General features: G+C 39.1%; 3 protein-coding genes across 3 annotated transcripts in view; 2 read left to right on the plus strand and 1 right to left on the minus strand.

Annotated features, from left to right (window-relative positions):
• The window catches only part of LOC112735149 (uncharacterized), a 1,262-nt gene extending 76 nt beyond the window's left edge, over positions 1-1,186 (plus strand). The window contains exons 2-3 of the mRNA XM_025784717.1: positions 52-826; positions 935-1,186. Of these exons, the coding sequence (XP_025640502.1) occupies positions 52-826; positions 935-1,186 (1,027 nt within the window). The remainder of the gene's footprint in view (positions 1-51; positions 827-934) is intronic.
• A 48,793-nt stretch (positions 1,187-49,979) lies between these two features.
• Positions 49,980-50,866, plus strand: LOC112735150 (protein MAIN-LIKE 1-like). The gene is made up of 3 exons (XM_025784718.1): positions 49,980-50,297; positions 50,447-50,700; positions 50,818-50,866. Exons 1-3 carry the CDS (start codon positions 49,980-49,982, stop codon positions 50,864-50,866), a joined length of 621 nt encoding a protein of 206 aa, XP_025640503.1.
• A 1,904-nt stretch (positions 50,867-52,770) lies between these two features.
• Positions 52,771-54,117, minus strand: LOC112735151 (uncharacterized). The gene is made up of 3 exons (XM_025784719.1): positions 54,007-54,117; positions 53,616-53,727; positions 52,771-53,501 (listed from the first exon to the last, which is right to left on the minus strand). The coding sequence occupies exons 1-3, from the start codon at positions 54,115-54,117 to the stop codon at positions 52,771-52,773; spliced, it is 954 nt and encodes a 317-aa protein (XP_025640504.1).
• Between the last annotated feature and the right edge of the window lie 6,831 nt (positions 54,118-60,948).

A 60,948-nucleotide genomic window follows, 5' to 3' on the forward strand; every position in this document is an offset into this window, starting at 1 on the left:
CAAGCATTGCAAGCCCTTTGTCTCTGTAGATGGTACGCATCTGTATGGCAGGTATGGTAGTGTGTTGCTTATTGCGGTGGCGCAAGATGGAAATAGCAACATCCTTCCTATTGCCTTTGCCATTGTAGAGTCCGAGAGCGCCGAGTCATCGTTGTTCTTTTTAACAAATCTGAGACGCCATATCACCCCACAGGACCGCCTGTTGGTTATCTCGGACATATCTCAGGCTATCAAGGTTGCGCTTAGCTGCGATGACAGTGGTTGGCATCCCTCAAGAGCCTACCATGCTTACTGCATAAGACACATGGCTGCGAACTTCATGACTCAGTTCAAGTTAGCCGGGGGCAAAAGGTACCTCATTAATGCTACTTATAGTCCAAGCAAGGCTGGTTACGAGTGGTACATGGATGCATTGAGAGGAGTATTCCCTACCATGGTTGATTGGGCTGGTCGTTTCAAGAAGGAGATCTGGCTACAACATTGTGACAGCGGGCGTCAGTTTGGTTACATGACGACAAATCTGTCCGAGTGTATCAATGCAGTGTTGAAGGGCACCAGGTACTTGCCAATTTCTGCCATTGTGCGCATCACGTACGAGAGATTACAGAAGTTGTTCGTGACGAAGGGCAGAGAGGTGCAGTCACAGCTCGCTGCTGGATGCCGATTCTCACAGAGACTACTAGCCGCCATTGAGAAGAACAGAGAAGGGATACCGAAGATGTGTGTAACTAACTGCGACAGGCGGGCATCGATGTTTCTTGTGGAGGAGCTTGAGCCGTTTGAGGGGTGGGGGCGGTTCCTTCTGTGTTCGGCTATCGGAGGGCACGTGTGACTGCAGCTTATTCCAGTCCCTCCACTATTCGTGTCGTCACGCACTAGCTGGGTGTGCCACTATTAGCATTAAGTGGGCCCCGTATGTACATCCTATGTACAGACAGGAAGATGTTTTCAAGCTGTACAAGATGGAGTTTTCCCTATCCAAAACGAGTCGATGTGGGCAAAGTGGCATGGGACGAGGCTGTGTCCTAACCCAGTAATGCGTCGGAAGGCAACTGGAAGGCCCGTGTCCACCAGATTCCGGAATGACATGGATGAGACTGAGCGACATGAGAAGCGTTGTGGCCTGTGTAGGCAATACGGTCATACTAGAAGGGGATGTCCTAATCAGCCCACGGGTGATGTGTAGGTCGTACTAGGCTTCTATGTTTACCGAAGTTGGCATGTGTTTGTCTTTTTTCTTTTGTTGTGTTGGTCCTTTTTTTTTATTTGGTGTATTATCTAATGTTGTAGTAACAATGAACGTGAAACATTGTAACTTCTAATGAAAGGTTTAACGACGAGCTTGTCACTTTATGATATGTTGGTGAATTTTCCTTGAAAGGAATAGTAACATAAACATTAATGCTCACCAGAAAGAAGATGAATATAAATAACAATATACACAATCAAAGTATCACTAAACGAGAAATCCAAGTAAAATCCAAATGTACCTACTGTTCATACCCTGGGTCGAACTGTCCGATCCGGGATGTTTAAACGACAAGTCGACCGACCTCTTCAGGTCAGGACTATCCGACCTCTTCTCAAAGAGCTCGGCCAAATCACCAGGAAAGCCCAATAAGGGCCCAAACAGAGGAACACGACCCAAATCCAAAGGCAGCCCAAGCCTATAGAGATAAGGGCGGTTCCCTTAAAGATAAGATGACTTCACTCAAAGATAAGATAAGATAAGATAATTATCTTATCTCCAGAAAGGTCACTCCACACTACTATAAATACACTAGAGCACCCAGGTATAACTCATACTCTGATTCTACTAAAAACCTGCTTAATACCCTTGCTAACTTAAGCATCAGAGTCCCTTGCAGGTACCACCACCCTCCGGTGACGAAGGATCAGCATCACCAACAAGTCCAACAAGTCAGATGCGGCGGCTCTGGCCACCACCCACAAGTCGGACACATCAGCGCTGACCAGCACAGAAGCTCTCATCCGAGATCGACCTACAGATTCAGGTAACCCTCGAAACATTGGCGCCGTTGCCGGAGAATCTGGAAGTCATCCCATCATCATGGTGGACAACCTTGACAATGACCACAACTCTGATTTAGAGAACAGAACGCCACATAAGAATGCAGAGGTCACAATAGACGATACTTCTCAACCTAACAAAGACAAGAATTCTCCAAACACGGGAGCCATGGAGGCACTTTAGGATCGCCTAAAACAACTCGAAAAGGAGGTCGAATATCAACGGAAAGCCGAGAGAGACCTACGAAGAAAAGCTAGACGACGACGCGAGTTAGAGGACAAGCTCCTAAAGCTCGAAGCGGATCTCAAGGCCAAAACTACTCGATCCGGCCACGAAGATAGCTCCCGTAAGGACCAAGACCCATTCACCAAAGAGATCATGAAGACCAAAATCCCAAAAGACTTCAAACCTCCTGACATGACTCTATACGATGGCACAGCAGATCACAGCCATCATCTCAGTAATTTCGGAAGTAGAATGTACCTCACTGACGCCTCAGATGCAGTCCGCTGCAAAGCCTTCCCAACTACCTTAACAAAGACAACAATTAAATGGTTCAACAACCTGCCTCCTAGGTCCATCTCAAGCTTTGATGACATAGCCAAGAAGTTTTGGCTAGATTCTCCATCTAAAAAGACAAAACTAAGCATGCCCCAAGTCTATTAGGAATCAAGCAAGGAGATCGGGAAAGTCTCCGCAGCTACATTTAAAGATTCAACAAAGCATGTCTGGACATACAAAGTCTGCCAACGGAAGCAGCCATTATGGGTCTCATCAATGGCTTATGAGAAGGACCTTTTAGTCACTCGATATTGAAAAAACACCCCACATCCCTAAATGAAGTGCAAGAACGAGCAAAAAAATATATCAACATGGAGAAAAATTCTCGACTGGGAGAGACCTCAAAGTCTGGATTCTCGTACTCCTCCCGGGATAAGGACAAAGAGTCCAAGAAAAAAGAAGATCAGCATGGAGAAAAGATCAATAAATACCACAATTACACCCCCTCTTTAGGTGTCTCTTGTAGATATATATCGAGAAGTATGCCATACTGAAAAGATACCCCAGCTCGCCCACTCAAAAGCAAGAAAGGAGGAGGAAATCGAACTGAATACTGTGAGTACCATCGAATCTATGGACATCCCACCAACGAATGCTTCGGCTTGAAAAATGTCATAGAAGAACTGGTGAGAGAGGGAAAATTAGATCGGTACTTAGCCAGCAGGACAGACGAACCAAGAAAAAGAAGAAGGGACGAAGATGTCGGACGAACCGAACGACCACCTCGTACACCAGAGAGACATGTCCACATGATACACGGAGGATTTACGGGAGGAGAAATCTCCAAATCATCTCGCAAAAGACATCTTAAAGAAGTGTATCATGTTAAGGAAGGAGAAGAAGCACCTGACATCCCCACTATCACTTTTACTAGAGAAGACGCAGCTGGCATCATCTCGGGACATGACGATCCCATGGTCATCACTATCATATTGGCCAACGCCAATCTCCACCGCACACTGGTAGACCAGGGAAGCTCGGCCGACATCTTGTTCAAAACCGCCTTCGACAAACTCGGCCTGGAAGAAAAAGAACTCAGAGCATATCCGAACAGCCTATTCGGGCTGGGAGACACTCCAATCCAGCCACTTGGATACATCTCACTACACACAACCTTTGGAAAAGAAAACCGGTCAAAGACACTCAACATAGACTACATTGTGGTCAACGTGAGTTCAGCATACAATGCCCTAATAGGTCGGACAACGTTAAATCAACTCGGCACAATAGTCTCAACTCCACATCTATGCATGAAATTTCCAACCACAGAAGGAATAGCTACGATAAAAGCAGACCAGAAGACGGCACGCCGCATGAAGAGCAAAATTCTGGCGCGATCTAGAATTTTCACGAATAAATTCCCGTTGTAAGTATAGCTTCTAGACCGACAAGAATTCCTTTCTTACAAAAGTTTTGGTTGTCACAAGTAACAAAACCTAATAAAAATAAATAACTGAAGAATTCAAACCTCGGGTTGTCTTCTCAAGGAATTGCAGGGAAGTATGATTTATTATTGGTTATGGAGAAAGATATATTTTTGGGTTTTTAAAATAAGGGACAAGTAATTTAAATGGCAAGAAAAATAAATTAATAATTATAAAGAAAAATCTCTTGGCAAGGTATAAGAACTGGAAATCCTATCCTAGTTATCCTTATCAGGTGTGATGAGAATTGTTGTTGCTCCCACTTAGTTAACCCTTACTAAATAAAGAAAAGTCAAGCGGACTAATTAATTTGATCCTCAAGTCCTAGCCAACTCCTGTAGAGAGACCAGCTTTAGAGCGATCCAAATCAATCAGCAACTCCAATTTCAATCAATAGCTGAGTTTGATAACTCAAGTGTTACCAATCACTTAACTAAAGCCAAAAGGGAAAATAAATCTAAATTAAATTGAAAGCAATCATAAATAGAATAAAATAATCATTAATCTGAAATACCTCAATTAATATTAAATAGAATATTCAAATCTTGACATGAAAAGGTTTGTAGGCTAAATTGGAACATTAACAAGTACAAGCATTAGAATAAATAAAAATAGAAGAGCAACATAAATTAAAAGAACATTGAACCTGGCATTGAAGTAAAGTAGCCTGAACATAATAGAAATCCTAAATCCTAATCCTAAGAGAGAGGAGAGAGCCTTTCTCTCTAAAAACTACATTTAATCCTAAAATTATGAATATTGTATCTGTTACACGCCTCTCTTTGATTTCTCCATTCTCTGGCTTATATTCTGTGTTTCTGACTTGGATTTGGGCCGAAAAAGGGTCCAGAAATCACTGGGGGCGTTTTCTGCAGATTCTTGTACGTGGCGTCTGTCACGCGTTCGTGTGGTCTGGGAGTTTTCCTTGTCACGCGTACGCGTCGGTCATGCGTGCGCGTCATTTGCGTTCTTCTCAAGGCACGCGTCCACGTCGTCCACGCGTACGCGTCGATGCCATTTCACGCTAGGCACGCGTTCGCGTCGTCCACGCATTCGCATCGCTGCCTTTTCTTCAAAACTCCATTTTTTTGCTTTCCTTCCATTTTTTTGTATGTTTCCTTTCTGTTCTTTAAGCCATTCCTACCCTATGAGATCTGAAAGTACTTAACACACAAATTACGGCATCGAATGGTAATAAAGGATAATTAAAATTAATATTTTTAAAGCATAGGAAACATGTTTTTCACATATATCATAAAATAAGGAAGGAATAGTAAAACCATGCAATTTACATGAATAAGTGGGTGAAGAATTGATAGAAACACTTAATTTGAGCACAAAATACATCATAAAATAGGGGTTTATCAACCTCCCCACACTTAAACAATAGCATGTCCTCATGCTAAATCCAAGAGAAAGAGTGAATGTAGAATGGTGGAATCTCATGCAATGCAATCTATTCTAAATAAAAGCTACCTAAATGAACATGCAATTCTAACTATTTTCCACCTATATATATATATATAGAGAGCTTTCATGTGGTTAATTTGATTCATAAATTCAAGGAATCATATAGCCAAGCCTATATCATGTTAAAGCACCTTCACAATTGAGTTGCGTAAAAATATTTCACAAACTTGCAAGACAATTAAATAATTAAGCAGAGATATATGGTGATGAGCTATTGAACCCTCACTGAATTTTGTGTTTATACTCTAGTCACTTAGTGTTTGGGGTAAATCACTCTATTCTTTTCCATTCCTGCTTTCTAAAACTTTGTTCTTCATCTAACCAATCAACAAATATACAATGTGTACTTACAAACATCATGAGGTCTTTTTCAAGGATGTAATGGGGTCAAGGTAAAGGTAAGGGTATATATAAGGCTAAGTGAGCTATAAGTTGAATTCTTAATTAGTCTAAGATCTCACCTAACATATACATACTCTTTTATAATTAAAATTAAGCTTAGCTACCCTATTTCTCCACATTTTTGATTTCATACTCATGTACTAACTTTACTTTGATTTTTTTTACCTTATGTGCATTGATTTCTTCACTAAGCTTATTATTGGGGTAATTTTGTCCCCTTATTTATTTAATTAAAAAGGAAAGATTTTTTTTTTGAAACATAAACATAACATATATCAATGCACATGGTATTTTAATTTAAATTTGTTTTACATGAGCATGCTCCCAAAATCCTTATTATTTCATTGATTTAATCCTTTCCTATCAACCCATGTTTCCGCATTTCCCCACACTTGGTGAATACACAACTTCTATCTTAAGCTAACCAAGGATTCAACTTAGAATTTTTAAATTGTTTTTCTGCTTAAGGCTAGTGATGTGGTTATGGAACAAGAGGGGATTAAAAGGTTCAAGGGGGCTAACAAAGGTGATGTAGGAGGTAGGCTTATTTGGGATATGTAAAGGAAAATTCAAATGATGGCCTCAATCATATGCGTGGATGTATCTACATTCTATATTGGACATATAGATTAAAACAAAGTGAAGATTACAAGCATAGAAAAGAAGTGCGAAACACACAGGAATAAAATTTATGGTTGAATATAACGATACAATTAAGCTCAAAACTCACGGGTTGTGTGTTCGTTGACTCAAAAACCATATATCAGTTATGTATGTCATGCAAGTAGAAAATAAGAGTTCCCATTATTCTCAATGTGGATCTTAGGATGGCTCTTAAAATCTTAGTGTTCTTCCTTGAAGAAATGTTGTTTAAATTAACCAACATTTATTGCTATATATATACAGTGCGTGGATTGTTGTGATTCTGTTATACTAACATCTTTAGTTTACTCTTTTTATTTTCAATTAATCCAAGCTGTCATATGCTAAAAGGGTAAACTAAGCTAATTAGTCTATATATTCTATATCACAACTTAATAAGCTAAAATTGCAACTAGACTAAACTAAATATCTAAGATAAATATATAAATCTAAGTGCAAAATGCAGAAATACTGTAAAAATACAGAAAAATATGCAAGTACTAAAAGATAAATAAGATAAGGTAAAATAAAAATAAAAATAAGAATAAAAATACAGAAAATAAACAAAATAGGATAAAAAGAGAGTCTGAAAAGTGGTTCACCAAAATAAAGTACGCCAGAGATGGCGACCTCCCCACACTTAAATAATAGCATCATCTTCGATGCTCACTCAAGTAGGGTGTGAAGAAGTGTCATCTCCGGAAGGATGGGCAGTAGGGTCTCTGTGGTGATCTGAGGCTCTGCAGTCTGTATTAGTGTCGGAGGGTCTGCCTGCTGCAGTGAAGGCTCTGCTTGAAGGGGGATCTCGGGATCAGCCGGCTGTATCTGATGTGGCTTCTCATGGTGTGGTGCAGCCTGTTCAGGTCCTGCCTGCTCAGCCTCTGCATGTGCCTCATCCTCATGATCATTCGCCTCTGCATCAGATGGCTCAAAAGCAGTGTCAGGCTCGGAGGGGATGTCGTAGTGACCAAATCGAATCATCAACTTTAAGTACTCATAGCATCGCTTGTTGCGACGTTCAGATCTCTCATATCACCGCTGGTTGCGGCGCTCCATCTGGTCCAACCGGTCAAATAGGCGATGCACGAGGTGGAAGATAGGCTCTGAAGCAGGTGAGGGTGCAGTAGTGGTGGCAAGTGCGGTAGTGGATGCAGAAGGAGCAGCAGAAGATGTGGCTGCCTCAGCAGAGTCAATGAGAAAAGGAGGTCTGTACCCCAAAGCCTGAAACTTCCTACTGTGAGGAATAATCTTCTTGCAGTCCGCAGCAGTTGGCTTTGCATCTGTCGGCTCCCAGGGCACCTCAGCTCGGTGGCCTAGCTAAGTAATCAGGTATGTGAATGGGAGGGTGCCTCTGATATGGACTCTGGCCATGTAATATCGGATGAAACGGGGCAGATATAACTCCTTTCCCTCCATCACACACCAGATGAGGGTAATCATAGCAGCGGGCACCTCTGTCTCATGAGTGCTCGGCATCACGTAGTTACTCAGGATCTACTGCCAGAGCCGAGCCTCATCGTTCAGATAAATAATTTTAATTCCTTTGGGGGCCACTGCAGACTTACCCATGACCCAGGGGAGAGTATGATCAAGAGCTATAGTCTTCTTGACTGCGTCCCAATCAAATCTCATGAATCTCATATCCTCCTCAACCTTTTGGTAACCATCTGACTGATCTGATTTAGGTAAGAGGTGGAGAATTTCTTCGATTGCTTCCTCAGTAACCAAAATCTGCTTGTCTAAGCTGAACTGCATCCAGGGACGTTTTGAAGTAGTTACAATAGAATTTCCTGACCCAGGATGAGTTAACTTCAATCAAGTTCCTTTCCAAGAAGAACCAGCCTCGCTGTTTAATTTGATCTGAAGTGTATTGTTTGAGTTCTTCTGGAATTTTGAGTGATCTTTCCAGGTATAGGCTCCTGGAAGTGGTAAAAACTAGGTACTTCAACTCAGTATCTGTTTGCAAATTTTTCTGGGTCAGTGGCAGGTACCAACTGATCAGCCTTTTCTTGCGGGGTGAAATTCTTTTCCCACCAGGAATCGTCATGAAGGATATCCAAAATAGAGGTAGAGGTTTCTCCTCTTTTTCTTTTGCCTGTAGTTGCTTTGCCTTTTCCCTTACTTTTGGGATCAGACATCCTGAAAAGCTAAAACAGGAAAGCAGGTAAGCAGGTAGGATTTATCAATATAAGCATAAAGGCAAAAGAGCAATAGAAGTATGAAATGAGTTAAATATAAGTAAATTTTGGACTGTATGCAAATGAAAAGTTTGAGAGTAAAAATTACAATCCAAAAGATAATATGTAGAATTCTTGTTAATTAGGAAAAACAGTAATCATGTCTTGAGTTAGAAAGTTAAAGTGGTTAGGTAAAAGAAAAGTTAGAAAGTTAAAGTAGTTAGGTAAAAAGAAAAGTTAGAAAGTAAGTGGCATGATATGGGTTTCCTAGTTAACAATAAATTCACAAACTTGAACAACAATCAACTCATATTCAGGCAAAGATTGCAGTTTATTGATGCTAAAAATTGCAAAAGGAAAAAGAAATCATCAATAGTGCAGTTTAGTAATCCGGGAACCAGAAAGAGTGAGAATGCAAGCCCATTCATCCATGAATTGGCTAGCTTGAAACCAAATAGCACAAAACTTGAATTTTCTAAAACCAGTTCATGAATGGGAGTTGAGTGAAACAATTTGAAAAAATTTGGGCAGCATTCCAGCTAAAATTGGATGTTCCCGGGTAATAAACGGCAAGAAAATCAATTCATATGACAGTAAATGGTGCTGAAAAGATTAACAAATATCAAGAACATGAGAGAACAGTATAACAGCAGCATCAACATGAAAGAACAACATATGAACAGCACATCATCACCGCAAATTTAGAATTGCAAATCAAATAAAAATAGGTAGCAATAACGGCGTAATTATCAGGCCTAAATCCATTAACCACATCCTAGCTACCTAACCACCTAAAATCCACTACAATCATGCATCTCTAACTATCCTAATTTTGAAAAAAAAAATTGAAAAACTAACTAACTAATTAATGGGAAACAGGATTCAGTGTTTGGCTGAACCTGGTGTGCAGAGGAATAAATGTATGGATCAGAGAGATGGTGGGGATGTGGTGGTGGTATTGGTGACGCAGCGGCGATGGGTGGCGGCGCGGCGGCGGTCCGTGGTGGAGGCAGGGGGCTGTGTGGTGGGTGTGGGTTTAAGGGAAGGATGAGAAGAGGTGAGGGGTGGGGGTTGTGTTGTGGTGGCTGGTGGGTGTGGTTGTTGGCTGGAGGTCTGGGAGGTGGCGGCGGCACTGGGTGGCTCGGTGATGGGGCGGCGGTAGTGGGGTCGGGGTCGTGGAGGGGAGGAAGGAGGGGGAAGAAGGAAAGGGGAAGAAGAAGAAGGGAGGGGTTTCGATGAGGGTGGCGCGGCGGTCGGGATGGCGGTGCGGTGGTCGGAGCTGGTTGGCTGGGAGTGGTGGTGGTTGGGGGATGGGAGACAGGAGAGTGCAGAGGGGGAGGGGGTTTGGGGACGCGAATAGGGTAGGGTTTCACGTGGGTTGGGGTAAGTGATTATGAATCCATGTGAACGCGTGGAGCACGCGATCGCGTGATTGGGGCGAAAAGGGCGCTAACGCGAACGCGTCATTGACGCGATCGCGTGATTGTGGGATAATGAAAGTGACGCGTACACGTGGGGCACGCGAACGCGTCGCTCAGAATTATGCTAAACACACAATTCCAGCGTCGTTTTGGCGTAACTCTCTGTTTCCAATAGGTTCCCTAAAATCCATGCGACGCGTACGCGTCGCTCACGCTTTCGCGTGGGATGTATGTAGTGCAAGTGACACGTTCGCGTCAGGGACACGAACGCATGGGCCAATTTGTGTTAAGGGCACGCCAGCCGCACGATTCCAGGCCAACTTTCTGGGCGTTGGATCTTTACGCCGATTTTCAATCGACGCCCACGCGTGGCCTACGCGCTCGCGTGGGGTGATTTATTTTTATTTTTTTATTTATTTTTTTATGCAATTATGCAGTATACATTATGCAGTGCTAATGTGGGTGATATGAATAATTCCAGGTTCAATGAAAATAGAATAAAATAAAACTTAAAAACAAACAAAATGAAATAAAATTAAAATCGAAAAAGGAACGATCATACCATGGTGGGTTGTCTCCCACCTAGCACTTTTAGTTAAAGTCCTTAAGTTGGACATTTGATGAGCTTCCTGCTATGGTGGTTTGTGCTTGAATTCATCCAAAAATCTCCACCACTGTTTGGAATGCCAACAGCCTCCAGGGTCCCAAACTAGGCATGTAAAGCCTTTGAGTAAATTCAAACAGGTTTTTAAGCTCCCGAGGTGTTGAATATCAGAATAGATTCCAGGATCCCAAACCTTGCTTTTTTAACCGCCTTTGTCTCGATCTACATTTTTTCAGCTGGGCAGTTTGGAAGTTGTATTCTCACCAAGATGACCAAACATCTTCCGAGACCCATTCAATCGAACTTGATACCAATCCTTGCACTTCAAATTGAAGTGTGGAACCTTATTAAATCTTGCATACCAGCTCTGAGTACGAACTATTTTCCTTTTAATCTTAAAGCCGCAAAGAGCTCTAAGCTGGCCATCTATTTCAAGAAACCATATTCAAGCGGAAAAGTAAAGATAAAAGCTAAGGATTTTACCCACTTAAATTTTGTATTGAGTGGTAATGGCCTTGGGATATGTGTTTCTAGTGGTTTTGCAAGCTCTACTCCCTTGTGTTCTTATGTGAATTCCTCCACTTCATTACAAATTTCTTCAATTTCAACCACATCTTGATCCAAGTCTTCGATATCTTCCTCATCACTCAAGTCATAAGTCGGAGGTTACGAAAAATCTACCTCCGCATCATCTTCGTATTCACTTGGGGAAGATTCTTTCATCTCAAAGAGTTCACTTGTGGGTGCAAGTTCATTACTAGGAGAACTTGGTTCGGGATTATCATTATCAAGGAAACTTGCTTGTTGAGTTATTCCGTCCAGTTCTTCATAAGATACCTGCTTTGGGGGTTATGCACTATCCTCCTTAGCATCAACTGCACTTTTTCTGACGGAATTCTCCACAATTCTGGATTCTCATGGAGGTTCAGCGTCTCCTAAGTCTTCAACCAATTCTTCTTCTTCGATAATTTCGGCTTCCTCCACTTGTTCCAGTACAAAGTCATGCTCCTCACTGTCCAGTGGGGTTTCTAGTATCTCCTTCATGCTGCGTTCTTCATTAGATTGCCCACATGAAGCCATGGGGGTTCCTTGAGTGTCCGAATGTCGGGAAGGTAGTCGATTTATCACTTGATTTAATTGGTGAAGTGTGGCATGAAATTTTTCTAATGTTTCCTTGAGTTGCTCCCTTGATTCTTGGGGTGATGGATATGGACATGGTGCATAGGGAAGTGGTGGTTCTTGGGAGTAATTGGGTTGGAATTGGGGTGGATAAGGGTTAGGATCATATAGAGGTGAATGGTGGTAGTTGGCTTGTGAGTATGGTGGTTCAAAGCTGTGTTGAGAAGGTGGTTCATAGGCATATGATGGGGCTTGTCGGTAATTACGAGGGGGTCCACCATATCTATCATCTTGGTATGCACCTCGGAATGGTTCTTGACCATAGTACACTGGTGGAGGTTGGTTGTCACGAGAAGGTCCACCATACCTATTGTCTTGACATGCATTATGGAATGGTCGTGGTTCATGGATCTTGGAGGGTGTTGTTGCCTAAAGGGTTGATCAGATCCTCGTGGCTCCTTCCATCTTTGATTGTCTTGACCTTGATGCATGTTCCTGTTATAGCTTCCATTCCTTTCAACATTATCAGAACCAAACTCAAAGCGACGGGGGTGAGAACTCATAGTAACTAATAAAAATTAAAAACAAAAATAAAAACAAATAAATAAGCAAAATAAAATATTTACAATAACCAATAATAAGACACACGTTTGCAATTTCCCGGCAACGGCGCCATTTTTGAAGAGCAAAATTCTCGCGCGATCTAGAATTTTCACGAATAAATTCCCGTTGTAAGTATAGCTTCTAGACCGACAAGAATTCCTTTCTTACAAAAGTTTTGGTTGTCACAAGTAACAAAACCCAATAAAAATAAATAACCGAAGTATTCAAACCTCGGGTCGTCTTCTCAAGGAATCGCAGGGAAGTATGATTTATTATTGGTTATGGAAAAATATATATTTTTGGGTTTTTAAAATAAGGGACAAGTAATTTAAATGGCAAGAAAAATAAATTAATAATTATAAAGAAAAATCTCTTGGCAAGGTATAAGAACTGGAAATCCTAACCTAGTTATCCTTATCAGGTGTGATGAGAATTGTTGTTGCTCCCACTTAGTTAACCCTTACTAAATAAAGGAAAGTCAAGCGGACTAATTAATTTGATCCTCAAGTCCTAGCCGACTCCTGTGGAGAGACCAGCTTTAGAGCGATCCAAATCAATCAGCAACTCTAATTTCAATCAATAGCCGAGTTTGATAACTCAAGTGTTACCAATCACTTAACCAAAGCCAAAAGGGAAAATAAATCTAAATTAAATTGAAAGCAATCATAAATAGAATAAAATAATTATTAATTTGAAATACCTCAATTAATATTAAATAGAATATTCAAATCTTGACATGAAAAGGTTTGTAGGCTAAACTGGAACATTAACAAGTAAAAGCATTGGAATAAATAAAAATAGAAGAGCAACATAAATTAAAAGAACATTGAACCTGGCATTGAAGTAAAGTAGCCTGAACATAATAGAAATCCTAAATCCTAATCCTAAGAGAGAGGAGAGAGCCTCTCTCTCTAAAAACTACATTTAATCCTAAATTTATGAATATTGTATCTGTTACACGCCTCTCTTTGATTCCTCTATTCTCTTCCTTATATTCTGTGTTTCTGACTTGGATTTGGGCCGAAAAAGGGTCCAGAAATTACTAGGGCATTTTCTGTAGATTCTTGTACGTGGCGTCTATCACGCGTTCGCGTGGTCTGGGAGTTTTCCTTGTCACGCATACGCGTCGGTCGCCCATGCGCGTCATTTGCATTCTGCTCAAGGCACGCGTCCGCGTCGTCCACGCGTACGCGTCGATGCCATTTCACGCTAGGCACGCGTTCGCGTCATCCACGCGTTCGCGTCGCTGCCTTTTCTTCAAAACTCCATTTTTTTGCTTTCCTTCCATTTTATTGTATGTTTCCTTTCTGTTCTTTAAGCCATTCCTGCCCTATGAGATCTGAAAGTACTTAACACACAAATCACGGCATCGAATGGTAATAAAGGATAATTAAAATTAATATTTTTAAAGCATAGGAAACATGTTTTTCACATATATCATAAAATAAGGAAGGAATAGTAAAACCATGCAATTTACATGAATAAGTGGGTGAAGAATTGATAGAAACACTTAATTTGAGCACAAAATACATCATAAAATATGGGTTTATCACCGCTGTTACAATGAAAGTCTAAACCTTAGAGGCTAATGAGAAGAATTCCACACAATCGAACTCGGGGGAGTTCGATGGCAGGAAAAACTTCGTCCACAACCCGAAGGCAAAATAGAAAAAGTCCAGATCGGAGATGTCCCAGATAAAACAACCAATATCGGCACAATCCTAAAAGGAGACGTAAAAGAGTCACTCATACAGTTCTTAAGAGATAATGTCGACCTCTTCGCATGGAAGGTCATAGACATGCCAGGCATCGACCCTAAGTTAATATGCCACAAGTTGGCAGTTTACCCCGGATCTCGGCCAGTACAACAGAGATGCAGAAAGCTCAGACCAGAACAATCCCAAGTTGTGGAAGAGCAGGTACAAGCTCTACTGGAGGCAGGATCCATAAGGGAAGTCAAGTACCCACTATGGCTAGCAAACATCGTCTTGGTGAAAAAATCAAACGGGAAATGGCGGATGTGCACCGACTACACTGATCTCAACAAAGCCTGTCCAAAAGATCCTTATCCACTCCCAAGTATGGACGCTCTGGTGGGTGCCTCCTCCGGATACAAATACCTCTCGTTTATGGATGCCTATTCAGGATACAATCAAATCCCAATGTACCCACATGATTAAGAAAAAACCTCATTCTTAATCCGAAAGCGAACTACTGCTACATCGTCATGCCGTTCGGACTCAAAAACGCAGGAGCCACTTATCAAAGATTAATGAATAAGGTTTTCGCAGACCACATCGGGAAAGTCATGGAAGTCTACGTGGACGACATGTTAATAAAAACACAAAGTGAAGAGTCATTACTGTATGACCTCACCCAAGTATTCGACACTATAAGAAGGCATGGTATGCGACTTAACCCTGCAAAATGCACCTTCGCAGTAGAATATGGCAAATTCTTGGGTTTTATGCTCACACAAAGAGGAATCGAGGCAAACCCGGATAAATGCCGGGCTATACTTGACATGAAGAGTCCGACCTGTATCAAAGAGGTACAACAACTCAACAGAAGATTGGCAGCCTTGTCCAGATTTCTAGCTGGATCAGCAATAAGATCTCTCCCTTTCTATGCCACTCTAAGGAAGGAAAAGAGGTTTGAATGGACACCAGAGTGCGAGCAGGCCTTCCAAGATTTCAAAAATTTCTTGGGACAACCACCTATTCTAACTCGGCCGCGGGAAGGAGAGCCACTTATATTGTACCTTACAGTAGGTAATCGGGCAATAGCCTCAGCACTAGTCTGAGAGGACGACAGTGGACAATAACCTATATACTTCATCAGCAAAGCACTACAAGGGTCCGAACTAAACTACCAAAAAATAGAAAAATTCACCTATGCTCTCATACTAACATCCCGACGACTTCGGCCATATTTCCAAGCCCATATCATCAGGGTTCGGACAAACCAGCCCATAAAAGGCATTTTGTAGAAGACAAACTTAGCAGGAAGAATCTTACAATGGGCAGTCGAGTTGTTCGAATTCGACCGTCAATATGAAGCTCGGACAGCCATCAAATCACAGTATCTGGCCGACTTCATTGCAGAGTTTATGGACACCCCGAAAATCCCTACAGAATGGAGTCTCTACGTAGATGGTTCCTCAAACAAAACCGGAAGTGGTGCAGGCGTGATAATAGAAAGCGATCAGGGAACTCAAATCGAACTTTTCCTCAAATTCAGGTTCCCTACTTCAAATAACCAGGCCAAATATGAGGCTCTACTAGCTGGTTTAAAGCTGGCTAAGGAGGTTGGAGCTCAGAAGCTTATCATCTTCAGTGACTCACAAGTGGTCACCTCATAAATAGCAGGGAGTTACTAAGCCAAGGATTCCACCATGAAAAAGTACTTGGACAAAACCAGGGAACAGCTCAGACAACTCGGGGAATATGAGGTCTGCCACATACCCCGGGAACAGAATGCTCGAGATGATACACTCTCAAAACTATCTAGCACCAAACCAGGAGGCAACAACAGAAGCCTCATCCAAGAGATGCTGCAAAACCCGTCAATCTCGGAAGAAGAAAAGGTCCTAGCCATTATAGGTCTGGATCAAGGATGGATGACTCCTATAATTAATTACCTCAAAACAGAAACACTCCCTACAGATAAGAAGGAGGCAAAGAGGTTAAAACGGGAGGCACAATATTACACCATCATAAACAATACTCTATACAAGAGAGGAATTTCAACACCACTGTTAAAATGTGTGCTGAATTCCAACACAAAAGAAGTTTTAGAAGAAGTACACAGTGACATCTGTGGCAACCATCTTGGAGCACAAGCTCTCACCAACAAGGTACTTCGGGCCAGATTCTATTGGCCAACATTACAAAAAGAAGCAATGGAGTTCGTAAAGACATGTCTGCCATGTCAGAAGCATGCTAATTTTCACATCGTCCCACCAGAGGAGCTCATCAGCGTAACCTCACCTTGGCCATTTGCAAAGTGGGGACTTGACCTCCTTGGGCCTTTCCCTCAAGGATCAGGACAGGTCAAGTTCCTCATTGTCGGGGTAGACTATTTTATAAAATGGATTGAGGGAGAACCCCTAGCCAACGCCACTGCTCAAAGAAGTCAAAAATTCCTATATAGAAATATTGTCACAAGGTTTGGAGTTCCATATTCCATCACCACAGACAATGGCACTCAATTTACAGACACAGGCTTCAGAAAATTGGTAGCCGACTTGAAAATAAAGCACCAATTCACATCCGTAGAACACCCCCAGGCTAATGGACAAGCAGAAGCTACCAACAAAGTCATACTGGCTGGGTTAAAACAAAGATTACAGGATGCGAAGGGAGCCTGGGCTGAAGAGCTCCCACAAGTCCTATGGGCATATCGGACAACTCCACACTCCACCACAAAGGAATCACCTTTCTGATTAGCTTACAGAATGGAGGCAATGATCCCAGTGGAGGTCGAGAAAAGATTACCCAGAGTAATCCACTACAATGAAGAGGCCAATTCCCTACTTCAAAAGGAGGAACTCAACCTACTTTCAAAAATTCGAGAAAGAGCTCGGATCAAGGAAGAGGCATTAAAACATCGAATGGCCTCAAGATACAACCGAAAAGTAGTGCAACGAGGTTTTGCCGAGAATGATCTCATCTTAATCCGAAATGATATCGGAACAAGTCGACCTGGAGAAGGAAAGCTGGCAGCAAACTGGAAAGGACCCTACTGAGTCATAGAAATACTCAGAAAGGGATACTATAGGCTGACCGAACTCGAAGGGCGAGAGTTTCCAAGGTCATGGCACGCCTGCAACTTAAGAAGGTATTATAGTTAAGAGGTAATAAAGATCTTAGGACGAGGTGCACTCTTTTTCCTGAAAAAGGTTTTTTAACGAGGCACCGAGCCAAGATCAATGAACTACCTGACTTAGAGGGATAAAATGCCCACATGTATATATTTGCATTTTCTTTATTTTGAATAAAGTTTTTAGAATTTCTACAAATCCTCTTATCAAGATGCATTAATCTGAAATGCAAAAAATTCATCGCCCGATTATAAAGCTACAGATCGGCAGAAAGTAAAAATCAAATTCACTGCTCGATCACGATAAAGACCAACGAAGATGAAAACCAAATTCATCAAAAGGTCGACCAAACGGGGATCAAATCTAGTTTCTACAAAATCGGCAAAGATGAAAAGGCGACAAAAACAGAATAATGCAAGAAGTTATCGAAAGTGATCCATAGAAAGGACCTGACGAGGTCTTAATAAAAATGGGTTGCTAAAAATAACTTAAACACAGGCCGACGTAAAGAAGTCAGACCAGTCGACCATAATAACCAAATTATAAAAAGTAAATCCCTGGAAAGGGGCCTGGCCAGCCCTAAAAAAGAGGATTACTAGAAATAACTTAGAAGGGACTGACATGATGAAGTCGGCCCAAACCAAAAGTTATGAAAAAGTAATCCATAAAAGAGACCTGACCAAGGTCCAAGAAAAATGGATTACTAGAAATAACTTAGAAGGGACCGACATTATGAAGTCGGCCCAAACCAAAAGTTATGAAAAAGTAATCCATAAAAGAGACCTGACCAAGGTCCAAGAAAATGGATTACTAGAAATAACTTAGAAGGGACCAACATGATGAAGTCGGCCCAAACCAAAAGTTATGAAAAAGTAATCCTTAAAAGAGACCTGACCAAGGTCCAAGAAAATGGATTACTAGAAATAACTTAGAAGGGACCGACATGATGAAGTCGGCCCAAACTAAAAGTTATGAAAAAGTAATCCATAAAAGAGACCTGACCAAGGTCCAAGAAAATGGATTACTAGAAATAACTTAGAAGGGACCGACATGATGAAATCGGCCCAAACAAAAAATTCATAGGAAGAGACCTGTCAAGGTCCAAACAGAAGGGATTACTAGAAATAGCTTCAAAACATGACCAAGTTTAAGAAGTCGGACAACAGAAGGCAGGCGCTATAAGGGACCCAAGTCGGACCTAGAAAGCCATGACCTCAAGAAAATCAAATTACAGGCACCGTATCAAAGAATGCAAAGAAGACTAGTTGCACAAAGCTAGCCTCAACTAAAATAGAAAATAAAACACAAAAGGCAATCAAAAGAGATTGGACAACAAGGTTCCAACACTCCCAAGATTCCAGAAGGTGTCAGAAAGGTGCAGACAAGCATATCACAAAAGAAACAAGGTTGTTATAATAACAAAACTCAAGAGGCCACCTGAAGTCGACCCCAAGAGCCTGAGAAACTACTTTTTTTTTTCCAAAAAATAAAGTTTCTAACAGAAAAGCAACCAAAGTATCCAGAAGTCAAGACTACAAATTACAAAAAAGAGTTCAAACCCCACAGGTCGGGCTATACACAAATGCATCAGAAATAATTAGAGAGAATCCAAAGACTTCCCAGTAGCAGCATCCCGAGGTGAAGGAGGACGAGTCTGAAGAGGTACCGCATCTACCGTCCCATCATCCCGGTTCAAGATCCGGACATCGGGATCAGACTCAGGCTGACCGACCTTAACTGCCAGAGTTGAAGAAGGCGGGGCAATAGAGACTTTGGCGGAAGGTACGGAATGAGGGTCGACATCATCATCATCAGGGTCATCAGGGACAATCTTACCATCTTTTACAACGTTACCTAAACTAAAAAGAGTAAGGTTAAGCTCAGGCGTAAGAACTCGAACTTGATCCTTTAAATTCTCATAAGCAGCATTTACACTGCCTACAAGATGACCCTGAAGCTCGGCGTAGTCAGCTCGGGCAGACTCCAAGTCCTCCCTAAGACCCATCATCTCCCTATAACTCGTGACATAGCTCTCCTTATGCTTCAACGCCATATCTTCAGACAACTTGGCAGAAGCCGCCAAGGCAATAGCCCGAGTCTTCTCACCCTCTAACTCTTTCTCCAATTTGGCCATTTTCACCTCGAACTCCTCCTTCAAACCCTTGATCTTGTCATATTCCAACTTGGCCTCCTCCATAAAAGCCTTCGTTGCGTGAACTGGGACATCCTGGGCAGTCCGAAGCAATGCTGCCCCCATGTGTGCCATTTTTATACCACTCCAAGTAATGAAGTCCAAATGACGAAGGATAGACACGTCGTCAGTAGGAACAACACCATATGGAGCAATTTGTTGATCAACAAAACCAACAGCGTCGAAGTCTAGAGCATCCAGGTTAAAAGGTTCCACAGTCCTCGGCCTTTTCGGGAGAGGGCCGGCAGAAGGAAAAGAGGTAGCAGTAGAAGTCTGAGGGGGATCAACCAAGTGAACTTGAGGAATAGGGATCATCTTCCTCGGCCCAGCAGTATTCAAGACAGGCTTCTTGGGAGGAACCTGGGAAGATCCTTCTCTAGCAACTTCGGCCGAGATGTGTTGAGCTGCTATAACCTTTCTTGCCTTATTAAAGGCCTTCATGGATTCATTATTTTTCACCATCTCTGAAAAAACACAGAAAAATAAGTTACAAAGCTGAAAAAAGCAAACACAAAAAAGACAGTACAAACAGAGCCAAAAAAGTCGATCACTACCCAGCTCAGCTCAGATGAGAGAGGGGTCCCCCAAAATCTCTTTGTATCGAGATGGGGAGGTTCCCCCCAAATATCTTCTAACACAGTTACAAAGGCCTGCTCAACCTCATCAAGCATCTCCCACGAGTATCGAGACACCACAACATTTCTTTGCCAACATAAGGGGAAGGCAGGTTCACCATTTGACTCCAGAAAAAACGGTCGAGCTCCCTCAACAGCTCGGACCTTAAAAAAGTAATTCTTAAAATTCCTAAAGGACTCATCATACATAGCAAAAATTTTATGCCCTTGGGCAGATCGAAAGAAAATCCAAGAAGCTTTCTTTTTTGAAGAAATCCTGGGCTTAGTCAAAACAAAAAGATACAGAAAGAGAGTTTGAGAAGGTTTAACGTCCATCTCTTGGCAAAGCAATTGAAAGATCTTGATAAAACCCCAGGAGTTCGGATGAAGCTGGGATGGAGCTACGTTACACGACCACAACAAGTTGGTCTCAAAGGAGGAAAAAGGAAGGGTGATGTTCATTTGACTGAAAAAGTAATCGTAAGCATAAAAGAAGGGGCGTTCCTCCTGGGTCAGAGCCGGAAAGCAAACCCTTTCATCAGAATCAGGTGCTACCAATTCATAGTTGTTCGCCTGATCTCTACTACTACAGATTCGATGATGTTTTCTAAGCTCCGCACAGAATTCAGAATTAACTACAGAAACACACATCAGGACGAGGGAGTCCAGCCAGTCAGACATACCCTCAGGAACCTTGGAAGACGTCTCGATAATATTTTTGCGAGAAGACATGGTCAACTAGTCCTACAGCCAAAAAAAGAAGATGGATTACTAACCAAAACAGCTCGGGCAAAAAAGAAATCATCTCAGACAAAACATGACTCAAGCATACAAACAGTAAAAGGAAAACCCCAGGACATACACCAAGGTCCAGGGGCATCCTTTGGAGACAGGAACAGAGTAAGGACCCAGAAAAAAGTCTACAAAGCTACACTCCAACAAAACTCTCAGCAAAGAAAGGCTGTGCCCTTCCAAACAAGCAACGACACGAGAAGAAAATCAAAGCAGGTTACCAGAAAATCGTTACCTTCTACAAAGTTCATCAAACAAAGAAAACCTCTAACTTGGCGAAAGTCATCAAAGGAGCAATCTTTTTTAAAGAAACAAACAGTAGTTCATAAACCCTCAAAATCAAAAGTACGATCAGAAAAGCAGCGACAACATGCGAAGCCCTAAAAGCGTCAAAATACCAAGAAAATCCACCGAGGAGCATGCATAAAGTCGAAAAAAAAAACCAGAAAACATGCATTACAGTGACAACCACGTATGGTAACACGAAAAGGTTCAAGTTTTTCAAACGAAAACTAAAGACTTTACCAAGAATAGAACAAATGCGAGCATAAGGAAAGAACGATGAGAAAAGTAAAAAAGAAAAACTAACCTGGAAGAGGAGGAAAGTGCTGAAGAAGATGAAGATGAAGAGATGAAATCAGGAATTGCCTTCGAAGCACCAAACAACCACCAAGGGCGTCACATAGAAAAACACGAAAAACGCAAGTCCCAGGCAAGCCAAAACAGAAGAATAGAAAGAAAAGGGGGAAGTTACATCAAGCAAGAAAACAGAGAAGAGAAAACCGTTTTGGTGTAAATTCAAAATGAAAGTGGGAGGCAAAAGAAACAGAGCATTAAAAGAATTAATGGGTTATTAAAACCCTCGCACATTCCCAAAGCAAAAGGGACGCGCATTTTCAAAGGATGAAGGAAAGAGAAAAACGTTCCGCATTCAGAGGAATCTCTACAAAAGAAATCGACAATGCTTGAGCTCGACTTTTCCAGAGAAGGATCAAAATCCTAAAACTAGGGACTCGACCTCAAGAGGAAGATCATGCTCGAGCAGGGGCACTGTTCATACCTTGGGTCGAACTGTCCGACCCGGGATGTTTAAACGACAAGTCGACCGACCTCTTCAGGTCAGGACTATCCGACCTCTTCTCAAAGATCTCGGCCAAATCACTAGGAAAGCCCAATAAGGGCCCAAACAGAGGAACACAACCCAAATCCAAAGGCAGCCCAAGCCTATAGAGATAAGGGCGGTTCCCTTGAAGATAAGATGACTTCACTCAAAGATAAGATAAGATAAGATAGTTATCTTATCTCCAGAAAGGTCACTCCACACTATTATAAATACACTGGAGCACCTAAGTATAACTCATACTCTGATTCTACTAAAAACCTACTTAATACCCTTGCTAACTTAAGCATCGGAGTCCTTTGCACCCTCCGGTGGCGAAGGATCAGCATCACCAACAAGTCCAACAAGTTGGACGCGGTGGCTCCGGCCACTACCCATAAGTCGGACACATCAGCGCCGACCAGCACAGAAGATCTCATCCGAGATCGACCTACAGTTTCAGGTAACCCTTGGAACACCTACCATACACCTAAATAAAGAAAAATACAAACATAACCCTAAATCCAACTATAGTAAAGACAATACTACAATCACTATCTCTGGTGTGGATCCTGGTAGTGACGCCTGTGCCCAGTGCCACATGGGGAAGGCTAAGCCTGTCGCTGAGGTCGAGCTGGTCGAGGATCTAGGCCCGTGGGAGGTGGATCCTGCTGCATCTGAGGACGATACGGCTGCATCCCCCTGACGATGGACCTGTGGCAAACTTGTGTAACTGAAGCGGTGAGTGCGGGTGTGGAGCTATCGTGGGGTCACCTGAGGCTATGACTGGGTCAGGTACATCCCATGGTCGTGGGAGGGGGGTGTCGCGTACTAGCTGCCTGGCCGAAGGCCCGTCCCGTATGAGGAGCCAGATGCGGGTGATATCTGTGGCATCCAGGAGGAGGTATGGGCAGGAGCTGATAGGTGATGGTCGTCTGCGATGCCAACCTCCCTGCCTGTGCGAAATGACTCAGCTAACCTATCCGTGATGGGGGCCTGCACCGTGTGTCGGAAAGCGTCGTCAAGAAGAATCTCATCAAGGAGGACGTCCTCCTCCTGCTGGGTCTCGGATGGACCTCCCTCATGCCAACTGGGTGGTGATATATCCCAGTCTGGCCGAGACCGTTGTCCACAGAACCGGATGAATGCCACGCTCCGTGTCCCGAGGGAGGGGGAGGAGGTGGAAGAGTCGGTGCAATCAGTGGACTGACACCGTGAACTGGTACATCTCCATCATCCTCGTGACAGTCAAACTCCGCCTCATCCTCCGAGTCTGCATCACTCCTAGCCCATCGCTGCCTGGCCCTCTCCCTCCTAACGGGATCACTTGGTTGACACTCTCTATGGCCTCGCTCCCTCTTAGCTGGTTGGCGAGTGTCCTCTCTGACCTCCATCACACGTCTTCTCCAATTTGGCACGCCCCTCGGAAGGGTAAGGTCGTCCCTCGGCTGACTGGCAGTGGGCTGGACGTCGGGGGGGCAACTCTACCAGTCTGGGGTCCTCCAAAACCTCCTGCCCAGATAAATGCCTCACACGGCAAGCCCCACGCCACCAATCGTAGTACTCACCAGTCGGCCTAGTGTCGAACGAATAGTGCACTATAATCTTGCGACCAAGCTCGAACCTTTGCCTCCAACCGTCGTACCACTGCTGGAGTCGCTCCGGCCACCAAAAATCCTCACCACGACCAGTGGTGGTCACATACCTGTTATTAAACACATTAAGTAAATAAAATAGTATCACTATCAGAATAAAAAACAACAACCAACGTATAACTATGAAGAAATTAACCACGTTCATACCTGTCAAGATTCACTGGAATCCCTGGCACTGGCTGCTCCCCATTGAACTGCCGTTTCACCCGATCAACATGGTGAAACTGGACAATGTTGAAGCAGACTAGTGGAACGGCCGACAACCATGTACCCCACTCCTCCTCCTCACGGAACCAGTGTGGGCACAGGGATGGCCTGCATCGCAGGGTCATCGTACACCCTCCATGCAAACTAAATAAAAAATACGTGTAACAAAATAACAAGTATTACAACACAGCAAGTCGAAGGAAATATCAAAATATTTAATTTCATGGCTAACCTCATCAAACCGTAACCGGTCGATCGATACCCTATAGTACAAGACCTTGGCCTGGTGCTGATCCCTACTCTGCTGCTGCAATCCAACCAACCTGAAAGTAATAAAGACATATACAACTCTTTAAGTAACAAACCATGCAAATTAACAACAAAGTTTAACATGAAATGAAAAAGTAATATTTGGTTACCTCGCAGCTAGCGGGTACTGGTAGACTCCTCTATATGGTGGACACCACTGAGGAAATCTTTGGTAAATCCAACTCATCAGCAGTGGAGTGCAACCGGCGATGTCTGTGACACCCCGCTGTGCCACCAAATAGAGTGACTGGTAAGTCCAAGCCAGCACAGTAGAGACCCATGATAACGCCATGCACTCCGCGAAGTCCCGGAGAAGCGGTAGCCACCATACGTGCACCAGGTTGTTGGACTTGTCTGTCAGCAGATACCCTCCAATCAGTAACATAATGTAGCATCGGGCATACTGTCAGAGGGTCTCAGGAGCGTCGGTCGGGGGCATCTGGCAGACACAATCACGCAACCAAACCAACTTCAGGGTGAACGATTCCTTCCTCTGTGACGCCGCCGAAGGCCTGGCACCAAGCAGCTGCTCCACCATGTCCCACTTCTCCATGTTGTACCACCGACCAAAGTCACGAAGGAACCCCCTAACGGGGTTCCCGTGTGCATGTAGGCCCAGGTGGTATGCCACGTTCTGCAGGGTGATAGTGACTTCACCCCACGGGAGATGAAACATGTGCGTCTCCGGACGCCATCGCTCCACGAGTGCCGAAATAAGGAAATTGTCAAATGTGAAGTCCCTGAGCAGCACCGTGTCACCGAATTCCGCCTCAGCCAGATACACGATAATGGCGTCCGGTGGAGGAAGGGTATGGCTGACTCGCCGGGGTAGTAGAAGGTGAGGCCTCTGCAGAATAAAAATTAAATTTTTAACCTATAAAGAGATAATAATACATTTTTCTACTCTACTTAAGAACAAAGTACTACTACTACTTGGGGACATACTACCACGTGTCTACTCTACAGCTGTCTCTAAATTACTTAAGTCGGTAAGCAAATCCTACTTAAGTCATACAAATCTTACACAAGCAAATATTGTTCTAAATTCATCATACAATCTAACCCCTAAACCATCTTACTCAGTGCTTGTCATTACGAAACTACCCTAACAATGTCTACATACTTAGATTAACCGAACATAACGCAACTAACCTCAAAGTCGTCTGTCCTAGTGTAATGCGACGTCTCGTTTAGTCTATTGATGTCCCCGTCGTTCTCTGCCTGGCGTGCCATCACCGTATCGGACTCAAATATGGTAGAAAACTGTTAAAAGAGGGGAGAAAGAGTTTGACTAGGTCAAAGTGGGGTCCAGGAACAGGTTGTAAACGACTTATACTTATAGGCGTCGTTCAGTCTTATCTTGTTTACAGTGTAAATGAGATAAGGGTCTATCTCGTTTACACTATAAACGAGATAGCCACGACGCAGCTGACGTGTCATATCTCGTTTACACTGTAAACGAGATATGACTAGGGAACGCAAATCGGTAAATTTTTTTTAAATATTTATTTTCGTAATTAATGCTTTTATTTTATTTATTTAAATAAAAAATTCACTATATTTTACTATCATTTCTTAATGATGACGAAGAAAATGAGTTATTATTGTTTGAAAAGATAAGAACACTCTCATTTAATGTAAACCTTTTCATATATATAAACGATTGGAAATGCTCGTGCAAATGTTTATGAATGCAACATTTTTATTGGAACTTGCATGCAATGCGAATCAAGTCATCTATAAAGTCAAATTTATAAGTTTTGGTTAACCACGAGATCAATATAAGATGATTTATAAAATCTCAATGTAAAACTCCTAATACTTTGCAATACATGAAGAAGAAATGTATTGGTAAATTCAAGTATTCTATTCATATTTTTTATAAAATTTTAGAATTTAGTTATTGTAATATTGTACAAAATGGATTTACAATTAAAGGTATTTGTGCTACTACAATTAGTAATTATGCCAAGAAAAATAGATTTTTTTTCACTTGAAAATATTTTTCTAAGTTTATTTGGTGTCAATATCTTAAAAATTTAGGTATATAAATAATGAACTTTATAATTCAATATCCTCTTAGACGATTTAGTTGTTATTATTATGATTTCTACATCACTTCGATATATTATATGATAATAATTAAATAATATTATTTTTTATGATATTTTAATATTAATTAATTATCTTTTAGTATGTATTTTGTTATTTTGTTATTTTTTATTTATTATATATTTTTTAATAATATTTTATTTTTTTGATTAACAAAAATATTATAAGACGTTAACTTTTGAAAAAAAATTAAAAATATTCAAATAAACTGTTTTAAAATTTTAAATATTTTTTAAGATTTTGAGATTTTTTAAATTTTTTGAGACTGTTTTATACTTTACTTTGAGGACTCATTTCTCCAATTCACACATATAAATATTAACGATCATGTGTACTAGTTAGCGTTTTATGTCATCAGTCACTATTAGTTATTAATGGAGAAAAATTAGATTGTGTAACAGAAATAAATATTAAAAATTATTTTGTATATTTTAAAATTTGAGAGATTAAAGTGTTTAATTTTAAAATTTTTAAAAATTAATTTAAATAATTACTCAAAAATATATTATACACGTGTCTAGAGAAGCAATTACAATTTTTAAGAATTTAAAATGTTGAATTCATATAATATTGGTCACCACTCATATGAAAATGATATTAATTATTAGATGATTTAATTTTTTAGCAATTATCCATCTTTGGACGAATGTTACTTTGTAAAAAGAAATTTTTTTTACACGTGTAGAAGACAAATGTCACCACCACATTAAACTATACTGCTACAAAAGTCGCATCCAAATTTGTAAAAGATTAGGAACGGGTGTCTAAGAGGACAAATCTTACATCACTCCAGAAAAAACACCTAGTCATATGCTAATCACTATTTTTAACATGTGCATTTTTTGTAATGATGCAGGATTTATCCCTTTAGACACATATGCCTGATCTTTTATAATTCGTTAGGGAGAAAATGAAAAATTTTGATAATATATATAATAGATTTTAAATTTGAATTAATATAAGAAAAAAAAGTCTAAACAGTTATTTTAAAAAATTAATTATTTTAATCTTAATTTATCAATAGAATTTATTCAAATATCTTTTTTCTTCTCTTCAACCGTCTGTTACTCCATTCTTATCAATTATCCTACTTTTTTGGTGTTAAAAATTTTCTCATCAGCCATCAAACAACCATCCACGTAATTATTAAAATAATTATCTGACTACCTAGTGAAATTACCATCCAACTTAAACTGAATCAAACAAAATAACCATCTCATTAAGAATTAAAATAACCATCTACATACTTAACGAATTGAACATCCAGCATATTTTAATAATTATATATAACTAAATCCAATCCAATCAAAATAATAATCCACATAAAAATTAAAATAACCATATACCTATTAAAATGAGCCATTGAAATAGAAGAATTTTCTGTATGTTGATCGGAAGACACATAAGAGCAGCATTATTTAATTTAAATATTATATTATAGTCAAGTTCCTTACTGAAAATACAAGAGCCCTAAGCTAAGATTCATGTTGAAGAATTTGATATTAATATCAAGATAGTTTGGGATCAATATCAATATTGATGCAGAGTAGCACGTGGAGGGTGAGGTCGTGTATCTGCTGTGAATTGGCCTCATTGGCACAGTGACGAGAGGATTTTTACCAATAAAGAGATTCATGCAAACAGTTGCGTTGTAGATATAGTCTCTAAACCGACAAAAATCCCTTCGTACAAATGTTTTGGGTGTCACAAGTAACAAATTCCTTTAGAAATTGTTAACCTCAAACATCGGGTCGTCTTCTCAAGGAACTGCGAGGCAGTATGTTCTTATTATTGGCTATAAAGGTTATAATCGGGGTTTAGAAGATGAGAAGCAAGTAATTTAAATGACAAGTGAAGTAAATGGCAATTAAAATAAATAAATACTATAAAGCAGACTTTTGGCAAGGTAAGAGAAGTTGGAGGTCCAACGTAGTTATCTCTCTCAACTATAATGAAAATTGAATCTAAACTCCACTTGATCAACCTATACTAGGGCAAGGGAAAGTCAAGGGACTAATTAAATTGACCTTTGAATTCTATTTATTTCCTAAGAAAAGGTTGGGATTACTCAAGTTCAGCTCAATTAGCAAGATAACGATTATCAATTATGTTGAGTTTAATAACTGTTGAGTTACTGAATTCTTAACTAGAACCAAAAGGAGAAAAAGTAAAATTGTTGGAATAATAAAATTATCCTTAGATGGGAAGCAATGGTAACTTAAATCAAAGAAAACAATCATAAACTGAAAATACCTCAATTATCATTAATTCAAATAACAGTCTGTAACATGGAAGAATTCTTAAATCAAATTATAATAATCAATTCAAATGTTGGAATAAATAAATAAAAGTAAAACTAAATTAAAAGAACATTAAACCTGGGATCCAGAGTTACTCTTAAAACAAGAAGAAATCCTAAATCCTAAAAGAGAGAGAAGATCTCCCTCTCAACTAAATCTAAATCATTGAAAGGTAAAATATGCGAGCTTCTTTTGAATGGGTGCATTCCCACACTTTATAACCTCTGGTCTATGCTGTCTGTACTTGGATCTGGGCCAAAAAGGGCTTCAGAATTCGCTGGGGCGTATTCTGTAAATTCTGATGCGTGGCCTCTGTCACGCGTCTGCGTGGGTCACGCGGTCGCGTCATTTGGAGCTTTTCCTTGCCACGCGGTCGCGTCAGTCATGCGACCGCGTCATATGCGTTCTGCTTAAGGCGCGCGGTCGCGTCAGTCATGCGGCCGCGTCGCTGCTAATTCGTGCTTGGCACGCGATCGCGTCGTCCATGCGATCGCGTGGATACCAGTTTCCTTAAAGCTCCGTTTTGCTTTCCCTTTCCATTTTAGTATGTTTCCTTTTCCATCCTTTAAGTCATTCTGCCTTAGAAAATCTGAAACTACTCAACACACTGATCACGGCATCGAATGGAAATAAAGGTAATTAAAATAATTAATTTTTAAAGCTTAGGAAACATATTTTTCACAATATGATATAATAAGGAAGGGAAAGTAAAATCATGTAATTAATGTGAATAAGTGGGTGAAGGATTGTATAAATCACTCAAATTAAGCACAAAAGAACTCATGAAATATAGGTTTATCAACCTCCCCACACTTAAACACTAGCATGTCCTCATGCTAAATCCAAGGTAAATAATTAAGGTTAAAGTGATAGAATGTCATGCAATGCAACCTAATTTGAATGCAACTACCTAAATGAATGATGCATCATGCAACTCTAATTTATTCACTCGTATATAAAGCTTACATGTAGCCAAGTTAATTCACATTCTCAAGGAGTCATGTATATATATAGCCAACCCTTAAATAATAAAGCATTTTAGCAAATGAGATGGGAAAGAAAACATTGTACAAACTTGCAAAACAATTAGTAAATTTAAGCACAGATATATGTTGATGAGTTATTGAACCCTCACTGGATTTTGTGTTTACTCTCTAGTCACTCAGTGTTTCTTGGGTTTATTCACTCTATTTTTCTTTTTATTCTTAATTTCTATGGCTTTATTCTTCATCTAACCAATCAACAATTATAGAATATAGTCATACCAAAAAGTCATGAGGTCTTAATTAAGGTTGTAATGGGGCCAAGGTAAAGGTAAGGATTTATGTATAGGGTTAAGTGAGCTAATAAGTGAATCCTTAATTAGACTAAGATCTCACCTAACATACATATTTAGTAAAACAAAATCTCTTTACCTATTTTTCCATATTTTCCACTTATTGTTACATGCTCATGTTTCACTTTTTTTGCTTTTTCTATTCCATGTGCATTGCTTTTATTTTTCATTGGGGAATTTCTTTTGGATCCCCTTTTATTAAATGCTGAAAAATAACTCTCTTTTTTTTTTGCACATGGTAATTGAATTACTTAGATTTTTTTTTTCATGAACATGCTTCCCAAATTTATTTTATTTCTTTTAACTTCTCTTACCTTTTTGTTTCTATCATCCATGTTCCCAAAAGGTTTCCCACATTTAACTCTATTTATAATTTTCTATCTTAAGCTAACCAAGGATTCACTTGGGGTTTTCTTTTGTTTTTCTGCTTAAGGCTAGTAATTTGGCTAAATAGAATAAAGTGGTTTTAAAAGGCTCAAGGGGGCTAACAAGGGTGATGTAAAAGGTAGGCTAATTTGGGGTGAGTGAGCTAAAATCAAATGATGGCCTCAATCATTCTCTTGGTATGTATCTATTTTATATTCTATAATTGGACATATAGATTAAAGCAAAGGAAAGAACATCAGAATAAAAAGAAATGTAACACACAGAAATGAAATTATGGTTTGAATGCAACCATACAATTTAAGCTCAAGACTCACAGGCTGTGTGTTCTCTAACTCAACCATCATATATCATTTATATATTGTATGCAGGTTTAGTTAAAAATTCCCATTATTCTCATAAAAAAATTATTTAGGGTGGCTTTTAAAGTTTTAATGTTCCTCCTTGATGAAATGTTATCAGCTTAACTACATCATGTAATGCTATATACAAGTTTTGTGGATTTAAATCTGATATGTTTAATTTCCTAGCTTACTTCCTTTTTATATTTTTCAATTTAAACTATACTATCTTATGCTAAAAAGGGTAAACTATACTAATTAATCCACTAATAAATCAGAATTGCAAACTAAACTAAATAACTAAAATAAACTAAATGGCTAAAATATGAACTAAAGATGCAAAATGCAGAAAATAGAATAAAAATACATAAAAGCAATGTATAAGTACTCGGAAAATAACAATAAAAAGAAAAATACAGAAAAATATCCAAAATAAAAGAAAAAGTATGTAGTGGTTCACCAAAATAAACGCCAGAGATGGCGACCTCCCCACACTTAAAAGGAAGCATCGTCCTCGATGCTCAATCAAGCCGGGTGTGAAGGAGTGTCATCACTGGGAGGGATGGTAGCGGGGGTCTCAGTGGTGGTGGTGGGCTGAGGGTCTGGCTGCTGTGGAGGAGGTGCTGACTGGATCGAGATCTCAAGATCTGCAGCCTCAATCTGGTGTGGGACCGCTGCCTGTGGTGCGGCAGGTGCTGCCTCCTGGGGATGGGTCTCTGCCTCGGGTGCATCCGCCTCCTCCTCAGATGCCTTGGATGGTGTGTCGGGCTCGGAGGGGATGTCGCCAGATCGTATCATCAGCTTTAGATGCTCATAGCGCCGCTTGTTGCGACGCTCCATCTGGTCAAGTCATCAGAACAAGCGGTGCACCAGATGATAGATGGGCTCTGTGGCAGGTGGATGTGCAGTGGTGGTAGCAGGGGTAGGTGGTGCAGCAGTGTAGGAAGAGGGTCCAGCAGACTATGGGGCTGACTCATCAGTAGCAGTGAATGGTGTTGGTCTGTGGCCCAGGGCTAAGAAGTTCCGGCTGTGCGGAATGATCTTCCTGCAATCCGCCGCTGGTGGTCTCTCATCGGCATCCTCCCATGGCACGTCAGCTCGACGGCCAAGCTGTGTAACTAGATATGGAAAGGGGAGGGTGCCTCAGACGTGGACCCTGGCCATATAATGCCGAATGAAACGTGGCAGATAAAGGTCCTTACCCTCCAGCACACACCAAAGGAGGGTGATCATAGCAGCCGGGATCTCCGTCTCGTGAGTACTCGGCATCACATAATTACTCAAGATCTGATGCCATAACCGAGCCTCATCGTTCAAGTATGCTCTCTTGATCCCTCAAGGCATGGTAGTGTCCTGACCCATCTCCCAAGGAACTGTCGGGTCGAGAGCTATCAGTGCCTTCACGGTATCCCAATCAAACTTCATCTGGCGCATGTCCTCCTCAGCCTTTGAATAACCATCAGGCTGATCGGACTTGGCTGGAAGCCAGAGAATGTCCTCTAAGGCCTCCTCAGTGACCAGAATTTGTTTTCCTCTCAGGTTCACTGCATCTAGGGTAGTGAGATAGTAGTTGCAGTAGAATTCCCGTACCCAAGATGAATTGACCTCTGTCAGGGATCTCTCCAGAAAAAACCAGCCCCTTTGCTTAATTTGCTCAGTGGTGTACTGCTGGAGGGCTTCTGGAATCTTCAGAGTTCGTTCCAGGTATAGATTTCTGGAGTTTGCAAAAGCCGGGTACTTCAACTCACAGTACCGGTTTGCAAATTTTATAGGATCATTCGCAGGGAGCAGCTGGTCAGTTTTTTCCTGCTGGGTGAAGTTCTTCTCCCGCCATGAAGAATCATGCATTAGAGCAATGATGGACTGGGAGGAATCTCCTCTCTTGCGCTTGCCAGTAGCTTTGCCTTTTCCTTTTCTCTGTGAGGCAGACATCCTGAAAAACAGAAAACCAGGATATGGATAAAATAGGAAAGCAAATAGGCAATTAAACAAAGGAAACTCAAAGCGGCAAAGGAGAAATAGAATAAGGAAGATGAGTAAATGAAATGTGATTGAATTCATGTTAAATGGAAAAAAATAAACAATATGCCATGGTTAGAAAGTTAGAGGAAAGTGAAAATAATCAGAAAAGAGATGAAAAGGGTTAATATGGTTAGAATTTGAAAAAGAAATTAGTAAATAAAATTAGTGAGTTAGTAAAGTGCGGGTTAAAGTAACTGGCATAGAAAAATTCCATATAACAAGGATTCACAGGTAAGAATAGAAGTACTCATAATCGAACAAGGAAAACAGGGTGATGCTGATTCGAATAGAAATAAAGAAAGCAAAAATTGGAATCAGTGAATCACAAATGCAGTTTATGAACCAAGAAATCGAAGAGGATAAGAAAGTCTGCCATAGCATTCATGAAATGGTTTGGGTAAAGCAGAGTAAAACAGAGTTCAGAAATGCCAAACCAAAACATGAATGAAAAAAAAAATATTTAAATTTGGGCAGCATTCCGGCTAAAATTGGATTATCCCGGAAAATAAACAGCAATCATAGCAGTTCATATGTATTTAAGAACTAGCTGCAGTTACCAGCAATGAATAGAAACAGGAAAATTTAGAGTAACAAGCAGCAATTCCAAGAAATCACAACATATGAACGAGGTCACAGGAACAGCAAAATTGCAGTTATGATAAAACATAAACAGAAACATTGCAAGTAAACAGACCTAGAACCACTAACCAGAGCCTAAGCTACCTAACAACCTAAAAATCCACTACAGCATGCGTATCTATCTATCCTAATGATGAACAGAAACGGAAAAAAGTACAGAAAAATGACGAACGGATAAAAGGGGATTGCGTTTTGCGGAACCTGGTAGGCGGGAGGGGTGGAACGGGGAAGAAGGTGGTTGCGGCGGCGTCCGGCGTGGTGGCGGGGCACGGTGTCGCGGTGGCGGCTGATGGGGGCAGTGGCGGCGAGGGTTTTGGGTTAGTAATAGAAGAAGGGGGTGCGGTGGGTGGCGGAGAGAGAGGGGGGCGCGGCTGGGTGGCCGGCGGTGGGGGGGCGGTGGTCGCGGAGGCAGTGGTGGAGAGGGGAGGAGAGAGGAAGAAGGGAGAAGAAGGGAGGGGAGGGGGTTGCGGCGGCGGCGTCCGGGGTGGCGACGGCGTCTGGGTGGCCGGCGGTGGCGGCTGGATGGTGCTGGGTGGTGGTTGGAGGGTGAGGGGGCAGAGAGGGAGAAGAGGGTTGGGGGTGGGGGGGCGCGCGACTGATAGGGTTCGCGGGCTGGGGTTATATTTTCGAATCCACGCGGCCGCGTGGGGCGCGCGGTCGCGTGGTTGGGGTGAAAATGGGAGTGACGCGATCGCGTGGGGTGCGCGATCGCATGAGAGGGGGAAAAAAAAGGATGACGCGATCGCGTGGGTCGCGCGATCGTGTCGCTGGAATTTGTGCTAAACGCACGACTCCAGCACCGTTTTAGCGCAACTCTCTGTCTCTTTTTGGGGTGATGTGCAATCCATGCGACGCGATCGCGTCGCTCACGCGGTCGCGTGGGATTGGTATTGTGCAAGTGACGCGATCGCATCGGGCATGCGATCGCGTGGGCCAATTTGTGCGAAACGCACAGGGACCGCACGATTCCAGCCTAACTTTCTGTTCGTTGGATCCTTACGCCGATATATATATCACGCGTCTGCGTGGGTCACGCGGTCGCGCGGGTGGTGTTTTCCGCGATATGACGCGATCACATGGGGCATGCGGTCGCGTCGTGCACCCCCTTTTTTTTATATATGCATGAAAAATGCAGAATGCAATGATTAACATGAATAATATGCATGATTCTAGGTTTAATAAATTAAAATGAAAAAGGAAAAATGAAATCAATTAAAAAAAATAAATTGAAAAAGAAGCGACCATACCATGGTGGGTTGTCTCCCACCTAGCACTTTTAGTTAAAGTCCTTAAGTTGGACATTGGAGGGGTATCCTGTTATGGTGGCTTATGTTTAAATTCGTCCAAAAATCTCCACCAGTGCTTGGAATGCCAATAGCCTCCGGGGTCCCAAACTAAGCACGCAAAGCTTCCGAACAGCTTTAAATATATTGTTAGGCTCCCGGGATGACAAATGTCAGAATAAACTCCAGGATTCCAAGCCTTGCTTTTAAATCCGCCTCCATCTTGATCTACATGTCTCCATTCGGGTGGGTTAAAAAGTAGAATCTCACCTTGGTGACCAAACGTTTTCCGTGATCCATGTGATTGAGCATGATACCAATCCGTATACTTCGAAGTGAAGCGTGGAACCTTATTGAACCTTGTGCACCAGCTCTGAGTACGAGCTATTTCCCTCTTACTCTTAAAGCCACAGAGAGCTCTAAGCTGGCCATCTGTTTCAAGCAAACCATATTCAAGTGAATAAGTAAAGTTATAAGTTAAGGATTGTACCCACTTGAAGCTTGTATTAGGTGGTAATGGCCTTGGGATAGGTGTTTTTGGTGGTTCTGCAAGTTCCGTTTCCTTGTGCTCTTCTGTGAATTCCTCCACTTCTTTGCAAAGATCTTCAATTGTATCTGTGTCCTGGTCAAAGTCTTCTATGTCTTCCTCATCACTTGAGTCATAGATTGGAGGTTGAGAGAAATCTACCTCTGCATCATCTTCATATTCACTTGGGGACGATTCTTCTATCTCAGAGAATTCACTTGTGGATGCAAGTTCATCACCAAGAGAGCTAGACTTGTGAGCATTATCATCAAGGGAAATTGCTTCTTGGATTATTCTGTCTGATTCTTCATAAACGACTTGCCTTGGAGATTGTACAGTATCCTCCTTAGCATCCTGGACGGAGTTTTCCTCAATTCTGGATTCCCATGGAAGTTCAGCATCTCCTAGGTCTTCAACCAACTCTTCTTCTTGAACAAAGACAGCTTCTTCTAATTGTTCCAGTACAAATTCATTCTCTGTCTTGTCTACTGGAGTTTCTGGCATCTCCTTCATGCTACGCTCTTCATTGGGCTATCCACATGGAGCTGTGGTTGATCCTTGTATATTTGAGCACCTAGAAGCCCATTGAATCATTGCTTGCTCCAGTTGTTTGATGGTTGTTTGAAATTTAATTACTGTTTCCCTTAGGCGATCCTCTGCTTCTCGGGTTGCTGGACTTGGACATGCTACAAAGGAAAGTGGTGGTGATTGGGGGCGATTGGATTGGTATTGGGGTAAGGATGGATCATATGGTGGCGAATGGTGAAGAGAAGCTTGTGAGTGTGGTGGTTCAAGGTTATGTTGAAAGGGTGGTTTATATGTACGGGGTGGGACTTGTTGGTAGTTACAAGGTTGTCCACCATGTCTTTCAGCTGGGTATGCACTGTAGAATGGTCTTTGTCTAGGATATCTCGGAGGGTGTTGCTGCCAAAAGGGTTGATTAGATCCTCTTGGTTCCATTCATCCTTGATTGGTCTGACCTTGGTACACATTCCTGCTGTAACTCCTATTTCCCTTAACAACATTAGAACCAAACTCAAAGCGAGAGGGGTGAGAGTTCATAGCAGCAAATAAAGATAAAAAGGAAAAACAAAAATAAATAAACAAGCAAAAGAAAAATATTTACAATAACCAATAATAAGGCACACGTTAGCAGTTCCCCGGGGCGCCATTTTGACGAGAGAATTTTTACCAGTAAAGAGATTCATGAAAACAGTTGCGTTGTAGATATAGTCTCTAAACCGACAAAAATCTCTTCGTACAAACGTTTTGGGTGTCACAAGTAACAAACCCCTTTAGAAATTATTAACCGAGTATTCAAACTTCGGGTCGTCTTCTCAAGGAACTGCGAGGCAGTATGTTCTTATTATTGGCTATAAAGGTTGTAATCGGGGTTTAGAAGATGAGAAGCAAGTAATTTAAATGACAAGTAAAGTAAATGGCATTAAAATAAATAAATACTATAAAGCAGACTTTTGGCAAGGTAAGAGAAGTTGGAGGTCCAACGTAGTTATCTCTCTCAACTATAATGAAAGTTGAATCTAAACTCCACTTGATCAACCTGTACTAGGGCAAGGGAAAGTCAAGGGACTAATTAAATTGACCTTCGAATCCTATTTATTTTCTAAGAAAAGGTTGGGATTACTCAAGTTCAGCTCAATTAGCAAGATAACGATTATCAATTATGTTGAGTTTAATAACTGTTGAGTTACTGAATTCTTAACCAGAACCAAAAGGGGAAAAAGTAAAATTGCTGGAATAATAAAATTATCCTTAGATGGGAAGCAATGGTAACTTAAATCAAACAAAACAATCATAAACTGAAAATACCTCAATTATCATTAATTCAAATAACAGTCTGTAACATGGAAGAATTCTTAAATCAAATTATAATAATCAATTCAAATGTTGGAATAAATAAATAAAAGTAAAACTAAATTAAAAGAACATTAAACCTGGGATCCAGAGTTACTCTTAAAACAAGAAGAAATCCTAAAGCCTAAAAGAGAGAGAAGATCTCCCTCTCAACTAAATCTAAATCATTGAAAGGTAAAATATGCGAGCTCCCTTTGAATGGGTGGCGTATTCTGTAAATTCTGATGCGTGGCCTCTGTCACGCGTCCGCGTAGGTCACGCGGTCGCGTCATTTGGAGCTTTTCCTTGCCACGCGGTCGCGTCAGTCATGCGGCCGCGTCGCTGCTGATTCGTGCTTGGCACGCGATCGCGTCGTCCATGCGATCGCGTGGACACCAGTTTTCTTAAAGCTCCGTTTTGCTTTCTCCTTCCATTTTAGTATGTTTCCTTTTCCATCCTTTAAGTCATTCTGCCTTAGAAAATCTGAAACTACTCAACACACTGATCACGGCATCGAATGGAAATAAAGGTAATTAAAATAATTAATTTTTAAAGCTTAGGAAACATGTTTTTTACAATATGACATAATAAGGAAGGAAAAGTAAAATCATGTAATTAATGTGAATAAGTGGGTGAAGGATTGTATAAATCACTCAAATTAAGCACAAAAGAACTCATGAAATATGGATTTATCACACAGCTCCCACAACCGCGCCATCGCCATCCCCATCGTCATTACACTCCTCCCATGGACACCAATGCTTCTACTGCTGGGGAATAACGCATAACTCGTGTTCTCTTTTGCGGACCCTATTTCCCTAATTTTTGCTAGCGTCAGAACTTTTGGCCGGGGGCCCTTGGTTTGAACGACTCAGGTGAGGCCGCGCAGCGAGAAAAGATACCAGAGACGGAGAAAAATAGAGAGAAAGAAACTGCAGCACATTTTTTGTACGTGTAAAGTGGAGAAATATGTAACTTTCCGTAACCAAATCTTTACGTTTTTAAATTTTAAAATTCGAAATTATTAGAAACTAGTATTTTTATCTGTAATTACATTACAGGAATATAAATCTTTTAAAATTATGTTGATTTTGTCCTGACATTATAGAATATAGCACAAAAGATTTATAAAATCAAATTACTTTTACAAAAAGATCGTAGGGGACAAAAGTCCCCGTTGGCTAAGAAAACTAGGATCCCCGTGGATAAAAAATCAAATAATAAAATTTTTAGTTATTATTTTCATGTGAAAGAGTTTAATTTATTACTAATAATTAATTTTAATATTCGTTATCTAAAATTTGAAACGATTTAACCTGTATACTTTTGATTAGCTGTTAAGTCTGTTGCACAAATAGAAATAATTAATTTATGCTTGCTATTTGAAAATAATATTTTTTTCTCTCTATGTATATAAAAATATAATTAAATATTAGCATGAAAAAATTATATTGATAGTTATAAAATTAACTCAAAATTAATTATTTTAAACAATTGAATCTTGATTTTAACTTTTAATCATAACATTAGCATTCTCTCTAAATTATATTTAATAAATATTTGAAAGAAGAAAAATAAAAATATAGATTAAAAAAATAAACAGTAAAAATTTAAAACTACATAAGAAAACAAAAATATATGTATATAATAATAATATTTTTTATTTGAATTATATTATTTTGTTAGTTTTATTTTTTGTAGAACAAAAAGATAAAAAAATAGAAAATGAGAGAAAAAAAAAAGAAAGATAAAGATGAAGACTGAGAGAGGGAGTTTGTTAATTTTGAAAGAAAAAAATTATTTTAATTATAATAAAAAATGTCTGATGACACATTTTGATTTGTCAAATTACTAATATAAAATATAAATTACAAATTATATATAGAGTGGAAAGAGTAGAGAGAAATAGAAAAAGGGAGAGAGATAGATGAGAGAATTTAAGAAGGGAGTTTATTAATTTTGGAAGGAAATATTTTTTCTCAATTTGAATAAAAGAATATTATGTGACGCATTTGGTTATTAAATTAGATAATAATATATAAATATATTAGAATTATATATAGAGTGAGAAGGGTAGAGAGAAATAGAAAAAAGGGATAGAGGTATAAGAGAATTTAGGAAGGAAGTTTATTAAAATTAGTAGGGATGAGGGAAGAACTCTTTAATTTTGGAGGAAAAGATTTGATTTTAATTGTAACTAGTGTATGTTCCCGTACCCTGTACGGAATAATATATAAAATTATATAAAGACTTTTATTAAATAAAATTAAATAAAAATATATAATAATTATTATTATAAATATTTTATAAAGTTATAATTAAAATCAAACTCTAAGAATTTTTAATATTAAAAATAATTAATATTTGTTTAAATCAATTTGAGTTTGTTGAGTGACCATTTCACTCATCCGTTTAAGCAAGTATTAGGATGTTCGAATCTCGCTTTGCGTGCGTAGTAATCCATTGGCAAGCGATTGACCCTTAATAAATGGAGTATCAATACGTGGTTAGAATTTGCAGGAGTACTGAAATCCGTGATTACCCGACCCGTCCCTACCTGGTCAAGACGAATAATAACTCGACCCAAGGCGAGGCAGGTTTCGTTCAGGGCGAGTGTTCAAGCGGGGCAGAACGGAGTCGGGTTTAAGGTGTACCCGCTCCAGGGTATATACATATAAACACCTTTTAAGGATTAGAATTTGCTTCATATCACATATTCAATGATTAGTCTGAGTCCATACTCTATAGCATGCCAGAGAGATTCAGTCATTCTCACCCAGAGTCTTCTTCTTCTCGACTTCTCTACAGAAAATCTCATAGCTCTCATTGTCATCACAGCTTCCTCGTCTCGCTACTGAGCCTGTCACTGCCTATCTTCACAGCTCTCGTCGTTGCCGTTGCTGAGCCCATCGCTACCTTCCTGCTGAGCCCCTTTTCCTCTAGGTAAATTCTTTAAGCCCATCGCCGCATTCCTTCTATTGAGCCCCTTTTCTCTCCTTCTCTTATCACATTGTGAGTCTGTTAAGTTCTTCTTTTCTTCTTCCACAGACTTATCACTTGGTCGTCACTGCAGCTTTGTGTGAGTCTGTCACCGGAACCTCTTTCTCCTAAGCGTGTCACTGTCGTCCTTCTCTATTTATCTGTCCGCAAATAAGTTTTCCCCTCTCTCTCTCTCTCATTATGAATGACTGAATCTGTATTTCATTGAATCTCTACTTGGTGAAGTTGTGAGTTTCTGTTGTAATTTTATTGGTGAAGTTGTGAATTTGTGTTGCAATTTTGTTTTATATATGTGCAGTGAGTCTAATCTACATTTCAATTATTTCTGTCCATATTATGTACTAATATTTTCCATGATTTATTCTAAAATTATTTTATATAAAAATAAATAGATTTCATGATTGATTCTTTGTTGAAGTATGAATGTTCTCATTACATAAAGTTTATTTTGTATTTTTCATTTTAAATCGTTATTGACTTTAGGTTCTAATTACTGATTTTGGCATGTTGTAATAGTTTATATATGTTGATTGAGAATTAGAGCTTTTGTGATTTTTGTTGATTTATATATGTGCAATGGATCTAATTACTGATGTTGTAATGGTTTGCTCAGTTTTTTAAATAAGTACTTTATATATGGTTTGTTTAGATTTTTCAATTTTTTCAACATAGGTGCCTTAAGATTATTTCATGGTTAGTAATGTTAGAGAGGACGCATAAAAAACAACAGTATTGCTCCTAATGATATTGAGATTGATATTTAGAGTAATGCTAATACACTTCATATTAAATTTGTAGTGATCAGACATTAGTTTTTTTTTTATGTTATTTGACATTATATGAATTTTATGTTTGCAGTTTAATTTATATATAAATTTTAATTTTTTTTATCTTAATTTATGTATGAATATGTAAATCTTAAAGTATTATTTAATTATTATAGGACGGTAAGAGTGGGGAGGGTACTCGCAGAAAAGGGTTAGGGTACAACATTTTACTACCCACAGAAAAGGGTTAGGGTACAATATTTTACTACCCGCAGGTATAGGTGGAGCGAGTAGTTGAGAAGTTTAAGGACGGTGGGCAGAGTCGGATAAGGCAAAAACCTGCCTCACTGCCAAACCTATACGTAGTGGATTATTTCTCGATCTGTCCAGTTAAAAAAACACCATAGAAAAAAAAGTTTTTTTTAAAGTAGAATAATTTCTCATTGATAACAATATTTATGGAGATTTATTTTTGTGGGAATTTATCTGGGACAATTTTATTTGTTAGCATCATATTCATTCTTGAAGTCAAAAGAATATCATCAATATTGTTACCTGTTAAAATTTCACATTTTATGACATGATTTTCAAGTTTTGAAACTCAGACTTATGCCATTACAAAAGCTATTAAGTTAGTTAATATTCCTTAATAATATTACTGGAACACAATCGTTGAGTATTAGTTTGTGGGAAGAGAAACCAACAACAATTTTTGTTATTCGATATATAATTTATTCTATTATAAGATAAATTATTATTTGCTAAATTGCTAAATACATTTTCTTTTAATTTCTTACACCATTTTATTTGGCAATGTTCACATGTAGTGCACAAAATAATTAATAAAAATATATGAAGTTTTTATTGAAAAATTAAACAAAATATATATATAACAATTATTACTATAAATATTTTATAAAGTTATCATTAAAATCAAAGGTTAACGATTTTTAATATTAAAAATATTAAAGATAATTAGTATTTATTTTAAGGGATAAGTATTGTTTTGGTCCCTCACGTTGAGGGTCGGAATCGAACCCGTCCCCGATCTAATTTTCGATTTAGAATCATCCTTAACATTTTTTTTTCGTATTAAAATCGTCCTTTTTAATTTTTATTCCTAAACTACCCTTCCTTTTTAATAAAATTTAAAAAATTAAAAAAAAATAATAAAACACGGTTGGGGTGGGGGGAGGGGAGACAGGGAGGGGAAGACCGGGGGTGGGGTGGGGTGGATGGTGGTGGGAAGGGGAGACCGGAGGGTGGGGGAGGGGGGAAGGGGAGACCGGGGGTGGGGGTGGCGGGAAGGGGAGACGGAGAAGGGGAGACCGGGGGTGAGGTGGGGGTGGGGTGGGGGTGGATGGTGGTGGGAAGGGGAGACCGGAGGGGTGGGGGAGGGGGGAAGGGGAGACCGGAGGGTGGGGGGGAGGGGAGACGAAGACGGGGAGGGGGAGAGGGGAGACGGAGACGGGGAGGGGGAGAGGGGAGACGGGGAGGGGGAGAGGGGAGACGGGGAGGGGGAGACCGGGGTGAGGTGGGGGTGGGGTGGGGGTGGATGGTGGTGGGAAGGGGAGACCGAAGGGTGGGGGAGGGGGGAAGGGGAGACCGAAGGGGGGGGGAGGGGGGAAGGGGAGACCAGGGGTGGGGGTGGCGGGAAGGGGAGACGGGGAGGGAGAGACCGGGGGTGAGGTGGGGGTGGATGGTGGTGGGAAGGGAAGACCGGAGGGGTGGAGGAGGGGGGAAGGGGAGACAGAGACGGGGAGGGGGAGAGGGGAAGGGGAGGAGGGGGGTGGGGGAGAGGGAGGGGAGGGGGAGGCGGGAAGGGGTTTTATTTTTTTTGTTTTAATTTTTTAAATTTTATTAAAAAGGAAGGGTAGTTTAGGAATAAAAATTAAAAAGGACGATTTTAATACAAAAAAAAAACGTTAAGGATGATTCTAAATCGAAAATTAGATCGGGGACGGATTCGATTCTGACCCTCAACGTGAGGGACCAAAACAATACTTATCCCTTATTTTAATTAATTTGAGTTGGTTGAGTAGTTATCTCACTCGTCTACTTGCAGAAGAATTTTTGAATCTCGCTTATGTATATAACAACTCATTTGCTCGCAACAGACCCTTAATAAATGGAGCTTCAATCCGTGGTGGATTAGTTCTTAGCTTGCCGAGTTAGAAAATACGGTGGAAAAAATAGTATTTGTCTTAAAAATAGAACAATTATCATTGATAGCAATACTTGTGGAGATTTGTCTTTGTTGAAATTTAAATGTGACAACTTTATTTATTGGTATCATATTTATTCATGAAATTAAAACAATATGATCAACATTATTACCAGTTAATATTTCACATTTTATGACATGATTTTTAAGTTTTCAAACTTATATAAAGACTTATTTCTTTACAAAAGCTATTAGATTGATTAATATTCCTTAGTAATATTACTAAAACACTATCGTTAAGTATTAATTTTTATGAAAAAAAAACCATAATAACTTTGGTATTCAAAATATATATATATATTCTATTAAAAAATTATTTTTTCTAGATTGGTAAATGTATTTATAACACTATCTTATAATATAATGTATAAAATAATTTTTATTTTAAAATTAATTTTGTTCAATAAAATTAAATTAAAAATATTTTTTACACAAATTTAAATTTAACTTTAAAATTGATTAACAACTCACCTTTTTTAAATTTTAATAACAAAAACAAAATTAGTTAAGTAAAAAATATTCAATATTTAATAATTTCAATAATTTAGATTTTAATTAATGATAATTGGGTTAGAAATTAATTATAACTTAATAATTGTAATATATATATATATATAGTACACAAATAATAATATTTAATGTATAATTTTTTTATTTTTTTGACAGGATTAATATATAATTTATTTATTTATTTGATAGGATTAATGTATAATTTATTAAGAATTGATTTATTATTCAAATTTTTTTATAAATATTATAGTATGTAAAAATAGTTGTCTTATTTTTTATTATTATTTAAAAAATTATTCATAATTTTTTATTACGTAATAAATTTAATTAATAATCTTTATTATTATTTTTCCACTAAAAAAAACCATATTTTTACTATTTATATATTTTTTAATACTAATAAATAAGTAGATATTTATATTATATTTATTGTCTTAGATAATGACTTGAATTGCTTATTTTGTGTATTAATAATATAAAATGAGAAAAAATTATGTAATAAATCATATGTTATAAAAATTATTTAATTTATACATAAATTAACTTTATTAAAAATATATTTTTTTATATATAATTATCTTTAATATAGTATTATGTATATATTACGATGACATTTTAATTATTATGTGAGTTATTATTATTATTATTATTATTATTATTATTATTATTATTATTATTTGTTTGTTTGTTTGTTTTATTACATTAGTAAATAATATTTAGATTAAAAGAGAAAAAATATTATTAAAATTTGTTAATTTGATTAAAAAATATTTTGTAAGCATATTTAACTTTTATATATATTAAATGTAATAATATTTAATAGTACAGTATGTTTTGCAACAATGATTCAAAACATTAACTCAAGTGAGTAAGATCAACTTAGATCTATTGTTCGAATTCCAAATCCAAATAAATTAGGTTCATTATCTTGAGACTCAATGCAGATGAAGCCCACGTGTCCCATCTTAAATCGGTTTAAATTGAATTTCCGTTGTTAGTTAGAGAATGGATGCTCGTGTGAGCGCGGAAGACTTTCATTCCCGTCCTTCGCTCCTATTTAAAAAAAAACTACCCTCGATCCCCTCTCCATTTTCGTCGCAAGTCCCTCTTTAATTATCTCCCCTTAAGAAATGTAGATACCCACAGTTATCTATAGATATTTTTTTAATTTTCTTTTAAATAAAAAAATCATAATATAATAATCATAAAATAATTAATTTAATATAATTCAACACAATTCATAATAGAATTTCAAAAAAAATATAAAAATATCTTCCAACAAATTGCATAACATAATTTTTTGGAATGAAACGAAGTGATGTAGTGACAAATTTAAGAGGCAAAGAATGTGAGTTAGAGAGAGAGATGCAAAATCAAGACTAAGGATATGCCTAGAAAAAAAAGTGTTTGAATTGGATGCAAGAATTAAGGTCACTAAATTCAAAAATATATATATTAAAAAAAATCGGTAATTTTATATTCGCGTTGTTTTAACGGGTCTTAAGGAGGGGGTAACTATGCTCCCGTCACTGTCCATTTCATGTGGATAGGTTCCCACAATCCTACCCATGAAAATTTGACATATTTCTATTAAGTCCCAAATCACGATTAATCCCTACTAATATCTATTTGGCTATTTTTTTATCATTTCAATTACTAGCATTCGTCGGTTCGTGACGTTGAATTATACCAGCCACTTAGTCAATTCTTAGATAACCAAAGTCCAGATTATATCATTCTCATAAAATTATATATATCTTATTATAATAATTAATAAAAAACAAATATTTAAATACTAAATGAGTCATATTTTCGTATATATAACAATGACTAATATCACATTTTATAACTTGTGAAATCATATTATAAACTATTGATAAGATTGGATTATAAATATAAATTGAAAAAATTTAACTATAAATTTAAATGGCTTACTTTTAAACTATATAATTTAATAATTTTTTTTCGATTTCTATATATACTAATAATATTAATTCTTTTAACTTTTTCAATTTATGTTTCTCAAATATATTGTTCCTTTAGAAATATTCAATTACATAAATATTATCTACTTCGTTATACAACAGTCCAGAATCTTAATTATTTGGCTTCTATGGCGAGGACCTCTACATTTTTAAGAATGTGATAAAATTTCTTTATCTATATCACCATGTTATAGTAAAATACATCAACCTTTAAATGGAGATCGAAATCAATAACCAAATGGAAAAAAAAAAGAAAAAAGCTAAATACATGAATGTCTAACTACTATGATACATAGATAAATGTGGAAGTAGAATTACATAAGAATTTTTCTAAGTCATAATTCAAAATTCACCTATCCGTTCTGTCAATCAAACAACATATTTGAGTGTCACAATCTTTGTAGGCCGCCACGTAGACTTTCGAACACCTAAAAAGTTCTCCTTTTTTTTAGTGTAAGTGATGCAAACCTCCCAATTCATAGACTTCACAATACTCTCAAGCTCATTAATTATCTCAGTAGTGTCTCGAACAATAAGCGTACTTTTAGGTCTCAGAATTTGATCAATCTCAACCACAACAACTTGAAAATTATACCTAACAGACCAATAAATATATTAGCAAAATGACACAGATAATTATTGTCTGTTGATATGATGTGACAAACTATTGGTTTTGATGAATGAGAAATAAAATAATTATACATACATTTTCTTGAGTCTTGAAAACAAATAATCTACATAGAGAAAATCGTAGGACCTATGATAAGTGCTAAACGATTTACACCAATCGTAATACATGTCAAAAAGGCCGCGTTCATATATAATAGGAAGTGTATCTGGAGTATCTATTGAAACTAACCATATTCATGTTCTAAATATTCAATTCTTTTATAGCTGCAGTAAATCTGGAGACCAAAAAATAATTATAAAACAAAGATAATAACAATGATAAATTTATATAATTCGGATTAATATTTCAAAAGTGATTTTTTTTACTCTCTGTAGATTGATCTTATATCCATAACATTTTGAATATTTGGCCATTGAATTTCTATCCCAACACATTTTCAATGTTCATAGTCCATGTTAAAATTGTCAGGGACATACTTTTCATAAACTCCAACTTGAGAACTTGTCAACTATGGTCCATGAATACTTCATGGTTAACATATTATATATAGCTTTGAATGGGAGTTGGAGGGTCTGGTGGCTTGTATCCACTATAAGTTGATAATTGTCCTCTTGCCATGACGTCTTATAGGAAGAAAAAAATTGTTGTAAAAACTACCAAATAAAAGAGTCATTGATAAAAAAATGAGATTCTCTTCTAATATATATGACCTTTTATAATGATAAAATAAAAATAGAAGGAATAAAATTAAATAATGGATTAGTTATAATTAATATATTTAAATAAATAAAACAACTCAAATAAAAATATTTTTAAGAATTAATCAAATTAATTAGTTAATACAAATAATTAGTATAATTGATTTGATTTAACTTATTGAAGTCAAAAAAATAAATTAAGAAATAGTTGATTAAATTTAATGAATTAAAAAGACAAATAGAGAAACACTCTCTTAGGTAACAGTGATTTTCTTAACTAAATTAATCTGTGTTTATTATATTGAATAAGAATAAATAACAAATTATCTATTTTAATATGGACCTTATAAATTAACAAATTAAAATAATCGATATAATAAATTATAATTAATTAATTGATATAAATTATAATAAATTGTGTGATATTTAAATATCTAATTAAATTAATTAGTTGATATAATTAATTTACTATAATGAATTGTATTTAATGAATTAAAAGAAATAAATTGAGAAACACTTTAACAATTAATTGTTTGATATAAATTATAATAAATTGTGTGATATTTAAATATATAATCAAATTAATTAGTTGCTATAATTAATTCACCGTAGTAATTTAAAAGAAATAAATTGGGAAATACTTTCAAAAGCATGCCACGTCAATTCCATCATTAAGTCTAGAAATCCGATTTTTATATAATAGAATAGATAGATAGATAAGAGGATGACATATGTCACATTTTTGTTGTAAAATTAGTAGGAAAGAGGATAGAACTCTTTAATTTTGAAAAAAAAAATTTGATTTCAATTACAATAAAAAAATAACATATGACACATTTTAACTATAAAATTAAATATATAAAATAGATTAATTAAATTAATTATTAACTGATTTAAATTCCAATTTTACTCCAATTATACACATTATAAACTAATATCATTATCTCCCCATACTTTCTCTTTATAAATTTAGATATGACTTTTGTAACAGTATAATTTAATGTGGTAGTGACACTTGTCTTTTATGTGTAAAAAAAAAATTCCTTTCTATACAATAGCATTGGCCTTATCTTTGACATGAAAACATACATGTTCATGTGAATGATGGGATTTCAGGTTGAGGGAATGAAGTAGGTCACCGGCCGGTCCACCAAAGCATGAGTTTAATCAACAGAAACAGAGTCCTCTTTCTTTCTTTCTTTCTTTCTGTAAAGCTCCAAATGCATATGGCAGACAGTTACTTACTTCGAAGAATCGATGCCTTTTGAGTTAGTGGCCCCAATAAGAATGTCTTTTTCCGTTTAATAGGTGGAATTCTATCTGCATTGTCCAGAAGAAATTTCTGTTTATAGGTGGAATGGCACGGCCTACTCTGATAAGAAACCAACACCATTACCAATGGCGTAGCTTCTTCCAAGTTGGTGATAGGCCAAGACCTCTTTTAACGTTGTTCCTAAAGCCAAAGGGGTCACTTCACCCAATATGTCAAAGTAAATCATGTTCACTGTTCAGGACTAACCTCAGATTCACTGGCTCTTCGCTAAGATGCTATGCCATTAATGGCTTGTTTGCTTTCATTAACTGTACCCTTGGGTCAATTATTTTTCGGCCAAATTAAAGTTGAATGAATTAATTTCTTTGAAGATTTAATTTCAAAAGATAAATGATATAATATCATATGATTTGTAATACTACGACAAGATAAACTTAGTTATAAGTTCGGCATATTTGAAATTTTGAACTGTTTTTTTTTTCCTTTCTTTTTTACACACCAGTTGAATTGTCTGTGCTACTATTATGCATTATCTGTCGGCAGTGGAAGCATAATGGTTATATATATTTTTTTTCTAAATCATCTTGCGTTCTTTCCAAGGGATTTAAGATTGTTTGATTAAATTTTTTTTATAAGTTGTTTGATTAATTATTACACATTATCCAAACTATTGTGGGTTAACGTAGATGGTCTTTGTAGTTTGTTATACTATTATTGAATCAATTGATGTGCTTCTAATATTTTATTTCCATTAATTAAAATTTAACTAAAACATTGAAAAAAATTAAACTCAAATTTACTTAACATGGCTTGCTTGGTACTAATTATTAGGGTAAAAAACTCAAATGCGCTAAGGGGAGACCATTTTTACCCAAATTCGCCAAATGAAAATCTGAGATATCAATCCACCAAAGTACAATTTTATATAATTCGAATCAATAAAATTCGAATTATAATTACATATAATTCGAATTGATACACTTCGAATTACTCCCAAGCACTATTCGAACGTAGTTCGAATCAACTAGCATCGAATTATGCATGCATGGTTCGAATTATATTAATTCGAATTACTTAGATCACGTGGGTTAGGGTAGTTCGAATCGAATTGATTCGAATTACTCTCAGATTGCAACAAGTTGTAATTCGAAACGTATTGATTCGAATTACTCACATTTCGGCACAATAGGTAATTCGAACCTTATTGATTCGAATTACAAGTGAATACCCTATAAAAGGAGTTCGAACCTAGTTCATTCGAATCAGTTTTCCAATCTTATACCCCACAAAATTCCAAAGAAAGTGACCCAAAATCGGCCCGAGAAAGTCTGTAGCAGCATACTTAGGCGATGGGGGACGATCCGGGAAGGCTGTATCGACTGGATGGAGTCGCTCATATAGCCGGGGTGATCAACGACGAGGTTAGTGGTTTATGATGGTGGTTTATTATATTTGTATATGTTAGTGGTATTGTAAATCGGTATTTAATGTGGTTTATGATAGCGGTTTTAAATGCGGTTTTATTGGCGGTTTATGTCAGTGGTTTTGGTTAGTTGTAGTGCATGCAGTTTATGTAAGTGGTTTTGCCCGTGATTTTTGTAAGTGGATTTGTCCGTGGTTTAATGAGTGGTTTAATGAGTGGTTTTGCCCGTAGTTTTATTAAGTGAATTTGCATGTGGTTTATTTTTCTAATATTTTGGATTCGGTTTGAGTGTGCGGTTTTGCTTGCGGTTTTGCTAGCGGTTTAGTAGAATTTACTTTTGCATGTGGAATTTAGATGCAGTCTATGTTTGCGGGTTTTGTTTGCAATTCTCGTTGTGGACTGATATATCTCCAATTGCATTTTTTTTGTTACTTGGTTACGTCGTGAATTTTATCCGTTAGTGGTATTGTGAGTCGTTCTAATTATGCGGTTCATGTAATGCGCAGCCCCAGCCTTGCATATCGAGCATGCGGCGGCAGCAGGGGATGCGACTTGATGAGAGGTACGTTCCGTACTTGCAAATGGCAGGACTATACCATCTTGCGAGACTGAACGACAGATGGTTCCGATTGGACGAGTCCCTTGTCAGTGCATTCGTAGAGCGGTGGCGTTCGGAGACGCACACGTTTCACATGCCCTTCGGTGAGTCCACCATCACCCTTCAGGACGTCGCGTACCAGTTGGGGTTGTCAGTGGACGGACATTATGTCAGTGGTTGCCTGGCAGACTTCCACGTATACATAGAGGTGGCAGGCCAACTTGGCAGTGGTTCCATGAGTTGCTTGGTGTGTTACCTCCCGCGAACCAAATACAAAAGTTTGCAGTGAACTGTACCTGGTTCCAGGAGACTTTCACAGAGTGCCCCGAGGGGGCAGATGAGGAGACGGTCAGGCGCTATGCCCGTGCCTATATCATGATGTTGTTGGGCACCTAGCTGTTTGACGACAAGTCCGGCAATCGTATTCATATCAGATGGTTACCGTTTGTGGCTAGGCTTGAGGAGATGGGTGGCTATAGCTGGGGGTCGGCGGCACTAGCATGGTTGTACCGGTGCATGTGCCGAGTAGCCAACAGACATGTAGTGAAGTTAGCTGGGCCGTTACAGTTACTTCAGTCTTGGATCTTTTGGCGTTTTCCTGGTTTTAGGCCTGCTGGGTATGATGTGTTTAGCTGGCCCCTTGCCTCGAGGTACGACTATCGTATTGTACTATTTATCTTTATTTGATTTATTGTCAATTACTCATACAATTTTATGCCTTTTAGAATTATTCACTAATGCAGTACCGTGTTTAATTTCCTACGCAGGTGGTCAGGTTACAATCCTGGGATTAGCGAGAAGGGACCTCGGGTGTAGATGGCTCGACTGAGGATCGACTTGTTACAGGCTCGGGATGTAAGTAAGCTATTCTCGTATGTATAGTCAATGCTTCTTTCAGTTTATATGGTTTAACGAATTCGACAAATGGGTTTGACTTGCTTTTTTCAGTTTATATGGATGCCCTATAGCACACCCGACGTCCTCTAGGTTGTCCATCCGGAGGTCTTGGAGCCTCGGCATACGATGTTATGGCGGTGTCTGACGTCCCTGAAATATTTTGTGGTGGTTGAGTGGCATCAGGTTGATAGAGTGTTACCGCAGTTCGGCGGCGTACAGCCTCTCTCACATCCCGCCCTGAACATCGACTTCTTGATGTCGAAGGACGGGAGAGGTGGTGACCGTTGGTTCCCGTCCCATTTACAGCATTAGCACCTTCACTGGGAGACACGTGCGGACCACGTGTTACGATTCGACGTTGTTGCTGACCCGGGACCTTCATATGAGTTCTTGGCCTGGTGGCATCAGCATGGGAAGAGGTTCTTGTAACCTGAGATGTACCTGGGGGATCCGAGAGGTATTCCTATTCCAGTTGAGGCGACGCAGAAGGGTGCCGGCCGAGTTCCAGATATGGACCGAGTTGACGACGTTCCTGACAGGCGTCGTGTTGAGAGGAGAGCTCGAGTCGGGACACGTCGTAGCCAGCGTGAGTGGAGATGGCTGGATCAGGCTATGGAGGAGGGTGACGAGGCCGGGAGGGGCGGTGGTCAACGACGAGGGCGTGGAGGCAGGCGGAGGGGGTCCTAGGCAGGATATGCCTGATCGTGTTGATCATGCCGTTGGAGTAGGGGCTGCAGTGGAGGGTGTTAGGCCCGCTCATGGCGGACTTGGTGGAGAGTGGCATGGGTCCGATGTGGGACATCCATCGAGCCATGCTGACACTGGGCTTGGAGAGGGGCCTCTAAGAGATTACTTCGTTGGTGTTCCAGCTGATGACCAGGGCTGGTCAGGAGACTACCCCATGGGTCATTCCGGGATCCATGTTTTCAGAGTTTCTTGCCGGTGATGGGATTGACGCAGATTTTGGTGGATCACATTTCCTAGATGAGATCACCACCATCATGCAGGAGGATGACGCTGCCCGTCGACGGGGACAGACATCGGGGACACAGAAAGCGTTAGATGTCGATCTGAATGAGCCTCCCTCCGTGGGCCCTGTTCAGCCTTTCGCCTTGGGTGGGACCCCAGCATCTGCACGCACTGGTGCATCACATTCAGTCGCCGGACCATCCTCGTCCAGGCCCATACATGTCCAGCCTATGGCGCCTGACTAGCCACCCCTGGAGGACGAGGAGGACGAGATCGAGGACGAGGAGCCCCTTATCCATAGAGGTCATAGGGCACGAGTTCCACGCCGTTGTGGCACGGGGTCACACCTCTTTAGATGATTTATGTATCGTTGTATATGTTATTTCCTTTTCTTTGTTGTATGTTATATCATTTCATTATCGTTGTTGTATTTTATTTTGTTTGTCCATCAGATCATGCAAAAGTTTGTTTAACATTACATTATTGTGTATTAGTCACAGTGAGAACATGTGTATTTTACTTATGTATTTTATTTCCATAATAGCAAAACACATATAACATACATGTCTTCTACGAGACGGATTTTTCAACACTGAAAACTTACTAGTTAGGAAACCAAGTACATCTTTTTCCAGAAAAAAAGTACAGGTGATCAAAGTAATACAAAGTAGAACACAAATCCAGACATAACTGTAAATATCACACTAGATGACTGGGTCCTCCGGCCTGTGGACAACTCCGGCGAGTGTGTCCGGGTTGCCTACAGAGGCCACATCTCTTGGGCTAGTTCGGATCTGCCTCATCCATATTGGTCCGTATCCGAGTGGACCTCGGACGACCCTCCCTCGCACGCCTCATATTTGGGTCTGGTATAACGGTCGGGCCGTCATAAGGTGGCCAGAAACCCTCCGGGATGGGAGGAGTGAAACCCATCTGTATACACTGAAAACCGAACTAAGTCGATACACCGGGTGGATGTATGGCTGCCAAGTAACACGTGAGTAGGCACAGCATGCCAATGCGTGCGGACATGGGAAATGAAGTGCCTGGAAGTACCCACAATCACATGTCTGAGAACTCAGTGAGACCCTGTAGCTTCCTAGTGAGAACGAACCAGTCAGAGTCGTCTCTGCCACTGTGTACTCCGAGTTATCCCTATCATACACAGTCACCGTGAAGCACCTAGCCGTCTTCAGATTGGCCTCGATACACTTTACCAGGTATTGACTGAATTGTTGTCCGGTACCCAGCTGTGCCTGTGCCTCCCTCCCCTTGTGGACAAATAGTTCAGCCAACTTACCGTATGTGGCCTTCACCAACGAGCACACAGGGAGGTTCCTAACACCCTTAAGGATTGAGTTCACACACTCAGAGATATTGGTCGTCATGTGTCCGAATCTGCGCCCCTCATCACAATACTGTGTCCACAACGAATACTCAATCCTGTTCGCCCAGTCACACATCGCCGGATTCTCAAAGCGCAGAATGTCAAACCAGTAATCGAACTCTACTTCGGTCTTTGCATATGCTGCATTCACAAGAAGCCTCCTAGCATCCTTGCCCTTGAAGGTGAGGGCGAAATTGGCTGCTACGTGTCGAATGCAGAATGCTCAGTATGCAGCCAGAGGTAGCCATCCCCCATCAGGAGCCTCAAGCGCGGCCTTGATGCCGTTATGCCTGTCTGAAATAACTAGCAGACCTGGCTGCGGTGTCATGTGCTGACAGAGGTGAGAGAGAAAGAAGGACCACGAATCAGCATTCTCACCCTCAACTAGTGCAAATGCCACAGGGAGTATGTTGGAGTTCCCGTCCTGTGCAATTACGACAAGCAACGTTTCCCCATACTTACCATATAGATGGGTGCCGTCAATACTCACCAACGGCTTGCAATGACGGAATGCCTCAATACAAGGTGGGAACGTCCAGAACAGCCTATGAAAATAAGCCTTAGACTCGTCCAACTGGCCCCCAACTCGAACAGGGCATGTCCGAAGGATTGCTACTGAACCAGGCATGGTCAACTGGACTCCTAACACCCACCTAGGGAGCTCGTTGTACGACTCATCCCAGTCACCATAGATGACGGCAACAGCCTTCTGCTTCGCCATCCAGACCCTCCTGTACGTCGGCCTGAATCCAAAGTGTGCGGCGGTGGCATTTAGGAACACCTTAATGTTGACGGATGTATCAGCCCTCACCATTGGCATAATGAATGTCGCTATCACATGATAATCCAAATTCCTATGGTCGCTGGAGATAGAGGTGGCAAGACACGTATGCGGTCCATTGTACCGTTTCACTTCCTAGATGCCCTTGCGCTGCCGGAGACTCAACCGAATCAACCATGTGCACCCATTCCCAAACTCAGAACACTTTCCCACATACCGGCGATAGTCAGACTCAACTACCTTGCACTGTACCCCTCGGCGGATGCTGTAAGTCTTCACACTCAACAGGGCCTCATCTTTATCCTGAAACTGCTGACCAACCTGGAACTCTGTCATACCAGCAGACCCGTCCACATCTCTAGTGCCAAATCCAGCAACCTGCCCAGGAAGCCCATCCTGCCTCATGACATCTAGGTCCAATGATGAAAAATGGGGTGGGTACTGCTGTGTCCCTGAACTAGATCCACCTGCAGCCCCTCTCGGGTCACTCGCTCCGAGATCATCGCCGCTGTCATCGGCAATCAGATCTGGCTCAACATCATCATCATCTGGATCATCAAACAATCTGTCTCTAACACCAGCTGGTGTAGCACAATGTACTGGGGTCGGAAGATGTTCCCCTGTACCAACCTCGTTGCTGACATTGCCGCTGAGATCAACAGCGAACGAAGGGGAGGCAACAGGCTGGATCGGTGGCTCGTACGCAGGGACAGAGGAAGAAGCAACGGCAGGTCTCGAGCTAGAACCGGCCACCGTGGCTACAGCGTGCATATTCCGGTTCGAACCCCCCGAACTGGAAACCACATCAACCAACTTTGCCAACAGCTCCGGTGTCCTCACCTCGGGAAACTGCCGGCGACAATGAAACATGACCTGCAAGTCCTCATCACTCCCGATTGTGAAACAGTCATACTTCACGGTATCTTGGAGCACCGTGGTTGGAATGCGATAGAAAAACTTCTTAACCCTTTTTCACACCTTCCAGACCAAGTTTCAGCAATACAAAGCTAACAAGGTCATCATAGCTAGGCCTCGCGATAATACAGAGAGGATCCTTATCGGTGAACTTCACACCGGATCGAGTTTTTCTCTTAATCGATCTTCTGTGGTGAACCAACACTAGAAAACTATCCTCACCAGCCATCTGATCCCTCTATTGAGAGAAACTCACGTACACCTCATATATATAGAGCTATTCCTCACAGTAATTTGAATCAAGTCCATTCGCACTATATATACGTAATTCGAATTAACTCAATTCGAATTACTTTAAATTACCAAATGAGAGTAATTCGAATCAATTCGATTCGAACTCCCCTAAGCCACGTGATCTAAGTAAGTCGAATTAATATAATTCGAACCATGCATGCATAATTCGATGCTAGTTGATTCGAACTACGTTCGAATAGTGCTTGGGAGTAATTCGAAGTGTATCAATTCGAATTATGTGTAATTCTAATTCGAATTTTATTGATTCAAATTATATAAAATTGTACTTTGGTGGATCGATGTCTCAGATTTTCATTTGGCGGATTTGGATAAAAATGATCTTCCCTTGGCGCATTTGGGTTTTTTACCCTAATTATTATATTTTAATTAATTACCTTTACTTAAGCTAGCAGATTGTCAGCTAATATATTTTGTGCTTATGATTAGGGATAACGAAATATTCTTTTGCTTTTAATCTTGATATTATAAATATACAAATTTTTATTTAAAATAAAAGAGCTCAAGATAATAAAGTAGAACATAGAAAATAGAACGAACAAAATATCTAACAATAACAAATTAAAAAAAAAATTCAATCTATAGCCATCGCTAGTATTGTCATAAATAATTATAGGGGTCAATATTATTATACTCTTTATAGCTTGTGAAAGACCTGTTGATAATTTTTGCTACACTTAAATCTTTGTTTTTGAAGATCTTATCATTTATTTTTAGTCGAATATTCCAGATGACAGTAGAAAAGTCAATCAACTACTTCTTTCGCTCTTTCTTTCTACCAGATACTTTTGTCCAACTTTTGAAGTGTTACTTAAGTGTACTTGAAATAATCCACACTTTACTAAAGACATTCAACCAAGCACACCACACCTACCACGTAAACTTATAACTAAAAAACAAGTAAAAGATATTCTCAACAACCTTGTTACATAACACATATTATTATTCTAATCAAGAACACCTAATCAGCACTATCTTTTCTTGATATTCACCCAGCAAACTAAAGCAAATCAAGCAAATAACTTAATTTTTGGTGGCATGAATCCTCTCTAAATACACTATAAGAAAAATGTTGAATACCATCGAATTTACCGACAGAATAACGAAAATAATTTGACAATATAACCCTCACCGGTAACTAATTACCATCAGATTTCTCAATCCGACGATAATTACTGGTGAATTCTTTGCCCAAAAACTATTTGGTTAATGGCGAAAATTTTTTGCTCGTAATTTTAGTGCCACTACATTATTTCGCACTGACCTACCATTGGATTTTTCCATGATAAATTTAATTTTTTTTATTTTTTTAACACAATTAGTAGTCACATTCAATTTTTTTTTATTTGTTTACACAATTAAGAGTAAAATTCTAAATAATAGAAACCAAATAATGATTTTATTAAATATCAAGTGTAGGTTCAGAATAAAAAGTCAAATAAATAAAATAAATCAAATAATCTAGAACAAAACCCTAATCACTACGGATCCTGATAGTCGTTGTCGTTGTCATCTTCCTGGTCCTACTGAGGCATAGGACTAGGCGATGATGTCGGTATCCCTCCAACAACGCTACTGCCACCAGCAAGCTAAGCATCTGCTCGTGGTACACCACCATCTGTTGTTGCATCAGCCTAATCCGCTCTAGCTCTTGCCTAAGCTCCAGCCTGAGGGAATCTGTGTCTGACACACTGCGAGGAACTCGTTATACCTCTTCTCGGATTATTGCAGTTGTTGAGCTTGTCGGTGATGGCTCTGGGTGAGATTCTACACTTGCTCTCTCAAATCGACACTATCCTCGACTTTGACAGTGCTGGTGGCAAAGGCGGATGAAGCCCTTAATATTGAGGTATAGAGGTTGTTGACAAAGAATGATCTCAACCCGTAGACGCGATTCTTGTACGACTTAGATGTAATCTCGCGCCAAACTATATCAGGATCGTCAACTGAATCAGTGGAGTTGTTGCTGTCCTCTCCAGTATGCTGAGATTACTGGGTTATGACCTCCAATCTTTGCGTGTAGGACTCTTGTGTAACATATGTTTTTATTAGGACAATAGTTAATTGAAAACTTTATATCACATAATGTTTACTCACATAATGATCTGTAGACTGCTGATCAGCAAGCGTCTCCTTGTTCTCCTTCAAGGTGTGAGTATACTTGAAGGTCTCTGTTGTCACATCACGATCCAATGACTTAGAATATACATATTGAAATAATATGTTAAATAAAGTAATAATGACATTAAATATCAAAGACAAAATAAACTTAATAACAAAATGAAACAAGCTACACACCATCTTGGCCTTTATCTTCATGAAAGTCACTGACCTACTAATACACTTCGAAGATCTGGTCGATGCCCTGTTAGCTCTATTTGTGAGATGGTGCCCCTCATTAGTCTCCCAATGGATGTACAGTGCATTCTTAATGTCCAGGCAGAGCCAAATAGTGAGGTGGTCACTTCTCTCACATACTTTCTGCATCATTTGCTGAAGCCGCCTAGCCATCCGACGGTTGAAGATCTTCTTGATCATGGCATCGTGAGTCTTCTCCCATATAAATTTCTCCTACACAAAGAAACATTTAGCAAAAGTTAATCGAAACTAAATACATAATTAAACGAAATAGAATATATAAATTAGCTAAGGTTTGAATATGTTGAGTTTTTACTGCCTACTTTTGAAACCATACTCTCTAGTCTCAGTAGGGATCTTCTTGTAGCTCAGCCATAGGTGGTTGTACATCAGCTTAATGACATTAGTTCACTTCTGTGAACATGCATTGTTATTTGGCACAAACCTATCAATGAAAAACTTAAGATCCACAAACACATATGTTGAAAAAGAATATCTAACTAGATTGCATTTTGAAAGACATTAAAATAATATTCACGGCGTCAAACTATTAGGCCAAATCGTCATCCGTAGTGGTAGAAGGGCATCTGGCTAGAATCCGTGAGAGAATTCTAGCACTGCGGTGTCTATAACGACCCAACTTCTAGGACGTCATGATCACACTGGAAGCTAAGAATTACTAACTTACTTTTCTTAATTTAACTATTATTTATTATGTGAGCATGAATCGATGTTAAAACATGATCGTGTTGTCGGGTTTCTTTGAAAACATTTGATTTGATAAGTAGAGACATTCAAAGATAAGTCATAGGTAATAACAGATAAAACAGTTTAAAACTATCACACATATACACATCGCATGTCAATTTACATCATATAGTTATGACACTCTTAGAGGTAGCTAGATAATAACTATATACTTATACATACATATAATATCTCAAGTCCTGACCTGTCCAACAAGTTCCTAAATTGGAACCCGGGCTAGTCTGATCTCTATACCCACTTAATCCCTCTAGACTACAAAAGCGAAGGATGGATACTCTATGTCTTCAAAACTTGGGCCAAGCTGAATGTCGTCAACAAGCAAAATAATATCCATCACTCCTCCGCACGATCATACATCGTTACTGGGCCGCTGGTGCTCCATCTGAAGGGGAGAAAGGGATAAGAATTTAGGGGTTCTTAGTAAGGTTAGATGTTATTAGTTAGGTTTATTAATTCTTTAATATTTAATAGATAAACAGCATAAATATAGAAAATGTCATACAGAAAGGAAATACAGAAAACACCAACATTCACACAAATTACATAGTAGAGTAAATATGCATAAACAAGCATATACATGTTTGTCCTATGTAGGCCAGAAACTCATGTGTCGGTTTATACCTTGCAATCCAATATTACCTAAGAACCAGTCTTAGATATATTTTTCTTTTGTGTACTGTTCGTGAATATGTATCGATGTGGTTAAGAATACCACCAGTTCATGACCACCGGCAATCATTGCAAAGCTTGAAGCCATAATATACGTATAAAGAAAAACATCGATCCAACAATTCGTAGACATCTCTAAGATCAATACTCAAACAGTTCGTGGGTGTCCCCACATTCAATGATCAAACATTTCGTGGGTACTTTCCAAATTAATTCATCATTCCATTCACGGGCTTTCCCACCTTTAGACATTTAACAATTTGTGTACTAAGCAAGCAGGACGGAACTCTCATCCTTGCTAGGCGAATATTTAATCCATTAATTCTCTCTTACCATTTCTATATCTTCCTTCGTATCTAATAATCAATTATCTATTCTTCATTACTCATTACTCTCTTCTCTGTACTGTTTTAAGCATTCTTTCCTTAAAACCTTGACCTTCATATTCATTTCATAAATTTCACCTTAACAATCTTTTTTCAAACCATTTTCAAGTACCTTATACTTCGTCTAATCTTTTTCCTTTTTTCATATCCTAATTAATCTTTCATAATTTTTCCTACCTTATCCTAGACTTTTTATTAAAAAAATTTCTACATTTTAGACTTTGAAATTATCTTTTTACGTCTTTTACTATAATTATTGCCATATTCTTAAACTCTTACGTACTTGTCTCACTTTTTACTTAAACTCTTTTTATATCTTTTAAATATTAGATTTAATCTCAGAATTGTTGTTTATGACTTAATCCATAAGCTTTAGTTAATTACATTTTATCTTACCAATATTTTAATTAATTACCTTAGCTCCTCAATATTTTAATTAACTGCATTTTACCTTAGTAACTTTAATAGCTTATATTTCTTCTCTAAGTATTTTCAAAACCCTGTTTTTCCTTTTATTTTTCACAACTGGTGCCCAGCACCTTCAAAGGACAAAAAGGTCTATCATAGAACGTAGGTGCCTAGCGCCCATGTGGGTTACATGGTTGGGCGCCCAGTGTAACATCCTGGTTTTTGCGATAGAGATTCGCGTATGCGAGTTTTATGTTTTGTTCGCGTAACGTCTATGATAAATTTTTTCTGCAATCCTTAAATAACATCAATAATAATGTAATATTAATATTCTATTATTATTTAATTTTATTTGACGAATGATGGTCACTTGATATCGGTCCCGAAAGATTGTAAAAGCTCGACTTTACTAATGTCATTTACATTAGTAATTTACCCAATCCTTATTTTAATTAAGTATCACCACTTGAGATAATTAATTGAGTTTTTACCATGTTCAATTACCTTAATTACCTTTCAAGATATTTAAAAATTAACCTCACTGACTCAACGGTTTAAATTCGCGACGCGCAGCACTTAATTTGCTATATGTCGCGATACATGCCTCTTTCCCCTTGATTAAGTTGCACGTAGTCACTAATCAAGCTATATAAAAGCACAAAATTCTCTCTCTTTTCTCAAGGAATAGTTGAGGCATGCATGGAGAGAAAAGAGAGGATTTTGGTTGATTTCTGACTTTCCGAGCTTGATTTCTTGAGATCCGTGACCCCCCACAAAAATTCTGATTAGATAAAAGTGACCGTATCTTCCTCCTGTACGTGGTAACGTGTGTTTTGTTTGGTGAAATCATGAAGTATATCTACTCCTACCAGGAACCAGTTTGGCCAAACCAAAGGAGGGGAGAAACTACCGAGTTGTCGATATTTTCGCTCCGCTTGACCAATCAGAAACCTCATCCAGTATTTTTTGTGTGATCTATGCTTCACAGAGGTAGGGTTCGACTCTTTAATCGGTTAAAATTATGAATTAATTGATATATATGATTGGA

This window comes from Arachis hypogaea, chromosome 13 (assembly GCF_003086295.3).
Source record: "Arachis hypogaea cultivar Tifrunner chromosome 13, arahy.Tifrunner.gnm2.J5K5, whole genome shotgun sequence".
Taxonomy (NCBI): Eukaryota; Viridiplantae; Streptophyta; class Magnoliopsida; order Fabales; family Fabaceae; genus Arachis; species Arachis hypogaea.

Coding starts and splice junctions, on each gene's coding strand:
- LOC112735150 (XM_025784718.1), top strand. CDS start 49,980: ATGCGGCGGCAGCAGGGGATGCGACTTGATGAGAGGTACGTTCCGTAC. Junction 50,298..50,446: donor GTGGTTCCATGAGTTGCTTG/GTGTGTTACCTC, acceptor TTGGGCACCTAG/CTGTTTGACGACAAGTCCGG. Junction 50,701..50,817: donor AGCTGGCCCCTTGCCTCGAG/GTACGACTATCG, acceptor TTTCCTACGCAG/GTGGTCAGGTTACAATCCTG.
- LOC112735151 (XM_025784719.1), bottom strand. CDS start 54,117: ATGGTGAGGGCTGATACATCCGTCAACATTAAGGTGTTCCTAAATGCC. Junction 53,728..54,006: donor GGATGGCGAAGCAGAAGGCT/GTTGCCGTCATC, acceptor GTAATTGCACAG/GACGGGAACTCCAACATACT. Junction 53,502..53,615: donor GCACATGACACCGCAGCCAG/GTCTGCTAGTTA, acceptor GACACGTAGCAG/CCAATTTCGCCCTCACCTTC.